The sequence below is a fragment of the Vespa crabro genome, chromosome 2 (genome assembly GCF_910589235.1).
Source record: "Vespa crabro chromosome 2, iyVesCrab1.2, whole genome shotgun sequence".
Classification (NCBI taxonomy): Eukaryota; Metazoa; Arthropoda; class Insecta; order Hymenoptera; family Vespidae; genus Vespa; species Vespa crabro.
In genome coordinates, this window is record NC_060956.1 from 10944557 (window position 1) to 11016645 (window position 72089).

The 72089-nt window shown below is 32.4% G+C and overlaps 1 protein-coding gene and 1 pseudogene across 1 annotated transcript; both read right to left on the reverse strand.

Annotated features, from left to right (window-relative positions):
- Positions 1-15300: 15300 nt before the first annotated feature.
- On the reverse strand, positions 15301-22442 carry LOC124422133 (annotated as a pseudogene).
- A 9326-nt stretch (positions 22443-31768) lies between these two features.
- Positions 31769-33533, reverse strand: LOC124422138. The gene is made up of 5 exons (XM_046958180.1): positions 33411-33533; positions 33041-33304; positions 32665-32997; positions 32104-32578; positions 31769-32016 (listed from the first exon to the last, which is right to left on the reverse strand). The coding sequence occupies exons 1-5, from the start codon at positions 33531-33533 to the stop codon at positions 31769-31771; spliced, it is 1443 nt and encodes a 480-aa protein (XP_046814136.1).
- Between the last annotated feature and the right edge of the window lie 38556 nt (positions 33534-72089).

Genomic DNA, 72089 nt, shown 5'->3' on the forward strand with positions numbered 1-72089 from the left:
TATTTCTTAATAGAAAAAAGGATTGTTATCGAGTGCTGTGATAAAAACTGGTTCATTAAGTTCAACTTGGATCATTCTTAATGGCGACGTTGACCCAGAATGGACGGAAGTATTAAACTTTACTTTGGATGATAATAGTTTGTTAATATTATCTAATGGCGTTGGTATTAAACTCAGAAATGGTATAAGGTAGAATAATCCAAAATATGTATCTTTTATTATTAACACCATCAACGCAATAATTGATTAAAAAATAAAAATATAGATTCATATTCGAGACGCATAAGCTGGTAAGTGCTAGTCCAGCTACATTTTCGCGATTAGGTATCGTCCATCTTAGAACGATTAACTTCTGCTTATGTTAAATATCGAGGATTTGCCTGTTAATGTTCGGGACAATATAAAGACACACTTGTCTACATGCATCGATGAAATTCAAAAAACAAAAAACTCAGTACGATCATCTACTTCTGGTTTGGTCAATTCGATTTTGTATCATTTATATAAGGCACATACACAGACGCTTGATACAGTGGCAAATATCGGAGTTTTCTGCGAACAAATCAAAGATCAAAATGTTAGGGATAATCTGACACGTTTGATTTATTAATCGATGGATTGTTGGTGTTCAGGTCCTGATAAGCTTTTCGATTGTTGTTTATAATGAAATGTCGAATCGATTAGAACCGTTCATTGACATATATCAATCCTTTGAGAGGAAGGACGGACTTGTTCTACTTTCAGGCAATGATCATTTAAATATTATAAGACGCAATGTTTAATTAATTTTTGCCATGTACTTTTAAGACCTATTAAAAAATAATTAGCATCTATTTTACCCTGGATCGAAAATGACTATCCCATTATTTTATAAGGTCAAAAGGATTCCGATAAAAGTACTCTAATAGCTTTGCTGCATTATCATTCATAAAAAATAAGGATAATGCACCGTCGACCTTCATACAAGATTCATCTCTCTGGTGCATAAAATGTACACAAATGGTACACATAACTTTATTACGCGTTTAAAACGAGCTTGCTTTCGTTTGAATTCAACCTCTCATGGGAGAACCTATAAACCTAGAAATGACACGATAAATATATATTTTAATCCTTAAGAATATATATTTATCCAAAGAGATGCAGGGAATTTTATGCATTTTTTTTTTCTTTTTTAAAGTAAATAATTATTATCATCTATATCGATGACAAACAAATATTTTTTTTGTAGGAATTGATGAAAGAATTACTTCAGCACAAAGGATTTCATGAGGATGATTTATAATTCGCTCGAATTCTATTAACGTTAATTTATATTGCGGATTCTATTACTATCCAAGATTAAAATATCTCATGGTTACGTATTATCTACTGTGGTTATTTTGAAGCTTAAAGATCTAAATAAATGATAATTAGATTGTATGTACATGTTTCTGTGTGATATTATTTAAAGTCTCCAAGTTTGGAAGCAACTGTTGCTGTGTTGGAACTTTATCTGAAAAATGCATTAAAGCAAAAGGGCGATTTTTGGACTTAGAAGAAGGCATCGATTATATCAGAAGCTTATCTGTTAACGAACTTCTTCAAAGAATTTTCTTTCTTGTGAACACCAAAGGATCTTATTTTGTGGGCTGATTATCTTAGCTATTATTTATCTCTTGAAAACATGGAAGATGTTACTTGTCATCTGCTAGATGTTGGCCAACGTTTATTCCATCCTAAGTAATTTTCATAAATCTTTTCTTGTTTTTTTAGTTTTGTTTTCTTTTAAGGTAGAACGTCGATTAAAAGGGAGTATCAATTTATTGTATTTTTGTTCAGATTAACAGCTAAAGCATGAGTCAACTGGGACTCAATATTCTCAGCTAAAATAGTAAAAGTAAAAAATACAATGTAATGATACATCGAAAATATGATGTTATGTTTTAGTTTGGAGAGTTATTATATACTGAGTTATTACCTATTGTCGAAGAGGAATGAAAAAGTAATATCATAAATATTTCAGCAGCTAAATGTGCTCGAGAAGGCGAATTAATACAGATAACATCTATCTCCTATCTTCTACGAATGATCGCTGGTAACAAATATTTGTTTAGATTCTAATCTAATTCAATTTATGATTATTATCATAAGATCATTTAACGTATTAATTGTATTGTACGTAACATCTATTTTCCAAAATTATTTATTATAATGAATATTAAATAACTATTACATCTGTTTATATACAACACTTAATACTTCATCGGTAATTGATTATCGACCGAGTGCAAAGGATAGTGTATTAACAGGCGCAAAATATTGAATAATTTTATTTGATTTTAATTTGATCGAAAGCCTATGTCAGATATTTAGGATGCATTTACGTGGTGTGATATTAACTGGTCGACCAAGAGCAGGAAAAAAATCAATTGCCGAATTGGCTGCAACTTTCTCGTCTTTTCGATTCATTGATTGGGGACTTAGGTGAGCTATATTTTCGATGAAAAGTGTTATTCAAACGGCTGGTATTGATGGCGAACTAACATTGCTTTTACTTGAGGAACATCACATGAGAGAAGAAGAAATGTCTATCTTGGTTAGTGCTATTGTCGTGAAAAGTGAACTTCCGGGATTTTGTTTAACCGAGGAATTGGATGGTATGAAAGCACCATTAATAGATTTGTTAAGGAGAGATTTTCCTGGAACTACGGAACAATATTTTTATTATCGTGAGTAGTCTATTAAAATGTTTCGAACTTTTTAGCGGAACATAAAGAAAAAAAACAAGAAAGAAAGGAAGAAAGAAAAAAACAAGATTTTATCATTTTTCAGGTATTCGCAGTTATCTTAGTATAGTTATGATTCTAGACATTGAAGACATTAAATCAACATTATTGGTCTGATTACTGGAAGCGAATGGTGGTTTTACAAAGCACCATTGACTGAGTTAACGATTGAATATAATTTAAATGGATCAGAAACTTTTGGAGTATCATCTACGGGTACACAAGTAAATTAAAGCTCATCTTCAGGTTGCTAAAAAGCAGCACGCTCAGGCACATTTCTTAGTGCTACTTTATACATCCCAACATCTTCGTGAAATTTGGAGTGAGGAATTTGAAAGTAAACTTAATAGTCTTGGCGTTGGTGTAAGTAAATTAAGAGAAGCGTGGCTAAATTAGAGGAACACGTCGCTAAATTAGAGGATGAATTTTCTAAGCAAAGAAAAGAGCTATTCAGGTGTTAATCTCTCTTTCCTTTTAGTCTCTTTTTTTTACTTCATCTTTTTATCTCTTCGAAAACAAATTACATTTTCTTGAAAATTACAAGGATGATAATATAAGGATATACGATTCTAATTCATTAGATTGAAAACGGAAGAGTCAATGCGTCTTTAGAAAAAATTCCTGCAACAATGAGAGGTGCCGCAAAGCAACATGGCGAGATGACTAATTTAAAAGTCGAGACCGTACGAGAAACGCTGAGTTGGCACGATGAAAAGTAACATTATTCGGTTTTCTCGTATATCTTTATAATATAAAGACAATTTGATGATAGAAATTGTATTTTTAAAAAGGCTGATATAGAAGGGGAATTCACGAAAGTTGAGCTAAAACATTACACTAAAGAGTCACATGCTGTTGCTGGTATTAGTTCCGATGTTCTCGTCGAAGTTAAATCATTGAGAGCACCATCGGCACTTGTAAGAAGGTGTGTTGAAAATGTTCTGAGACATATAGGAATCAAAGATACTTTTTGGAACAATATAAAGACTTTCTTGGCAAAACGTGAGATCAAAGATGAAATTATTAATTAAAAAAATTTTCTATATTAAAAAAGAAGTTGTCGGATAAACAAATCTTTTTTTTTTCTTTTTTGTTTTTTTTCTCTTTTTTTCTAATCAAAGAATCTGAAACGCTAGGAAAAGTACTTCGGCAAGTTTAGAAGCAATTGCAAAATTGCTCAAGTAATGTCCCGATAGTTTTTTAAGAGAAAATAGCTATTAATAGCAATATCATTACTATTAGTATATTCGGTATGATAGATTTAAAATAATATAAAAGAAATACGGACATTCACAAAGGAAACAAAATGATGACGTATCTATAAAAAAATTTAAAAACATCAATCTTTCTTTATCGTTTTTATACTTATTTGCTGTGTAATCTGCTTCTGTTTTGATCAGAAATCGCGACAACGTACAATACTTTATTTGTATCATTAAGAGTTTTGTCATCGTCATTACTACCGACATGTTTTCCATTAGGTTTACAATAAAATAACGATTATTTTTAATTTATTTTATCAGATCAAATAGTGTTAATATAATATAGTGTTAATATATTGTAAACACAGCTATAAATTATAAACAGTATGAATAATCTACATCATATAATATAAACAGTATGAATAATTGCGAATTTCCAACAGCCAAATTCCTGACAACTAAGTAATCATTTGGTAATTCTTATCTTTTAATGTATTAGAGAAATCTATCACCGGAAAAAAAGAAAAGATAATAATAAGAAGATTATATGACATTTGATTGAGTATTGTAGTATAAATTAAAAAGAAATATCACAAATAAACTGATTTTACGATTACTCTAAATTGCTTTAAATTAGAGAAATAAAACAAATAATAATCATAAATGACATTCAATTGAATGCTGTAATATTATGTAAAAAAAGAAAGAAAGAACAAATCATGAATAAAATACTTTCACGATTAGTTCAAATTAGAGAAATCTTTTGCTTGAAAAAGGTAATAATAATTCAATATAATAAGAAATAATATTTGATTAAATACTGTGATATAATGCAAAACAAACAAAGTAACAAATAAACTGCTTTTACGGTTCGCCTAAATTAGATTAGATTAAATTATGTATAATCAAGTGATCACAATGTTTAAATAATTGTTCAAGTTCTTTGAAATTTAAAATAAAATATTTTCATAATTTATATGTGTTTGTAAAATTTGATTGGAAACTATTTGGCCAGTTTGTTAATTTTAAAGATTGAAATATTTATGAACATATTGTTGCAATTTTGAAAACATATGATCAATAATCAATTTGAAATTGTCGACAGTAATTTCTGTAATAGTACTCAGAACCAGAAGACTTATGAAAGTGTATATGACAATATCAAATTTTCGATCCAAAAAGTCATGAAGAAATATGTAAGTAACATATATATTATTACCAATTACAAGAACAGTTTTTATATCAATAACCGAAATACTCATATATTATATTTACGAACACAAAATAATATGAAATGCATAACAGTATATAAAACTCATTTTGAAAAAAAAAATATTGGAAAAATTATATCCCTTTTATTTAAATTGGATACTTTTATGTATATTAAACAACGTGGGGCACGATCAATATTTGGATGGGTAAACGCTTGAGAACACCGTTTGTTGTTGACATTTTTTTTTATATTTTTATATAAACAACTGAAGTCACAATGAAATAATGTGCGTCATCGTACGACACTTATTATTCGTCTGCACCAGATCCAAGCTGCCTGTTTCGTTGATTGTAATCTTACTTCCTCAAAAAGTGAAAAAACCAAATTCTGTCCTCTATTCCCATAGTTTCTATTGCGAATTTATCATAATGTAATGCGAAATATAGATCTCATTTTATTGTTTACATTTGCAGTTTCCGTCACTGTATATTTTATTGTTCTCGTAACAATTGCCTTCGGTCGAGACCAATGACTCCGAGACAATTTACAAAAGATTAATCGATCTTAAACAGTGGCGACCGTATAACACCTTCGTTTTGCCGCACAATTTTGTCGTCGTACAACATCCCAGTTAAGACGAGAAATTTTCAGTTTCTTCTAAAGTTTTCGAAGGAAAAAAGACGTGTCCAACTAGTTAAAATAATTCTCTTTAAAAAAAGTACTATTTTCTTTTTTGAAATGGTTCTTTATCATTTATATCGCTTAATTGTTTAAATTCTATTGACACATAATATATATAAACAAATACAGCCAATCGAACAATTTCATTTTACTCAATTTACGAAAAACGATGACTACTAATGAACAGTCTTGGACATTGGTAGCATATTCAACAGCAATGCTGGGCCAGAAATAATTTCAGATTCCGAATCCAACGAAGTCGATATGATATATATATATATTTCGAAATATCGCACAATCAAATATATATATATATTACTATATATATAATTATATATATATATATATATATATATATATATATATATATATATATATACTCTTAATCTTATTCTATACTAATAAATTCTTTAATTTTGTATGGTTATTATTCAACTCTGATTATGGATTCAACTAATTTATCGACTTGGACACATTTAATAGCAACTATCATGTAAGTACTTTCTTCTACTCTTCATATACAAATATGTATATACAAATAAGTTTATCGTTAAGAAATTATAATTGAACGTCGATTGATATTAATTCTAATTAATTGCATATTTAATACGCATGTTACATAACACATTACATCTGTACGCACATTCATATATACATACATTTATATACATGTAAATGTAAATATATATATATGAGCCGTTGATTTTTAAAATGGGATAAATCCATTTTATGTTAATGCTAGATATTTAATGGATTGCATTTGAATATTGGTAAGCAGTAATAGACTTATTTTACATTTTCTGTAGTTTCATTTCATATAAATTTAATATGTAATAAGGGTTATCTGTATGATATGAAAAATTTCATAGTTTTGTTGTGCGCCAATGGACTTACCTCATTTTCAAAATCAACTCGCAATAAATAACGTTGTTAAAATAAAATTCTAGTAACAAATTTATATTAATATTGAAAAAGATATTTATTGTGAATTGATTAAAAACAAATTTTGTTAATTTGTAATAAGAAATAGCTTTAATTATATTTTTAATAAAATGCACTTGTCCCAATCAACGGCTTATATAATACATGTGTATGTACATACATATGTATACAAGTTCGCATGTGTCGTCCAGTTTTTCTTTTTACCGAGCTAAATATCCCTTTCTAATGATTATTTCATGGACGTTTTTGTGTTAAAGACGATACCATTTTAAAGTTCTTTTTTGTTTATTCCCACCCTTCTTTTTTATTTTCGAGTCTCTTCTTTTCCTATACAAAATTTTCTCTGTGTTTTATACTAGGATGTATGTGTGAGATTATTTGTTTTGATAAAAACCTCTCGAAATATTGCACAATCAAAATTCGTAGCGGATCGAGTCCTCTTGAACAACTATAATGAGAAACAAAAGAAAATTCGAAATAATAATATGTTCCGGTGTGCTCGAGAAGTTTCGAGAATGACAATAGGTATAAAAAGGAATCGATTAGTCGGTGAAGCAGACAGTCTATTGTTGCGAGTGATAAATGTTAATGTTGTTCATTATCCCTGATTTTTTAATGGTTTTCGCCATCAATAAGAAAAGACGTACTTCTTGATCAATTTTGATGAACAAAGTCAATTTAAAGATGAATGTTTAATCAACGGTGTATAGATTTCGAATTTTTGAAAAAGTTTTATTTTCTTAAAAAAAAAATCGTATTAAAAATGGTATTTTTCGAAAATAGTTCATTCTTTTTCAAAAATTCGAAAGCAATACGCCGTAGATTAAACTTTTATCTTTAAAATGAGACCTTATTCATTAAAATTGATTAAAAATTACTTCTGTTCTTGTTGATTGCGAAAATGCTGTTTTCTACACTTTTTATGAAGAAAAAATATAGTACTGCAGCGCTCTCGAAATTTGCGGCAAAAGAGATGGAGCTCGTACCCCCACTACTGATTTTTATATCATGTTTGAATTGCGTATGTTTATGCCGTGAAGTAGCAATTGTCTATTTGGTTGTGTGCATAAATACTTTGGCCAGATGATTTTATGGCAAAAATAAGAAAATACATGTCCAATCATTTATATCAGGGTATCTAAATTTCTAAATTATTGTTAAATTTTGGAAAAATTTTTTAAACATTTTCAAACGCAAAGAAATGGGTTTCATTTATATATGCCCCTGTGTTACCTGCTTTGGGATGATGCAAGGATCTGGGTAGCATGTGTGTAGAGTTAGTTGTTGTGATGCTTCATATCGCTTTTATACATGAGTGAGCGTAAGGTTACGTAACATATAAAATTTATAATAAAGAAGACTCCCAGTACGTCGGGCTTGAGTTATGTGCAAAGAATGCTTAATAATAAGTGAATACAATGTCTTCATATGTGTATTTGATAAAGAGAATCTCCAAAAAAGTTTAATAGAATGATTAATTACAATGATTGATTATGATTGATTATAAAATATTAATATAAGCGTTTAATAAAATGATTGGTTATAAATGTTTAATAAAACAATTCTCATGACGAGCACAAGGTTGACAATTATGCTTGTTAATTATCTAAATGTGAGTGGCGCTGGACGTAATACATTTAATTATACCTTGATAAGATATTAATATTAATGATATTACATTAGGCGGTAGAAAAAAGACTTTTAGAAACATTTTTTTCATTTAAGATATCACAGGATGCATGCAGTTGCGTCATCTATCAACAATAAAGTTTTTTCTCGCTTGCCCGTTTTTATCTGTCATTTTTTTACTGCTAGCATAAAAATCGTTGAAAACCATTCAATAAAAATGTTACAGTTCATCCAAACATTTTTCTGGGACATATATGTAATAGAGATAGCACTTAAATTTATATTCTTAAAACATCGAGGTTTATTATTCTTTCCAATTAATAAAATCGAAAGCTTACGATTTCCAGAGGCATTCGCATAGACAAAAGCCATGATTCGATCTTTACTGACTTTATGACCTGGTGCTGAACGTTCATGTTGACATACTAAAGTTCTTTCAAAAGTCTTTCGCGAAAATGATTTCCATAACAAACCAGTTTCATTTGTTACACATTTTCTAATATATAATTTTCTTATCTTATTAATTCTATAAACTCTTTTTTAAAGATTTCAGCTGTAGATTTATCTGATAGTTTTTTGCCTGACATGCACAGTCCACGAATACCATAACGTGATTTGAAATTTGCTAACCAACCCGATAGTGCTTTAAAATTATAATCTCCATTCATTTTCTGATTATACTTTAAAGCTCTTTCACATCTATATATATACGATATAGATTCTCCTTTGACTCTCTTTTGATAAAACCATTCATACATAGCCATGTCAAGAATTTTATTGTTAGCAGACTTCATACTTTTTCGTGTGCACTGCGATGAACCTTTACTGTAATTCAGAATTTCACGCTTTCGTCTTTTAATGTCACAAACTGTTGATTTTTCAATTCCACAAGGTGCTACATTTCAGTTATTATTTCAGCATTATCTAACCGAGTTATTATTTCATGTTTCGTTCGAATTGATAAAACGGTACGTTTACGTTTCGACATAATGGTTTATAAAGTAAAGACCATTTGGTAATGATATGTTAATATTTTAGCTTGTCTCGCTTAGCTTGATCGCCACATATCCTCAATATTTATTCGGGTAACCGATGTTCTACTGTATCATGGTTTGAAAAAAGAATGCATTTTTGTAGAAACATGTAATATTTACCGATTTTCATTTGTAATAATTGACACACAATCTAGATGTTTTCTGTATTATATGAATACTACAAATATGTTTTATACATTTATTACATGTTTCTTATGTTTTCTATTTATTATGTTTACCTATACAAATGTAACATCTAGTTTTCGGAAACTTGTACCATGCTCTCTGTTTCTTTTCATTTTTCTGCTTGTCATTTCAATGATTATTGCTATATTTTTTCCTTATTTTAATCGAGTAGCCACTTTTCTATGTAAGATATTTTTTATCCATATAACACGTATATTATAAATAGTCTATTGGAAAGATCGAAAATGCTCAAAGATGTGAGCAGCAATTGTTTAGAAAACAAATCGAGATTTATATAGTATGATTAGAGGATATATGTAACAAATTCGATTCCAATGATATAATATCAACATATTTCGAGATTTTGGTATCATATTGGTATTTGTTTTAATTTAGAAATTTATTGTAATCGAATAAGATATATTAGAAGATAGAAATAGATCAGAAAGCTATCAATAGATCAAGATGAATGAAAAATAGATATTAAGAAATATTAAACGTTTACGCTAGTTCAGCCTAAGTCGTCCACTCAACGACTTGTTATACTCTGTTTTTTACGTCTCTCGAATATCGATATAGTTAGTCACCATGATCTTTGTTTTGTATCTCTTGACGCTTACTTTGATAGCCAATAAACATAGTAAAGCCACACGCACATACAACCTTAGTAGGTCGCTTAAACATTAAACATTGCTGTTAGGTAAATCTTTGTAATAACGATTTATTATACGGTTATTATACGTATTTAATTTTAATACGTATATAATACGTATATAATACGTATATTATACATATATAAATGTATAATACGTATATAATACGTATTTTAATACGTATATAATACGTATATTATACATATATAATAAATAATTTTAATTATTTTCAACTTTCATAAATGTTTGTTTTGTGGTTAGTAACAATACTTTTATTTTTGGTTTATTCTTGCAAGTAGTGAAAATGTATTGTCTGATTTATAATGTAATGAGGTAAACGTGCTCATTTTATCTTTACGTCATTTTTCTTATTTCGGTAACTCTCTCTTGATCGCCTGGATTGTTTTAATCAAACTTGTTTTTGTGTAAGTGATTTTTTAGCAAATGGTATACTAGTGAAAAAGTTATCTGTAGTTATATTTCTTTCTCGGCGTAAATATAGTTGATTAAATATAGTTATATATATATATATATATATATATATATAAATTATATAATATATATAAATATTATATATTATATATATAAATATTATTATATTATATATATATATATAAATATAGTTATATTATTAATTATAGTTAATTTAAAGACGACGTATTCTCCAAAAAATATCGAAAATTGGGTTTCGTTTACCCAAATATAGAAAAATAAAAAAAATAAATATGTATATTATATAATATTATATAATATGTATATTATATAATTATATTTATAATTAATATTTAAAATTAAGTTTAATATAGACTGTTATCAAAATTTTATATCAAATTTATATAGTTTATTAGGCATATATAGTATGAAACGAAATCGAGCTTTCGTAGGAAACATTGTTTATTAATTGAAATATTTTTATATGGCTTATAACACGCTTGACTATTATTTCTTGACTATTATGTATTCCATTTACTCGGATATTAGGGCAAATTTATCTGTACATAAACGTTCAAATCGTTATGTTTTTTTTTATCAAAACGTATGAATCTAAGAATGTCCATAAATTTATTTCTTTGCATTGTGTTTGCAAAAAAAGTGAACTCCATTCTTGAATTATAAAAACGAAGCTTTCAAAGACTTGTTTATACTCCCCGAATATACAAAATTTACTACAAAAGCATATAATTGAAGGGTTGAAATTGTCTAATCCCTTTTCAAAACTCGACGTGTTTCTTTTTTAGTATAATTTTTTATATGTTTAATTATGTTTCCATTATTTTATCAATCGGAATGCGCTATTTACATAATCTAATATAATATTTTTTTTCGCAGGAGGTTCTGCGACATCACTGAATCTGGTACAGACAAATCGTCTGCCACTAAATCCGCCTATTTGCAATTTTTACGATTAACTATCAAATTAGCCGATTCGTCAATTTGACGGTATCTGGAGAAGTACATGAGTAGATATACACCATACAGAATTTTGAAATTATACAGCTGAGGATGAAGTAGATTTGAGTATATAGGTTAAAAAATTCTGTATCTCAATATTTACATTCAATATTAATGCAGTATGTATAACATATTATACTGAGTAAAAAAGTCTTAGTAAATATAGATTGAAAGGTCAACCGTTTCTGATATATAAAAGTTTTTGTATGTTATTATTATAATTGACTTACTATTGTTTTTTCGATTTACAGGTGTTCTACATGTTCTCTTTCCATTTCTATATACGCTTGGCATCATCTCACAGAGCCGCGAATCCTCTTGAAAATTTCACATCTTTATCGGATGATTTTACAAGTATTGCAGATTCGGTTTCGTAATTTTTCTAAGGTATTTATTAAGTTATTTATTGGTGAATACCTTATATTTCGAATATTTCCGTAAAAAGAAATAAAAGGCTTGAAATCAGGAGATTGAGGAGGCCACGCAACTGGTCCACCATGTCCAATCCACTTTGGATTGAACATCATGTTTAAGTGATTTCTCAAAAATGATTCATGAGGTGAAGCTCCATCATGCATGTAACACATCGAAAATCTATCTGCCAAAGGCATATCATCCAAGTACTGGGCAGTGCCTAAAAACTGACTTGGGAGTATTACAGGACCAATGAAGTGATCTTCTATAATGCCTATTCAAACTTTTAACAAAAAACGATGTTGGTGATTTGTTTGAATAAGTACGTAAGGATTTTTTTCTGTCCATATGTGATTATTATGGAAATGTATAATTCCATTTTTATAATGAAACTTCATCGGTAAATAAAATGGAAGAAAGGAAATTCAAATTCGAAACACTCTTTACGAGTAGCCACTGTGAAAATTCTATTCTTGCTTGATAATTCGGATAGTGCTTACATTCGTTTGATATGGTATGGATAGAGTAACTGACGCATTCTCGAAACAAGAATAGTACCGATTTCTTCGATATCGGATATTCTTCGTTAGTTCCGGAATTTTCTTTTATAATTTTTAAAATGTGATTCTCCATATTGAGCGCCAATACAAATCTGGATCTGCCAAAGTTTCGATTAGCACGACCATACATAAAATGCATATCTATCATTTCTTTATTAGAGTAATAAACTAATATTTTAAGCACGATGTTTGTAATTATGTAATACCGAATTGTAGTGAAATGTGTATATAATGTTATCGCTTGTTACTGATAACTGACTAATAGCCGATGTAATTTTGAACATTGAATAGATACATTTAGAACGCGGTTTACAAATACTAAGGAAAACATCGCACGTTTTGATAGAATCCAGTAGTCAATCATGATATTAACATACAAAATGTTTATATCTCAGAAACGGTTGACTTTTCGATTTATGTTTACTAAGACTTTTACTCAGTATGGTGTGTTCTATGTATTGTATAAATATTGAACGTTTTTTTTTTTAGAATACTATATATTCATATCATTCCATCAGTAAAAGTTGGCAAAAATTGCAAGAAAACAGTAGTAATGATTTCTGTAATTTTGTTCATGAAATCTGAAATTCGTCAAATTGACGGATCCCGTAAACCTATTATTAATATCGGTATATTTTCAAGTATAAATTAACGTTATTTGACGTCCATACCGATATACCTAAATATCGAAATATATACAGATACTATACCGGTTTATAGAGAAGAATATAGATTTATAAATAATATAACATTGACTTATAAATGTGGAAACAGATAAAGAAGAATATTCAAGAACAAAATATTTAGTTTATTCAGTTTTTGTCTGAATTAATAAGATATTTATACATTGTCAGGTAAGTTGTAATAGTGATAAGATATATTTTAATGTTGAAAAAAGACGTTTGACGCTAACTTGAGTACAAGGAACTGTTAAAACTATAGTAACTAACTTGTATAATTGTGGCATAGAATTCTTATTTTTTTTTCAAAAAGAAAAATTATTTTCTTTTGACTTTAAACAAAGAAGTTGGGTAAATGTTTTTAAATTATACTTTAAATTTTCCTAAAATTGAAACGTGAGTAAATAATATTTCACTTCTGCTTTCTTGTTCCTATTCAATCAACATTTTCTCTATTTTATTTGTGTCAACATCTTCATTCTCAATAGACATGCAAATTTCTTTGTCCTTTGAATCACGTGATTCTTTTCTTATCATATGTGTCTACATGTTGGATAAATTTTTTTTCATTTTCTTTGTTTAGTATCTCTTTATTTGATCTAAATGTTATATAGAATTATTTACACCTTTTTTAGTGGTTAAAATAATATCGTGCTGATTTTGATATAATTACCGATAATCATTAAATAACATATAGTATTTTTGCAACTTTTATGGGTATGTTTGGTATATTAGGAGTTGATTATGGGTCATTTGATTGATTACGAAGAAAATGTTGTTTTTTTTTTTTTTCAGAAGGGTTCATCAATTTATTGTAAGAAATAATGCACAACATAACTTTTAAAGAATAATAAAATAATTAATTTCATTTAAATATATTTTCAATCATATATTTTTATATGTATCATAAATATAACAAAACATAACATAAACAGGAGATCATAAGGGAAGCGTTTACTTCATTTAGAAGTAAATAAAGGATGTTTTTGTTTTGTTAATTGCATTTTTTGCAGATGATAAGTTTCTCATACATTTATCGCAAACATATTTTTTACAAATTACACAAGGTTTAGTTGTTTTATTATCTTTGCAAAATCGTATCTAGCATATTTTCCGCGAATACAAAATGTTACATTGACCTTGATGTTTTTATACGTTTTTCTTTTCTTCTTGGAGAATTTCGTGATAGATTTCGGCAAACTCTTTTGCTAATCATAGTAGAAATTATTGTCTTGATGTATTTTATCTATTTTTTCCTTATAATACATTATATACATTGATACTAGTCAAAAGTATGTTGAAAAAGATGCATAGGCCATCTGTAGGATTTGAATTTGACGCTGTATTTTTTTTTCATTTGATCAGTGACATCGACGCTGACTTTGATTTTATTATAATACGTAACTGTCTCAGATATTCACTTTCTATTGTTATTGATTTTTACATATTTATACTTCGAAATTAATATTATAACATTTTTGCTTGATTTAAATTTATCAATAGTTAGAGTACAATTATTTGATTTATAAATTATTATCGAGAAACGTTCCATTTTGTCTTTTGTTAATTTCGACAGTTTGGGCAATTCTCTTCTGTTACTCTGAATAGTTCTAACTAATGTTATTCGTTTTGCCAACAATTTTGTTGTCAGTGATGCACTCGTAAAAAAGTTGTCTTTCGTAACATATCTCCAACATTGAGTAAATGGTTCGACTAGTTTGAGGATGACAAATTCATCGAATGGTATTGGGTAGGATTCTAAAAAATGTTTGTATTCTTCTATTATTATTCGATGCCTTGATCGGCAATATACTACTGAGATAATGATATCATGATTATTTAGAGTGACATTGTAGTCGCTTGTATTTTGTCTGTTTGATAAGAGTTTATTTCTGAGTGTATAGTATTGCTTTTGATAAATATTCCCAAATCACGACATGTCTAGCCGCTCGGATGCGAAGTACTGTAATAGTTGTAGTATAATATCCTACACCTACTATATTTTGCCATAATTCGTAAGAATGATCTCTGAATTTCTTGCTCAATAGATATCGGAAGTATCCACATTATACAAAATATAAAATGCTTCAAGAGAGAATTATAAACTTATATCTGTCCAAAATTTCAGCTCAGCAAGTTAGGTACGTATAGCATATGTATAACAGTAGATATACATATGTATAACATTTATTAAAAAAAAAAAGATAAAAAAAAAAACAAAAAAGTCTGGATGAAAAATTAGATATTAAGGAAATGAATGCTCGGTATTTATTTTCACTGCTATTAAATTTCTGTTTTTTATATCTCAAAGTTCGGAAAAATTTTCCCATTACAAAATTAATCTAAATACTTCTTTCCTTTGTTCAGTACTTTTTCTTCATCATTTTTGACATACAAACTCTCATAAAATATCTCGATTGCTGTTGGAAGTTGAAGATTGCTGTCCCAAAGAAAGAAAATAAGAGTTAACATTATACATTGTTTCACTATGTGAAAGTTGTTACGGAAAATTAGTTTAATTTGCCGGTCATTATTCTAGACATGTTTACACAAACCATGAGAATTACTCCTACAAAAAATATCACAAGCTACTTTGTAACATATCCGCACCTTAACAAATGAACATTTATTATAAAATATATTTATATTGGCACCATTATCTGTAATTAGATAAACAATATCGTTCAGATTGATATTATATTCGTGACAAACATTTGATCCTCCATTTTTTAATGTTACAGTTTTATGGCGATCAAATAATTCTTTTATATTTAATGTTTGCAACACAATATTGAGAACTTTGTCAAGAAATTGTATATTAGTCCTTCAAAATAAAAGATTCATTCATGTTACAAGATCTATATTTAGACATACTTTTCCACTCATCTTACTGCTTAATTTTATTATCCATTAGAAAAAATAATCTATCATGAATTGTACTTAATTTTATACATGCTTCCGTCAATTTTTCTTCGTTAATTTTATTCTATTTTTTTGCTATTACCATCAAGCTCTTCAAGTTTTCTTTTATGATATTCTTTCTCTAATTGTCTTTTTGTAAATTCATTCGAGTAAGTATCACTTAAATTCGTTTTTGAATTTGTTCATATAGTAGAATAAATACTAAAAAATATGATAATTATAATATAGAAGTAATTTCGTAATAAGTAAAGCGGAAATATAATTATAGATAAATTTAATGAAATGAATGAAATTTGTAATTAAACGTTTGCGTACTAGAGGGTTTTGACAAAACATGATCGAAAAACGCTAAGGAGTGCGATTGCGGTTCTTCGATTGTTTCTTCAGTTGTTCTTCAATTGTTTGTTTCGGCCAAATGCCCTGGCTTTTTTCGACACAAATCTGAAGAGCGCGAAAGTGGCTCGTGTTACACAAACGGTTAAACTGGTTTTCTGAGAACACTATTCATCGCGAAATACCATTGAATACTGAATCCTTTAGTAAAATCAATATAATCGTAGTTTATTTATATTTTTCATTTATAGGTCTTCTAGATATAATTTTATAATTTTATTTGTATGATTTTACAAGAACACCACTTCATATAATTTGTGATTTTTTTCTCCAGAATATTTATAGGTATTATACAAATATTATATGAAGATACATTTATTTCGATATATCATCTCCTTGATAACTTCATATCGGTATTTCTTCGGTTTCTTTCGAGGTAATAGAATAATTATCTAAAAATACCGGTATTTCATCGATATTTATAATACCGATTCGCTTTTTGATCAAGAAGGCAAAAAAGATTTGTTATCATTTCTTAGCTGTACTTTAGAAAAATTATAGTTGTCGATATTATCAAATTGTAGCCGTAATTTATTACTGAGATAATTTATCTAAAAGGTGTGCCGATAATTCGTGCTCGAAGTGAAATATTTGGCTAAAGTGAAAGAAAATTATATGACCAATACAGTGGAATTCTTCACCTAAATCGGTGAAGATTTGTTTAAAAATGATGCCACAAAATTTCCCGACCTTGAAATTGAAGATCAAATTTTTTTTACTCGCATCGTATTTTATTTATAGCGAAGATAAAAATTTTCAAATAAACGATGGGTCGGGCCAATTCATTCTCTTGAAGAATGATGATTTGTAGAATTGAAAAATTATATGATATGATATATAATTTCTTTCATCCTGTACGTGGTATTTGAATAATTTGATATATGGAGTAGCAGAGATTTTTTTTTGAAACCTGCCTTTTTAATTCAATGTTACTAGAATCTATATTAAATGAGTCAAGATTTTTAACTTCTGTCTTATCTTTACGGTCTCTTCAAATTTTTTGTACTGGTATAAGCTTAATAAACATATTTAAAGAATCTCTGTTTTCTCCGAAAACCATAAAAACTGCGAAGAGGTTTTGTACATTCAAGTCACCTTCGACATTTATTTTTTGTAAACAGATGGATATATCAAAACTTCAGTTTCGATGTTCTCTATAGAAGTCTTAGAACTTTTCCCCACATTATCGACAAGAATAATTAATTCTTTTTACAACAAGAATATTATCAGACATTGTGCGTACAGAAGAAGTTAAGTCGATAAGAGCAATAGATATTCAAGGTCAATTGTTTACTCTTGAGCAGAAGGAAATTTAGGACACATAACCCCTCTTTCAGTTTCCTAATAAAAGCCATAATTAGTTCATTTACCCTGCTCGATAAAAGTAAAGTAGTCTTGATTTCGGGAATCGGAAAATTTTCGAACATCAGTCTGCCTTTACCTCTTATTTCTCACTAGCAGTTCATCTGAGGTTTTTCCACGAAAACGTTTCGTCGGAACGCAGGGTGCCAGCCGCCCAATCATACAACTTAATCCTTTTAGAGTTGAATTTTTATCTCCTTTTTAGAAAAAGAATTAAAGGGAATCAAAGTGAAAATTGATATTCAACGGTGTATCTTTCAATTATTCGTCTAAACTCATTATGTATATAATCACTGATAGTGTAACAGAGTCAAAACAGAATGTTTCCATTCTCCGAACGCTTAACGATAAAATTAACCGACGTATTGGTACTCAAATACCGTGTCTTCCACTTTCCGAGCGATTCTAAACAACTGAATACCCAGACCCTTAAGTCAACCTTTATACGAATTCTTGTTAGAGGACTAAAAGTGCTCTTATCTCCGCATATATATACAAACAATATATGCTCGCTTTGTCTACAGTCTTCTTTTATTATGAAAATGACACTTAACTGTATGATTTGCGTATCTCTTACCCATGGCCGGTAAAAGGAAAGAGGAAAGGAGGCAGTAGCAAAATTATAACAATTTTTTATTCTCTCACTAATACTATCTTTTCGCTCTTTTGCTTAACGATGTCTTATGATTAATTTGTTTATCTCAACTTTGTTTCTAATATCAAAATGATCTTATGGGTACGAAAAAATTTATTTGTTTTTTATTTGTTTTCCATCAGATGATCAAGACCACGTTAGCAACATAAATTTTTATCGTCAACTCTTATTCCGTTTGGACGAAAATGAAGACCTTATTCACAATCTATTTGTGATTGATGAAGCACATATTCATTTTCTTAATTTAGTGAATGAGTAAAATTATTGTTATTGAATGAACTGCACGACAAATATTTCCACAGTATCAAGATTACAGTATAATGTACAATATTGTTTGTTCGTAATTATTGACATTTACTTCTTGCTTTAGGACGGCAATGAAAATTCATTATATAATTCAGCTATGTCCGCATGATTTTGAATACAAAAATTAATCAGATTTTCTTTTATTTATCAAAATCTGGATTTTATTCTTTAGACATTAAAAATTGCCGATAAAATTGAAAAAAATGGTCATTTTTAGATAGAAAAAAATGAAACAAAAATCTTACGGTTTTCTATTATGAGTGTCATTAAGATGCAATGGATAGTTTTTTTAAGTGGTTACTTCAGGTTGCAAGTAGATGCTACAAATGATATTACATTTGTTTGGTAATTGTAATGTTACGAAAACTAATTATATGGAGAAATTGATACAAATCAATTCAGTCTTCAAATTATGTTCAATATTAAGATGTTAATCTACAAACAATGGAAGTTGTTTCTACTAAAGAGAAATTACAAATATTTACTAATATATAAAGATATAGATTCAAATGTTGATATAAATGATGTGAACAAATATTTTCTCGGTCGATATTATAAGAAATGTATGAATGCTGATATCCCTATGTATGCTGATATGCATCCAACATAGGTTTTAGAATAATAATGTCTTGCGTCCGGGATAGAATATGATTTAATAAATTTTCTAAAGATTTATTCTAAAAGTTGTATATAATCATTTGAATTATTTTTTATTATTTATTTTTAACTGATCATAGAGTCTCTTTAATTTAATTTATATATACCTTTTATAAATATTAAAAATCATATTATTATCGTTACTATATTATTATTAAATTGAATATCTTTTAAAATAAAAGAAGAAGAAGTATAAAGTTAGAAACAAAAAGCAAGATTCTTGTATTAAATAGAAATTATTTAATCACGTATGTAGATCATTGAATAATACAAGTCATTTGACTTAATTCAAATAAATACGTAATCGTATATGTAGTAGGTACAGACAGCGGAAGCACTTTCCTAGTCAAATCGATGTTACATTATTATTCACGATTTTACGGATAACGAGACACTATTTGCTGGAAAATCAATGTTGATGTATTATTTTAGATTGAAATAATCCCTATTAAGGATGTTGCTTTTATCACATTTAAGGAACTAAAAATTAGCTGATTGCTTCAAATAACTAAAAGTTTCATCTAATTATTACTATTTATTATTATTTTATTTTTAATCTAGATATTGAAAAAAATAGAATCATAAAGGTATTACATCACAATTCAGATTATAGATCAAAATCGTTTGGACGATGAGTTAGATTTTTCCCGATTAATTGCAGAGGTTTTTAAATTTCTTTAGAAGTGAAAATTGTAAATTTCATATTAAACACTTTAATTTGAGTTAATATTCAGTTAATGTTCAATTCACATTTATAGTTAGAGTAAGTTTTACATTTTATCATGCAGTTTTCGTCAAACTTTATCGTATCTCAGATCCTTAAATAGATGAACGAGAAAATTAAGCGTAATGTAGATTACGCTCGTGAGTTCAATCGTCACGAACAAATCGTTAGATATCCACTTTATATTCCGTGTTAAAATATTTATGTAATACCTAGATCTCTGATTTAAAATCAAAAACTTATTTTTTATTCAAACTTTATCTTGTATAATATTTGATCCGTTTCTTCTTTAATAAGCCTGACAATATGTTTCTCCTGTGAAAAGAAAGAATACGTATAAATATAGTGATCAATATTCTAAGATTAAGAAGAACATTTTGGACAAGACAAATGTAATTAATATTACAATAATAACACTAATATACATCATTGAATTATGACAAAATACATATTTATAGATTCTTAGATAAGACAAAATATAAAATATATTTATTTATCAGTTAGGAATTTAAATTCATTAATAGAAAGCTATGCAACACATGTTAATAATTAAATAACAGTATATATCATTGAGTTAATTATTTGTAGATTTTAAGATAGAATAAATCAATAAGATTTTTTTATCTACTTAAAAATTAAAATGTATTCATAGACAAAAAAAAATAAAAATGATCGAGTAACCTGTTATAAACTTTTCTCAAAACTTCAGACTTGACACCATAAAAATTCATATGACCCCAATCTATGAAAATTATTTTATAAAATTTGTTATACAAAATAAAAATAAAGATTCGAAATACTAATCTATAGCTGTAACAACAGTATCTGTAAAGTTTTGCCATGTGTAATAAAACGGAAGACAAGCTGGATCAATTTTCATGATATATTCTAACCTCTTCTGCAATTTAATAAATGCTAAATCGTTCAATTTTGACCTATAATTCGGATGTATGATTATATCATCGATAAGGTAAAGTCGAATTGCCTTTATTTCGTTAACTAAGATTACATTAAATCAAATCGACAATAATTTCAATAATTTATTCTTAAAAAAATTTTGTTATTCAAAATTTTTGATTGTTCAGAAGTACTTGCCCATGTATTATGTCTTCCAATAATAACTCCTAGAATATATAAACTATTTTCATACAACGCAACGCAAAGAGCCGCCGTATTCCAGTGTTATCATAGTTGCGCCACAATAGAGAAAACGTGTATCAAGATGTACTATATCAGCCATTATAGTATCTTCTTTTACTCTTGTTTCAACACCGCCTATGATTCTCAACTGTAAACAAACAATGTATGAAATATCATTAATAGATCATTAAATAAATCATCGATGGATTATGTTCTGATTTTACTTACCGGATTCTTCCAACCATATCTACATTTCTCTTTAATTTCTCTGAGAATACATCAAAATTTATTTCTATAAATATCATATCTCGAATGGAATTTTATAGTCATTTCCGATGCTATCGATTATGAAAAATTTAATTTACAGAAAACGTACTCGATGTCATTCTCGATTTTAACTTTCATAAAATCCAATGAACAATTCGAACTTTATCGACGATGGAATTTATTCATTATTTTGTCTAGTCTTCATATTGCAGTAAAGTCCAATAAATCATCGACTTATTTCTGTTCAACTTTTGCATACAATCCGAACTGAATTTTTATTAACAAGATGTTGATCGATTTATCCTAGAAATTACACAAAATAAACCTATTTAATTATAGTAATAATAATATTAATAATAAAGTGAGATCTTACCGGAGGAATATCGAAAACTGCAATTCAATTTAATTCAAGCATTGCTTCTAGCACTTTACCGACAATTATGTTCTCCAATGTAATAGTTAGGATTATACACATCAGAATTATACACATAATAATTAATATTTGTTTTCAATTCATAGGTGTAGTCACAATCGAAATCCATAGTATCTTTGGATTCTATGATGCTTAGTAGCATACAAAGTAATGAAAAAAAATTACCTATAAACAAAATTTTTAATTAAAAATATAAAAAAAAGGAATTAATAGAGGAAAGAAAAGACAAAAATAGTATAAAAATTTAAGTTTCGGAAATACCTAGTTTCATGACGATGATGGTCTTGAAAAAAAAGAAGACTTGGATGCTATCAATGGAGATATAATACTAAAACAATATCTGTAACGTTATTTCCTGTTTCCTTGTTTTCTCTATTCTAACTAGAAAAAAACGTAACACAACAAGTGATAATTTCGCAGGCTATCACGATTACTTTCATTCTCGTACTTATAACTCATTCTTGCAAATAAACGTAAATTTACGACAATAGTGGCAAATATCATTGCAATTGTGTATATTTACTATTTTTTTTAACATTCATACATTTACATATGCGTTTTTATCGTCACGTAAATGTTCGATAATTACTTACGTTGATTTTTTATCTTATTACGCATATTTATTTACATTTGTATAGTCAATGATTCATACCGATTTCGTGCATGTCTTATCTTTTTTACTTTTTTCGTTCTATTTTTGCAAAAATAAATTATTAATCTATTATTATTATTTTTATGTGTTGAAGACATGCTCTTATGGTTAGTGCTTCAGAGACTTTAGTCCGACTGGTGCATAACATGGATGATTTACTGTAGAAATTTTCTGAGTGTGGCAGGTGTCAATAACAACTCCCTTCTACATTTTCGATATTACATTTGGTTTCAGGTGTAGTGAAACCAGGTCCTGTCTTAGGATCATCGATATGATGCCAACATTTGACAATATGACTGGAACTATTCGACTATTTAGACAATGTTTAAATTCCATATTGTTTTTATCTTTACAGCGAGTTCCGAGTATATTGATATTTTTTTATAACGAGTTCTGATCATATTACGGCTGAGGGATATAGCTATATCAATTAGGGTGGTTGATTTTGTTCTTTCATCTACTATTGTCATGTCTGACCTATTGTGTTTTTTAGTATGATTGGTGAGGATTGTTCTATCATAATATATTTTACTGTTTTGTTTTAATTACAGGTTGAGGAGCATATGAATAATAACGCGGTTGTTGATTTTGCTATTGAGTTGAAACTTCAGAAGCTCAAGATGTATAATCTTTGTTACATTATTGTCTTTTCAGGTAGTCGCTCTACGCTAGTATTAGATAAGCAGAGACAATATGATCTATTGTTTCTCCTGGTGAGTCACATCTTCTGCATCGTTTTCAGAAGAATTTGGGTCTTTGATGATGTGTTTTAGATAATTTCTGGTTGTTATGATTTTCTCCTGGATAGTCAATATGAACTTTTTAGTCTTTGCAAAGATATTTTCCTCCATCTGCTTTATTTCTCCTCCTTGCTGGAGCTGGAGATTTCTTCTGACATTAGGTTTAGTGATATAAGTTTGTCATTTACTTATACAATGGATTTATTTAGCTCGGATGTTCTGGCTTTATCTACAAAGTATTTTTTAAGGCTTGTTATTTGTTTGTTATATAGCAGTTTTATGTTTTATGAATGGGCAGTTCTTTGCTGCCCATTCTAGCATCATTCTTTCTGTACACGATGTTGGATAATGTAAGTTGTATTAAGTCATGAGCATTCTAATAGTTCTTTGTAGATTTCTAAGGTCTCTGTGTCGATTTCACAATCCAAAGCTATAGATAATAATAGGTATGACATAGGTATTCACTGTTTTATTAAGATTTTTGCCGTTAAGCTTGGGCTTGAAGAGTTTGTATAGGCGACTTAAATTCTTGCTGGAGTTTTTGCTTCATTTCAGGTTGTGCTATTTTCCTGTTCTGCATCATTCTAAGATATTTATATAGTTCATCCATTTCCATTGTTTATATACACATAGGGCTCGGTTCTTACATGATTGTGATCTTCCCTGCTCGAATATTTACTGTCCTACATTTTTCGATTTCAAATTTCATCTTAATATCGCTACTGAATTTTGATACTAAGAATACAAGTTGATCTATTTGGTTTTTAATAGTAGGATATAATTTCAAATCGTCTATATAAACTAGGTGATTTATTTTGTATATCGGCCTTCTTTCAGATCTTATGTTAAATGTTTCTTGTTTTAAATAGATTGCTAAGAGAGTTGTGTGCCATATAAAACTAGAGTGCATTTAGACAGTCGCTTCGAAATATACCTTTCTTTACGGATATTGGGTTTGTTCGATACATTCGTCCAGTATTTATTTCAGATCTCTGAATGGTGGTTGTTGTTATTGTTGTTCGGGTAAACTTCGATTATGATTCGTTAGATTTTCATTATATCTCAAAGAAAGCTTGTAATAGTCAGACTTATTTTATATATGGGCAGGATTTCTAGAACCTATGAGTGAGGAAGAGAATCAAAACATTTTTTATAATCAATATAGCAAGCATAGAGATTTCTTTGGTTGCCTCCTCTAGTATTATTTCATCAATAGTTAATTATTCTTTACATCCTTTTGTATTTCTGACGCACCTTTTTTACTCTTTTTCCATGATATTATTTGTTGCTAGATGCTTGTAAATGGCTTTGAAGATGCATGCTGTATTTTATAGATTGTATTTAAACAGATTATTGGTCTGCCTTTTGATGAATCACCATGGAGTGTCGTCGATTTCGATAATAAATAAGTAATTTCCTGGATTAGGGAGACTGGAAATAGATTAGGGTATTTGAGGCATTTGAAGAATAGTTCTACCATTTTTCTGTGTACACAGGTAAGTCGTTTGTATCAGAAGTTGTCTGGTTCGGGGGCTTTCCAGTTATGCGCTCGTTGTAGTGTTTCTTTCAGTTGGATGTTGGTAATCTCGTTGAGTCGCATTTCTGGTAGGCTTATATGTCTTTGTTTTTCTTGTTTTATCCATCTTTCGTTGTTATATTTTTCATCAGCAGACCAGAGTGAGGACCAGTATTCCTGAACTCGTTCTATGGGAAGAAGATTATCAGAACTATTATCATTAGGATTTTGTTTAAGATTTCTGTAGAACATTTTCTCGTTATTTCCAAAAGTTCTGTTGCTAACTTTTCTTTGCTCTGATATCAGATATTTCTTTCTCTTCTGAACTTGTATTGCTAGTTTTTGTTGCAGGGTATCTAGTACTCTATTTAGTAGTTCTTCATTTCTTTTATATTGTGAATAGATATTATGCTTCTTACAAATGGATTTAACTTTGTGTTTATGTCTTCTGGTTATGTCTTGTGTTTATGTTCGTTTTTAGATAATCTTTAAGTCTCGATTTATCACTCTTTAAGTCTGCTATTTTCTTCTCAATACACATTAACCAATATGATTCATTGTTAGGTTTGTTGATCCGAGTTCTTCTTTGGCTGTCATCATTCATGTTAATTGTATTCCCTGTCCTGATGGTAACAATAGTAGCAGCACAATATAAAATAGTTTGCAGACTTTCTATGTCCTTCTATAAGAAAAGGCATAATGTTCTCATTCAAGTTTTGTATGATTAAGCTGACCTTTTCTAATGGGTTAATTTTTGGAATAGGTAGTCTTTTTGTCGTATTGTGAGAAAATGTCTAAGAAACTCTCTTTTGTTCTTTTATCAACTCCCTCCATGCTGCGGGTGCTACTTGTTATGTTTTCTTGAACATTGATTTCTTAGGTACTATCCAATTCTATGTCGAATACATCATTGCCTACAAGCGTGTTAGTGACTTCGTGTATTTCTTCTTGTCTTTTCAGTTTCAATTCTATTTCTTCTTTAATAATTTTTCGTCTGATTGCTGGAATAAGGTTATTTCCGTGTATGACTCGTAGTTCACTAATATCATGATTAGTATGTTTTGTAGTAGATGCCAGGTTTATGTCTTTTTTATATCATTGGTCTATTTTTTACGCTGTCTTGGCCGTCCAGTCCTAGTGAGAGCTGCAACAATATGTGTTTGCTGTTCAACATCAGATTGTATTGTGGGGGGTGGGTCGTTGTTGACTCCATTTGATGTAAGATTTAAAGCACCCTTCTCAGTCTGGATTCTAATGGAATAATTGAGAATGATGCTTGGTTAATGTTATGGAAGACACTATAACTTTCATCCAAAGCTCTGTTTCTTCTTCTTGACTTTGAGGGAGAGGGGTTGCATTTTATACCTCTCTGCCAAATAAAGGATTGCAGCTGTCCTTCTAGGGAACAGACACTGATTAGGAAGCCTCATTATGGGTATAGACACTCCTAGGTTTTGGTTTGCTAGTTTTGGTTCGCTCAAAATATTTTATTTCTCTGGTACCCGTTATATTTTGCGAGCTTTCTCTGATCCACTACCTAGGGAGGTGCGAGATAGGAGATTAGCAATTCCCATAAGTTATTTTTTTACTTTTTTTTTAATAATAACAGAGAATCTCGTTAATCATCTATAAGTTACCTGCAGGGAGGAATCAGCAGGATCACGCAGAGGTTGGAGCTTGACTAGGACAGGAAAGGCTAGGAACTTACCCATGGTTTGTATTGTGCATCATTATCCATCAACTAAGAGAGTCATAGTTACTCTTGTCAAAAATCAGACCTACAATTATAGAGAAGTTTTTGTACTGAATATGAAAAATTTTGTTTCGAGAAAAATGCATTTATCACATTAATACGACTGAAATTACGGTGGATAACGATTGATTTCAATAACTTATCTCAGCTATACTCAGCTTTGAAAAAGCCTTGTAAAGTATTTTTCTACTGGCAGACTTGGCCTCTTTAGATACGACAGATGTATATCTCTTAGACTGATGTACACACTCAATGTCTCTATCGTTTACGAAGATTTTACCGTTCTGATCTACTCTTATTTCTAAAACTCTTCAATTTTTAGGGGTATTTTTTTAATTTTTTTTCATTAAACGGCTAAGAAATTTGCTATTTCCATGGTCTGTCTGTCACAAAACACATGTTTCGGAGTAAACATCCATATTAATGAAATTAAACTTTTATTAGTAATTTAGGTAAAAATTTCGAGACATTGCTCTAATAAATTATCTGACAGTAAATCATTATAAATGGATCTAATGACGTTCACACAAAAAAATAATTCTTATGAGCTTATATGACTTTTCGGCAGAACAACGAAACATTTTTCTTACTTTTTTTTCATTTTTTTTTTATTATTTATCTTCTTTATCTTTCTTTAATTTTTTTTCTATTTTTTTTGTCCAGTCTGTAGTATTTATAAAATTAAATTAAAAATCTTTTCAATCAAAAATAATGAAAACTGGTGAAAAAATAGGCATAAACATAGATATATGTAAAAATGCGATAACCACAATAATTCGCACGGTAATCAAATAAAAAAAAAACATTTACATATTTTTAAAATATAAGAATAAAATGAGTCTCCTCCCGAGTTGGTTTTCTGAATTTTTGTTCTTATACAAAATGATAGATTTTTACATTTCTTTTTGTTACTTCCCGATGATCAATCGAAACCAGACAGCACATAAAACCTCTAAAATGGAAGGTAGGGGGAAGAATTGACTTCAATAGTAAAGAAAACATTAAAAATCATTTTTATAAATATGAACTCAATAATCTCGAACGCAAATAGAGCATCTTTCTTATATATCTTACAATGCACAAATCAGATATGTGTTGAGAAACTGTAAACTCAATTTGAACAAAAATAAGTTCTCGCCCCTTTTATAGTCAAGACCAGCTTAGGCCATCTTGATCGATGTATCGATCCAATGTATCGATTCCTGTCGAATTAAATAAAATACTTCTTTTTGTCTTACAGGAGAAAAAACACATAAGGATACAGATTTGTTTAATTAATATCCCATTGGCATAATCCTGTTCCATTAGGTTATGGGCCCAGGTGACGTAAAAATTAAATGAAAAGAACATAAAGAAAAACGTCGCGTGCGAAGATCAGCGCCGATATTTTTTTACTTTTATGGTATCAGTGTGTGTTGAGACTAGAACACAAGGCGTGGGTGATCTAACCTCAAAGGGCGATTTCTTGTTCGTGCCGCGTAACGTGTGAGATACGTGTGAAAAAAAAAGAGAATTTTATTATTCTCATGGAATGATTCATTATTCGCTATGAAAAAGGGAGAACTTCGTTACCGTTAAGGATGTCGAGCTCAAATCAAGTAATGCAAGTTCAAGAAAGTAGTCGAGAAGCTGAAAGGAAGAGAAAATTTTCCAACATGGAAATTTGCGATGCAAGCGTGGTTGAAACACGGCGACCTGTGGGGGTGCGTACTGGGAACTGAAGAGTACGTAGCTGATGAAAAAAGGGCAACAAAGGCTAAGTCAAAGCTCATCTTATCAGTAGATCCTATAAGCTATGCACACATTCAGGAGTGTGCCACCGTAAAAGAGGTATGGGAAAAATTACAAACTACTTTCGAAGACTCGGGATTGACGCGGAAGGTCAGCCTCTTGAGAACCTTAGTAATTATACAACTACAAAAATGCAGAGATGTTGAGGAATATGTAAACATTATAACAACAACTGCTCATAAACTTAATGGCGTAGGGTTCAAGGTATCAGACGAGTGGGTAGGAACGCTGCTCCTGGCAGGACTACCAGAAAACAAAGTCGAAGGCTGTACGGTGCTTTCGGTGCAAACACACAGGACACTTTGCGAGTAAATGTAAAGTAAAGTTAACCGAACAACCAAATACAAGCGAACAAAATGAAAAGAAGACAGTGCCAACACAAAGTAAAACATATTGGGCTTTCCTATCATTAATGGGAACGAACGGTGGAAACTGGTATGTCGACTCGTGTGCGTCAAACCATATTTCGGCGGTGGATGAGGGACTGAGAAACGAGAGGAAATGCTCAGTAGCGAAAGTTACTATGGCGAACAAACAAGGTATGTCAGCAAGGTCGACAGGGGACATGAGCCTGGAGGTTCCAACGAGTAACGGCATACAAGAGATTACAACGTGCAACGTGCTCCATGTACCAGAAAGCTCAGTTAACCTGTTGTCAGTAAATCAAATGGTTAAAAAGGGTTTATTTGTACTTTTTTCTCCAAAAATCAACGAGATTCATGACGAAGGGGGAAACAACCTAAGCACGATGTCGCTAGAAGGTGGAATATACAAGCTCGACATCGTAGCGGACAAGGCCTTCTTTGCGGTAGAGCGACCAATGGCAGAACTCTGAGACAGGAAACTTGCCATCTTCATTATCTAGGCGTATCAAAACTTAGTAATGATACGGCGACAGGAATAAAGCTGAGTAATATTGAGGAAAAGCCTTGCATTCCATGCATCAAGGGTAAGATCGCAAAGAAATCGTTTCCAAAGGAAGGGAAACGTGCGAAAGAAATACTCGAAGTAATACATTCAGATTTATGTGGACCTATGGAGAGTGCATCCATTGGAGGGGCGAGGTATTTTATAACTTTGATCGATGATTTCAGTCGTAAAGTGTTCATCTATTTTTTAACAGAAAAAGGCCAAGCCAGAGACGTTATCGTGAATTTCAGAATGTTTGTGGAAAAACAGACCACAAAAGAGATCAAATCCATTCGAATTGACAACGGAGGTGAGTTCGTGAATCGAGAACTTGAGGATATTCTCCAAAGGAATACTGGAGAGAGGCAGTAGCAACGGTTGTTTACCTAATCAACAGATCTCCGACTAGCGGAATTGGCGGGAAAACTCCAGAAGAAATGTGAATCGGAAAGAGATCGGATTTAAGGAACTTGAAGGTTTTTGGGTGCAAAGCAATGGAGCAGGTACCAAAGGAGCAGCGCCAAAAATAAGATTCGAAGGCAGAAGAACTCGTCTTCGTAGGTTACGATGACACTAAAGGGTGTCGACTAATCGATCCGAACACGCACAAAATCTACAAACGAAAGAACGTGGTGTTCTTAGAAGAAAAGAAAGAATTGGAACCGAAACAAGAAAAGGAATTTGGTTAAACCAGAGAGCTCATCGAGATACCACTCGACGAAGATACTGTTGAAGACGAAGAAGATGAACTCGGAGAGGAACCAGACGACAACGAGTCAGCGCAAAGCTTATCGCAGGACACCGAAGTCACCGTACGGGGAGATTCAGAGTCTGAATATTCTATCGATGAAAGTGAAGACATATCAACAGGTGACGATTCCGCACAGCTTGATGACTTCCTCGATGCTGAACAGAACGAGACAGGTGGAGCACTACCAAGGTGATCAACACGACGTCGCAAATCTATTAACATGGACAATTTTGTGACCTACATAGCAGCGGGGGGGAATACCGAGGATCCACAGACGGTGTAGGAAGCACTGAGCAGTCGAAACAGCAGCCTGTGGAAGAAAGTTATGGAGGATGAAAGAAAATCGCTTCTGAGAAATGAAACGTAGGTGCTAACGGACTTACCTGCAAAGAGAAAAGCTCTTGAGACGAAATGGGTGTTCAAGATCAAACGAGACTCGTCCGGGAAAATTAAAAGACATAAAGCTTAACAAGTCGTGAAAGGTTGTAGCCAAAAGGAAGGAATAGATTTCCAAGAAACCTATTCACCAGTGGTCAGGTATGCTTCTGTGAGATTCCTATGCGCCCTAGCTGTAAAGTACGGGTTGAAGATGGACAAGATGGACGTCACTACTGCTTATTTACATGGAGAATTAGAAGAGGAGATTTACGTAAGACCGCCAAAAGAACTCATCGAAGTGAACGAAGAGAAGAAGGTATGGCGCTTGCGGAAAGCAATGTATGGGCTCAAACAGAGCGGAAGAGCCTGGAACAAGAAACTGAACGGAACATTCAAGGAGATGGGGTTGAGACAATCCAAAGCAGATCCCTGTATTTATTATCGAAAAACCAAGGAGTCGAATTTAATTTTAGGGATATACGTCGATGATATGTTCATCTTGGCAAATAATGATGCAACGATGAAATAACTGAAGCCTGAACTGTTTACAAAATTTCAGATGACTGATCTCGGCGAGGCACGACACCTCTTGGGTATTCGTATGACAAGAAACGAGGAAATGGACGAACTATACATCGAACAGGAGACTTACATTCGAGGGATGTTGGCAAAATTCGGAATGGCAGACTGCAAACCTGTGTCGACGCCATTCGATCCAAACCAAAAATAAACCAAAGAAGACCAGCTAATATCTGATGCAGAGGCGAGTGAGATGAGAAAAATTCCATTTAGAGAAGCTATAGGTAGCTTACTCTATGCCAGCCAAGGAACAAGGCCAGATATCGCATACGCGGTAGGCTTAGCTAGCCGATTCTGTCAAGACCCAAGGAGATTACATTGAACAGCGGTGAAACGAATATTTAGGTACCTGAAGGGAACTCTCTCCACGAAACTAGTCCTCAACATTAAAGCTAATCGAAAAATTGAAGGCTACAGCGAATCTGACTAGGTGAACGACGCCGACAACAGACATTCGATTACTGGAAGCATCTTCCTCTTCCAAGGAGGACCTATATCTTGGCAAAGCAAGAAACAACGCACAGTAGCGTTATCCACAACGGAGGCCGAGTACATGGCGCTATCTTCAACGGCACAAGAAGCGTTATGGTTACAATACGCTTGCAATAGCCAAAGAGCTGGACCGCGACGCTGTTTCTTCTGGAGTTTTCCCGCCAATTCCGCTAGTCGGAGATCTGTTGATTAGGTAAACAACCGTTGCTACTGCCTCTCTCCAGTATTCCTTTGGAGAATATCCTCAAGTTCTCGATTCACGAACTCACCTCCGTTGTCAATTCGAATGGATTTGATCTCTTTTGTGGTCTGTTTTTCCACAAACATTCTGAAATTCACGATAACGTCTCTGGCTTGGCCTTTTTCTGTTAAAAAATAGATGAACACTTTACGACTGAAATCATCGATCAAAGTTATAAAATACCTCGCCCCTCCAATGGATGCACTCTCCATAGGTCCACATAAATCTGAATGTATTACTTCGAGTATTTCTTTCGCACGTTTCCCTTCCTTTGGAAACGATTTCTTTGCGATCTTACCCTTGATGCATGGAATGCAAGGCTTTTCCTCAATATTACTCAGCTTTATTCCTGTCGCCGTATCATTACTAAGTTTTGATACGCCTAGATAATGAAGATGGCAAGTTTCCTGTCTCAGAGTTCTGCCATTGGTCGCTCTACCGCAAAGAAGGCCTTGTCCGCTACGATGTCGAGCTTGTATATTCCACCTTCTAGCGACATCGTGCTTAGGTTGTTTCCCCCTTCGTCATGAATCTCGTTGATTTTTGGAGAAAAAAGTACAAATAAACCCTTTTTAACCATTTGATTTACTGACAACAGGTTAACTGAGCTTTCTGGTACATGGAGCACGTTGCACGTTGTAATCTCTTGTATGCCGTTACTCGTTGGAACCTCCAGGCTCATGTCCCCTGTCGACCTTGCTGACATACCTTGTTTGTTCGCCATAGTAACTTTCGCTACTGAGCATTTCCTCTCGTTTCTCAGTCCCTCATCCACCGCCGAAATATGGTTTGACGCACACGAGTCGACATACCAGTTTCCACCGTTCGTTCCCATTAATGATAGGAAAGCCCAATATGTTTTACTTTGTGTTGGCACTGTCTTCTTTTCATTTTGTTCGCTTGTATTTGGTTGTTCGGTTAACTTTACTTTACATTTACTCGCAAAGTGTCCTGTGTGTTTGCACCGAAAGCACCGTACAGCCTTCGACTTTGTTTTCTGGTAGTCCTGCCAGGAGCAGCGTTCCTACCCACTCGTCTGATACCTTGAACCCTACGCCATTAAGTTTATGAGCAGTTGTTGTTATAATGTTTACATATTCCTCAACATCTCTGCATTTTTGTAGTTGTATAATTACTAAGGTTCTCAAGAGGCTGACCTTCCGCGTCAATCCCGAGTCTTCGAAAGTAGTTTGTAATTTTTCCCATACCTCTTTTACGGTGGCACACTCCTGAATGTGTGCATAGCTTATAGGATCTACTGATAAGATGAGCTTTGACTTAGCCTTTGTTGCCCTTTTTTCATCAGCTACGTACTCTTCAGTTCCCAGTACGCACCCCCACAGGTCGCCGTGTTTCAACCACGCTTGCATCGCAAATTTCCATGTTGGAAAATTTTCTCTTCCTTTCAGCTTCTCGACTACTTTCTTGAACTTGCATTACTTGATTTGAGCTCGACATCCTTAACGGTAACGAAGTTCTCCCTTTTTCATAGCGAATAATGAATCATTCCATGAGAATAATAAAATTCTCTTTTTTTTTCACACGTATCTCACACGTTACGCGGCACGAACAAGAAATCGCCCTTTGAGGTTAGATCACCCACGCCTTGTGTTCTAGTCTCAACACACACTGATACCATAAAAGTAAAAAAATATCGGCGCTGATCTTCGCACGCGACGTTTTTCTTTATGTTCTTTTCATTTAATTTTTACGTCACCTGGGCCCATAACCTAATGGAACAGGATTATGCCAATGGGATATTAATTAAACAAATCTGTATCCTTATGTGTTTTTTCTCCTGTAAGACAAAAAGAAGTATTTTATTTAATTCGACAGGAATCGATACATTGGATCGATACATCGATCAAGATGGCCTAAGCTGGTCTTGACTATAAAAGGGGCGAGAACTTATTTTTGTTCAAATTGAGTTTACAGTTTCTCAACACATATCTGATTTGTGCATTGTAAGATATATAAGAAAGATGCTCTATTTGCGTTCGAGATTATTGAGTTCATATTTATAAAAATGATTTTTAATGTTTTCTTTACTATTGAAGTCAATTCTTCCCCCTACCTTCCATTTTAGAGGTTTTATGTGCTGTCTGGTTTCGATTGATCATCGGGAAGTAACAAAAAGAAATGTAAAAATCTATCATTTTGTATAAGAACAAAAATTCAGAAAACCAACTCGGGAGGAGACTCATTTTATTCTTATATTTTAAAAATATGTAAATGTTTTTTTTTTATTTGATTACCGTGCGAATTATTGTGGTTATCGCATTTTTACATATATCTATGTTTATGCCTATTTTTTCACCAGTTTTAATTATTTTTGATTGAAAAGATTTTTAATTTAATTTTATAAATACTACAGACTGGACAAAAAAAATAGAAAAAAAATTAAAGAAAGATAAAGAAGATAAATAATAAAAAAAAAATGAAAAAAAAGTAAGAAAAATGTTTCGTTGTTCTGCCGAAAAGTCATATAAGCTCATAAGAATTATTTTTTTGTGTGAACGTCATTAGATCCATTTATAATGATTTACTGTCAGATAATTTATTAGAGCAATGTCTCGAAATTTTTACCTAAATTACTAATAAAAGTTTAATTTCATTAATATGGATGTTTACTCCGAAACATGTGTTTTGTGACAGACAGACCATGGAAATAGCAAATTTCTTAGCCGTTTAATGAAAAAAAATTAAAAAAATACCCCTAAAAATTGAAGAGTTTTAGAAATAAGAGTAAGATAAAAAAATTGTTAGAATTGATTCGTCCAGTGGGGCGAGCATGTATGATCGGAAAAGAAATAATTTTCGTGGGAATATCAAAAGCAGTAGTTGAATCAAGAACTAACATTCTATGAACAATGACAGTGCGTTTATCTCGTCGAGGAATTAATGTATAGGTGTGTGTGTAGAATATACATATACAAGGTGTTATTAAAAATATTTCATTTTAATCTAAGTAAATATATATGTAAGATGAAGAGTTCCTACGTTAGCGATTGAGGATGTGTGAGCGCAAAGAGACGAGCCGAGCGACAATCGGATAACAGGATGACAGTCTCTGGCGTATACCCATTTGAGCCGGCAATTAAACAAAAGACGGAAAGTTCTAGAGTTTGTCGTGTATGCGTGAGTGTGTGTTTGTGTGTGAAACAGGCCGTTAACTGCCAATCAAAAGTATGGTCTGTTCTTAGAGAAAAGTGCATTTATTAATTGAGAAGCAGCGTAAGAAAGACAGCCGTTCAAAGTAACGATCTGGACAAAAGGGCGGTAGGAATTTCTAAATGAGTAGCTACAAATAAGAGTGGAGATGAAAAGGCTATGGCGTAAGGAAAAGAAGGACCAGAAGACAAAACAGTCTTGAGTGGACCAATAATGACGGAGTAAAGAGTAAAGAGTTAAGTCTGGAGAAGACAAGAGAAATATTATGGTTTTTAGTAGGCCAGATATAGAGCGAAGATTTACAGTATCTTAGTAATAAAGACTTAATTGTAGTGTTTTTGTCAAAACAACCCTTTGTATTAAGAAATGTTGTTTATAAAGAAAAGGTGTATCGAGTTAGTTAGCCTGTATTTTCCAGGTTATGAAAATATCCTACATGTGTGTGTGTGTGTGGAATATACATATACAGGATGTTGTTTTAAATATTTCATTCCAATGTTGGAATATCAAAACGAAAATATAAAAAAAATATTTTTACTAATGTTGTTTGGTATAAAAGAGAACATATCATGTGTAAATATTATTGAAAGTCGTGGCGAAAATTTTTAAGTCAAATTTATTTTTCTAAATATAATCATATATATTTTTTATCGTTACATTGAAATTTTTTTGGTTCGTACAATTAGTGTCTGTATTTGTGCTACGTTATCATCTTTGTGATTATTTCAAACTACTGTTATCTTTTACTTAATTATGTAAATTTCATTATTCCAGTATAATTGCAGCAAAGCATGTTTATTAAGTACTTGGAAAGTAGACTGGAGTCTGATCAAGATTTCTGTTCTAATCAATATCTTTGCGTGATATTTCTAAAAGAAAATTATGATATGTATGTATTATTATCGTTGTTGTTTCTCTTCGATAAAAACCCGTCGAGGTAATGAATTTTTATTAGATATTTGTACAATGAACTTATTAAATAAAATTTCAAGTGACTGAAAATATTACGAGATTATTTTTATATTAGGAGTACAACAATGAAATAGGTAATCAATAATAGCGAATCTTATAACGTATATATCACAGATTGAAGATTTTTACACTACCCTTATGTATATTAGTCAACATCTAATTGATTATGATGTTTCTAACAAGTGTAAACAAGAAGCTCAATTAAATCATCTGTAAAATGCATTAAAGATTGACAATGAAATTCGTGAGAGAATTTTGGAAGAAACACAAAACATAAAGGTTGATTTTTAAAATCGTTTTACTTATAAATTGAGCCAATCAAAATTCGATGTGGATGAGTATAATTTCTATTTGTTATTAGGCTCCAGAAATCCAGTAAAATCAATGTAGAATTGAAGCCAAGAAATTAATATCCAAAGATGCTAATAAATAGAGCAATCCGTTTTGCGCTCTTTTTCTCGAATCAGCTGCTATCGGAGAATACAATACAGCTGTACAACTAATGCTCATGCTTAGTCCAGTATGGGAAGAACATTTTTAATTGAGAGTTGTTTCTTCGATGATTTATAATTACTTTCCTTTATGCGATTATTATGTGCATGGATATATGTAGCACTTCATACTCTGTTGATAATGTTCCTTTTCGAGCACTATATATATATATATATATATATATATATATATATTATACACTTATATGTTATTTTTTTCCTTTTTTTAATAGGGATTTACATGCATATACTTCTTAGCCTCGTAAGGCGCGCCGTATCTTAGGATTTCTCCTATATCGGCATTTTGACCGCCAAGATCGTGTTAGGCAACTTTTCTAGCGAACCACCGCTTCCGGTGCAGGGCCTGAAAAAATCCCAGGCTCCCGGAGAACGAACCGGGAGGACGATTTTGTCATGCACCTTACGGTACATGCCCACGGGGAACCACGTGGCGGTACGCCTCATTGCTCGGCCTAGTGATGGCCCGACTGTAGCACGTCAACATAATAGAAAAACGTGCGTGGACGTTAATCTAACTCACATGCTGATCACGCTACGAAGACTCCGAATAATCGAGGAGTTCGCATACTCTCCGTCGGTCATGTAGGCCAAAATTCACAGGAATAGTGGCCGTTTGATGCCCGACGGCATGGGATTTACATACAGCTGAAACTGTACCTGAGAAAATAAGTAAAGTTAAAGATATTATAGATATAAGGTATGCTTTCGTGATCTCGTGATACTTGATAAGAAAATCGCCAAACAATTGGTAGTCATGATAATGAATTTATTGGACATTGTCATTATTGGACGTTACCTTTAAAGGTATTATAAATTTCTAATTCAATATTATATCTATTAGCATCATTAATAGCATAAATAATGAAACGTAGCAATAGTAAAGCGAGAACATTTCTGCGCTATACGAAGAAATTAATAAGTAGCCGTGAAAATATTACTGAACGTTGTACAAGAATAGTAGTAATATAAACGATCTCGTCAAACCTCTTATTCGTCTACGTGACTGATCTATGTCAATTTCTTCCTCGATAGATTTACATTGATGTAAACATCTGCTTACATCCTACGCAATACTGTTCTCTTATTGTATATATAATTCTTCAGTTTGTAATAATTCAATTGTGGATATTTATCGAGATAACTATTTTTATGAATACGCGCAATTATACTTGTCATTTAAAGATTTGTTTATTTATGAATCAATTTTATTTAGAATATTCCAACGACTGGACACATGATGTGATATGCTTTGAAGAGAAAAAAAATAAGTTCAAACGACGAAGAGTTGTTAAATTAAAATTGGTCTTATGCACGGAATATAATGTGCAAGTTGCTGCTCAAGAACACAGACATTTCCTCCAAGTTTTGTTGCTATAAGAACTTGATACTAAACACAGACGAAAAATATTGTTGGTCTGGTCAATGCTCAGGTTTTACAGAAGCTTTGATCCTCAACTTACAGCGCAACAGTCGTCTTTTAGCTAGAAACATTGCTCTAGCACAATGGATTGAATATGCTAGGATTCATTCGCTTAATTTTATGCTTTTTAATAAATTGATAATCGGTTTGTTATAACCAATACATAATGGATTATTTTTCACCAAACTAATTTGAGTTGCGACAAGAAAACCATTGTATTTTTGTTTGCATAGTACAGGTAACCCTCCTATAACACGGTATTTAGGTTCCTAGAAAATGCCGTGTTGTGTGAAACCGTGTTGCATGAGACCCAGAGCTAATACAAAAAGGGGGGTTACGTTCCAAAAACTTATTAAAAACAAATATTTTTTTTAATTCGACATAAACAACTTAATTTTTATTAAAAATATAAATGTATGTACAACACAAAGTAAAAAAAAAATATTTGAATCTAACGCAACCATAATTTAATGAATTTATTCGTCGTCCCTGCTCAGTATAATCAACCGAGAACGTTTTTTCGGTGGAACGATATCGCCTTCACTTTCAGAACTTTTTTCTCTATTTAAAGTTTTTGTATGTTTTCCCTTCTTAAAAAAATCTGTAATCGAACTTTGCTTGCTGGTTCTTACTAGGTCATTGTAAATTTCGCGGTATGGAGCTAAACAGTCTTGCAGCTCCCTTTTGAATTTTCGACTTCTTTCCGTGGAAGGGTTTGTATTCAAGAAAAATGACTCGTAATTTTCCGCTAAGCATAGGTCTTCTTGTATTTTTTTTAATGTTAAATTCTTAATTGCATAATCTTCATCAGAGCTAGCGTCCTCAAAATCGATTTAATTTGCAACTAGGGATGCCATTTCTATCAAATCCGCTTCGTCAACTTCTTCTTCCACTAATAAATCTTGAATGTCTTTGGTAGCCATATCCACAAAACCTTCGCCTCCGATTGATTTAACGACTTCTAATATGGCACCAATTTAATTTTCTGATGTTTCACGCATGTTTTCTATTTCAACTGAAGAGGGCCATATCTTCTTCCAATACGCATTTAAGGTTGATGTTTTTATTTCTTTCAGTGACAAAGATATGATTTCGATACAGTACTTGATTGAAAATTTCTTCCAAGCTTAAAAACCGAAACCGTGTTATAGGATATCGTGTTGTAGGAGGGTTCCCGCAATTTACGAATCGTGTTATAGCGAAACTGTGTTATAACATACAGTGTTATAGGAGGGTTACCTGTATAAGGAAATTAGGAGATTATTCCTAGGAGACAAGAAAATCATAACTTAGTTATCAGTTGTTTTAGCGTATATCTTTCTCGATCGCAGTATTGTAACTTTTTTGAAAGTACAATAATTATATTAATTTACTTAATTGTAGGATATTATTAGGTTGGTACGTATGAAATGTCGGATTTTCTTTAAATGTGAACGTTTGTCTCCCTGTTTTTGATATGCTTTTGTTTTTGACATAACTTGGTTTATAGTCGTACTGTCCATTGCCAGAGTCACATTTTAGCAAAGAAGATTTTCTCATAAGTGTTCCCTTTTGTTATTTGCCTTGAATTTTGCACCGATATGAATTCAACTGATATTCGTGTAATTTTCTTATATGAGTATAAACTTGGTAATAATGCTGCAAAAGCTGCACGCAATATAAACCAGGCGTTTGGGGAGAATACTGTGAACGATCGAAAAGTGCAGCGTTGGTTTTAAAAATTTCGGTCTGGTGATTTTTCCCTGCAAAATGAACCGCGTGGAAGACCCGAAACGTCTGTAAAAAATGATGCTCTGAAAGCATTGGTGGAAATGAATCCAACAGTTTCTTCAAGGGAACTTGCTGCCAGAATGGAAGTTAACCATATAACAATATTGCGACATCTTTCTGAAATTGGCAAGGTGAAAAAAATGGATAAGTGGATACCGCACAAACTAACCGAGCGAAATAAGCTGGTACGCTTGAACGTATGCTCATCATTGCTAACCTGATTTAATCGAGATCCATTTTTTGATAGGATCATTACTTGTGATGAAAAATGGGTTCTTTACGACAATAGGGAAAGGTGTGCTCGGTGGCTTGATAGGGATGAGGCTTGTGCTCATACTCTACGCCATCACTTCATCTATGGAAAATTTTAATCACAGTTTGGTGGAATGTGACTGGAGTAATACACTATTCATTCCTTCGAACTGGAATGACAATTACAGCTGAAAAATATTGCCAGTACATTGAAGAAATGCATGAAAAATTGAAAATTATACGCCCATCACTTGCTAATCAGCATGGCCCAATACTTCTCCACGACAACGCTCGGCCGCATATATCGTACAAAACAATTGCGAAATTAAATGAATTAAAATATGAAATTTTGCAGCACCCACCTTATTCACCGGATCTTTCGCTAACCGACTTTCATTTACTTAAACATTTAGAACTGTTTTTACGGGCTAAACAGTACGAAAATGAAGACAGTCTGAAAAATGCCATATCAGAGTTCATTGATTCTAAAGATCAGAATTTCTTCAAGACAGGCATCTATGCATTAAAATCTCGTTGGAAAAAGTGTATTGAAGTAAATGGAGCATATTTTGATTAAATAAACAGCTTTTGGAAAAAGATATGCAGTTTAATATATTCACTTAAGAATCCGACATTTCATTCGCACCAACCTAATATCATCTATTGCCAGTCTGAAAATTCCTGAATATTTTTGGTTTCCAGAACTAGATAGTACGAAATTGGATGTTATTCGAGGTTTAGAGAACACAGTTATATAAGACGGTGTCGAACGATAGATATGTATTTTTTTGTGTGCATATACTTATCTAATACGATTTATATTAAATATAAATGTGATTATTAAAATTATATTAATTTATGTTAATTTCACTTATTAATAAATTTATATTCAAATAAATTTTTATATATTTTAACTATTTTTTCACAGAAAACAATTTTTCATTCTTCTTTAATTTACACTGGATACTTTATACACCCATTAAATTTTACAATCTTGGTGTAAATGAAACATTGAATGTGCAGGTTTTAGAGAAGATTGAACATCGAGATACTTTCCATGTGGATAGCTCCAATAATTTCTAAGTTTGATAATTTTCTAATTATTTAGACGATCTTTAATGTAGACGGAGAACAATAAACAAATATTTAAACAAATATATATTTGCTTAAACTTTTCATAGCTCGGAATACACATTGAGTATAAAATAACTTTTATTTAAAATTTCGATAAGTTAAATTTTTTACATGAAATTGATGCCTTTATTAAGTATAATCTTAATTTATATTGTCTATATTTAACAATTTTAATGTCATAGTCGCTGGCTACTTGTAAACAAAAGCAAACTTTTGATTCACTTTGACACTTCCAAGGTTACTTTCCTTTACAATTTCGGCTAGTAAATATCGGAGCTCTCTCAGGATGCCCTTCGTTACTTCCAAAGTAAAGACAAAGTAAATGTATCTTTATATTAAACATTTGCTAAATAATTTCTACAACTCTTTCTAACAACAATGATACTAATACTTTATTCTTTATTTTTCTGTTCCAGAACATCATTGCTAACGTGAAGCTGATGTAATCGAGCGTTTATAACGCTAAAATATATATATATATATGTGAAGAAAGTATACTTTTTCCAGGTAGATTTGTCACGCGTCTCATGGCCCGCCCTTCCTTTGTTTTTGTTATCTACAAATTCTTTTGTTACCCACAAAGCGAGCCGTTAAGATTTGGGGAGAGAAACTGGCAGTAAGAAATAGAACGTAGACGAGAGAAGTAGTACGAGAGTAAAATATAAAATTTAACAGAGTGAACAATAAACGTAAATTGTCGTTTCTTTGTTCACAGAGAAACATATTTCCGTTTGTCACTTCACACTAATTAAAACGAGTTAAAATAAAAATTAAGATATTATATATATATATATATATATATATATGTCGAAGTAGAAGCAGTGTTTATTCGATCGCGTGTTGCGATTTAACAAGTAAACTTGTATCGATTATGTGCAATACAGTATGTAGTCTCCAGAGACTTATATCCAAGAGAAGCATCGATTATAAATATTGCTCGAAAACAAGTTTGAGAAATTCGGAAAGAGTCTGCAGCTTCTGGTTCCAATGATTTTGAGACACAATTCGGTTTTCTTCGAAATATTTTTCAAACGATCTTGGACAACTTGTTGACATTTTTATATGTGTATATATATCCGTACACCTATGTGTTTAGGACGTATATATTTATCCTGTCTTGTAGTCAAAGAATGAGAGAGAGAGAGAGAGAGAGAGAGAGAGAGATTTTCAGCTAATGAAACGGAAAGCAACAAAATACTGATGTGAGTCCGTGTGTGGCAATGGCATCCTGCCAACTGCACACATGACAAAAACATAGAATCGCGGCTGACTTTTTAAAACCGACGAATGCATCCAGACGAACGATTTTTCCTTCTGCTTTTGCTTCTCTCTCGCTCTCTCTCTCTCTCTCTCTCTCTCTCTCTCTCTCTCTCTCTCTCTGTTACTGTCTCTTTTCTTTATACGAAATGTATTTAAAGTTAAATTTAATATGTATATCTTTAAAAACATACAAAATCATAAAATACTAATTATACTATATGTCTTATTCTCGATGATAATATTGTAGTCATGTTTGTCATACCTACAGTCAACTAATAACGTTTTATGTATATTTTTTAAAAATGACACCTCCACACCATCTCACAATCTCCACTCTCATATGCCCTCTATACTCATTGTTTCGTTAGTCAGACGAAAACAAAGAAAATTCGTAAAACAAAGAAGTATAATAATTAAAATCTATATTATTGTTGATTATTATATATGTAAAATGTCAAATGGAAAAAAGAAAAAGCGATCAATGTCCAGATCACGAGATGATCATCGCTCGAATCGTCGAAAGAAGAAGATGGATTAACTAGATGACCTAATAAAGGTTGTACAGTCTTTAATAAATGTTCAAAAAGAACAAATTACATTAGACTCAGCTAACAATAATGAAAAAACTGGCAAGTACATTATTTTAACCTCATGGTCACTTATTTAAATCTCATCTTTCCTCATCAAAGTTGAGATAGACAAATGCACACGGTTTCGTCTTGACCACACGACAATAAAATAAAACCGTTGTGATCTAGTTCAAAATCACAAATGCACAGTAAATGTTTTAGTTCTTTAATCCTATATATAGTTTCAATCTCTCAGAGGCTGAAAATAAGGAGAATAATCCACCACAAATGATTGTAGAGAATGAGGTTAATACCAGCGTTGTATTTAAAGATATGCCAACCACATGCGACCAAAGCGATGGAAACAGCAATGTTATAATGATACTTTGTGTGGATGCGAATTAATGCAAATTCAAAGAGGTTAAATATCATCCAGAGTTAAACATTCCTGGTTAAAATAGAAAAACATTGGTCTTCCGGAAAAGAACAAAAAAGAAATACTAAACTCGTACAATAGAAAAGGTGAGTTTTATACTGAAGCAACTAAAATAAATCTAATAATAATGTCATTACTCTCAAACATCGCAAAAAAGCAAAATGAGCATTTTCTAGATATACAAAATTGTGTAGGTATTGCCATGGCCGCTTTAAGTGCCGCGGTCTCCTAGTAATTGATCAACCGGAAAGACTGGATAAAGACTTATTTACAAATTATATAAACCATGCGGGCTAAATTCTGGTTGATGTCTATTACCAAACAGTAGCAAGAAAATCCTTTATTACACAACAATTAAATAAAAATATAAAGCCGATATCAAAAAATATGCTTTCGAATGAATGGCTTTATGGTGACAACCTTAAAGATAAGGTTAAGGATATGAATTCAAAATGTATGCGCAGATATAAAAGAAAAGCTTCTACAAAAACCAGTACAAAAAGATTGGAATCAGAGAAACGTCAAGCCCCCACCTGCGAGCTATCATTAGGTAGGTCAATTAAAATTCAGACCGAGAACATCCCAAAGCTCATCTCGGACGTTACGTGGACGAGTCGATCATTATCAAAGAGATAACTAAGGTAAAAATAGCAGATCGTTTAGGTTATTTCAAGGAGAGTAGGAAAAACATAACCATTGATAAGTACATACTAAGTTATATTAGTGGATATAAAATCCCTTTTATAAAATTACTTCAGCAACAAAATCCTCCCAAAGAAAAAAAATTTTTTTAATAAGGATTCGGAAAAAATACAAATAGAAGCTGATAAACTTCTGAGGAAAGGTGCTATTGGGGAATGCGAGGAATACGAATTCATCTTATCATACTTCCTCGTTACAAAACCAGGTTGTTCAAACCGTTTCATTTTTAACTTGAAAGAGTTAAATAAATTCAGTGAGAATAGACACTTTAAGCTATTCGATCCGCTTTAAGCTTACTATCTTGTGGAGATTTTTTAGGTTCATTAGACATAAAGGATGCCTATTTTCTTGTGCCTATTCATAAAAAATATAAGAAGTTTCTCAGATTTATATTTAAGGGAAAAATATATTAATTTACATATCCACCTTTCGGTCTTTGCACTAGTCCATATATTTTCACTAAGATAATGAAGCGTGTAGTTAATGAACTAAAATTACAAGGAATATTATTATATTATACTTATAATATTATATATTATACTTAGACTATTTTCTTTTTATTTATATATCAAAGACCGCCTGTGAACAAAACATGAAAATAGCTGTTGAAAAATTGGAATACTTAGGCTTCATTATAAATTATGGAAAAAGTGCTTTAACTGCGATCAGAAATGTAAATATCCGGGGATTAATTGATTCATATAATTATTCTTTAAATCTAATAGAAAAAAAGTAACAAATTATCAAATTCGCGGACGAGTTTAAGGTCGGAAAATCTTATAAAATTAGGAAATTTGCACAATTCTTAAGAAAATTGACATTAGCTAGCTCAGCAGTACTTTACAGATTTATTCATTGTAAACGGTTAGAACGGCAGAAATTCCTTACGTAAAAGTTAAACGGGAGAAATTACGACGCTAATATCTTAATTACTAAACTTGTACTCGAAGATCTGAGTTGGTGGAAAACAAACGCGAAGATCGTTTCATGTTCTATCAAAATGCAAATATACACTATTAAAATTTTTTCAAACTCGTCTCTATCAGATTGGAATTGTTTTTGTAATAGTAAACGAGCTTTTGGTTTTTGGAATGAACAAGAAAGGAAAAATCATATTAATTACTTGGAATTACTTGCTGCTTTTTTCGCGTTAAAATATTCTGCAGTGAAATTATCGCAATATGAAAATTTTACTTCGACTTGACAATACGACAGCTATTTCCTATGTGAATAAAGCGGGAGGTGTGCAGTTTCATCATCTCAGTAAACTTACGAGAAACATCTGGAAATAGTGTGAAGAAAGGAAAATATGGATAAAAGCATCATATATTCTTTCAATTGAGAATACACAGACAGATAGGGCATCGCTAATCTTAACATTGATTCGGAGTGGGAACTCAACAGATCCACGTTTAACCAAATTGAAGATCAATTATGCCCCTTCTCTGTAGACTTATTCACCTCGCGAATAAATAAAAAGTGTAAAGAGTTTTATTCTAAATATCCAGACTCAAAAGGAAAAGTAATAAATGCCATTATTGTATCATTGGAAAAACAAAAAATTTGTAAGCATTTTCACCATTTGCACTTATATAGTGCACTTTAAGAAAAATTATGAATGAACAAGTTGAAGGTACTGATAGTGCCATTATGACCTAAGCAACTCTGGTGTCTTTTGTTTACATCTTTTCTCGTTAAACCTACAATTATTTTCAAACCTAATATTAATTTGTTATAATCTCCTTGTAACATTATTAGCATTGACAAGTCAGAGGTTATAAACATTGGCACTAATTAATATTGATAACATAGAAAGCTCTAATAAAGAGATAAAAATTAAAATCACGAAGAGAATAAAAACTACAAAACCCGGCTCATCAATCCAGTTTTGATATAACCATTTTTTAAGAAAAAACCAAGCCTTTGTGTAGCCTCTGCCATTTTAAAATATGTTAAGTAGACAAAGAAAATAAGGAAAAAGAGAATAAGAAATTTATTTATCACGATAACGAAGGCTCATGGTCCATCATAAATTATTGGGCACTGGATAAAATCGCTGTTAGGCTAAGCTGACATTTACACCAATCAATTTACTGCGTATAGTACACGGTATGCAGCGGTTTCTACAGCACCCAAAGAATGTTGATATTTCCATTATAAGACGCAATGCTGGATGGATTGATTCTTTTCAAATTTTTTTCAAATTCTATAGTAGACCCATTCAAGCTCATAATAATTGGTTTGTGCAAGCCATTTTAAATAAGTAACCATAATTATATAATATCTTTTTTCTCTTATTTAAGGTATGATATTATTAAAAGAAAAAAAAAAAGAATTATCACTAAAGCTTTAAAAATCTACAATATTATTATCCAGAACTAGACATGTAGTATACTTGTATGATCAAACGAGCCTGCCGAAGATCTTCGATTGTACAATTATTTTCCTTGAATTCTCCCTCTCTCTCCCTCCTTCTCTCTTTCTCTCTCCCTCCCTCTCCTCTCTCTCTCTCTTACTCTCTTATTTTTTATATAAAATATATTCATTATTATAATTAATAGACACATTTTAAAAATATATGAATGATAAAATACAAATTATTTCCAGTTCTCCCTTTCTCTCACTCTCTGTCTTTCTCCTCTTTCTTTCTTTTTTTTTCTCTCTCTCACTCTGTCACTTCTTCATTCGAATTTATACATTTTCAAATTCAAAAAATATATCTCAAAAATATAAGAAATCATAAAATACAAATTATGTCCCCCTTTATCTCCCTATTTCTCTCAATAAATATTCATAAAGTATATTGTAGAAATTATATTATGTACTCTGATTCTGAGAAATAAATAAGTGATGGACAAACGAACTTTGAGTTATACGTGTTGGAATGTTCCCATGACAATATAATTCTTGGGAATAAATACCTTATCTAAAATTCTCGGCAACACTAATAATGCAACTGATTCTTAGAAGTAGGCTTCGCTATACATGTGCAACAATGGCTAGTGACTCATCGCTTCTTTGTTGCGAGACACGTATGCATTGGCACACGTGCAGGAATGCACCGGCGTTGCGACATTTTTTTCTTAAGAGGCAAGCGCAGTGACATACTTCGGACTCCTGCGTGGAAGAATGGAGACGCCCCTTCAGTCTGAATCCGGCGTGAATAGAGGAAAGTCAATTATTTTCGCGATGTAAAAAAGGAAATTGTACGAATCTTTAACAGTAAAGGTCTTAAAAAATTGTTGATGGAAATAATTCTTTACTTACTTGTTCGAAAGTCGATTTAAAAAAGGGCTATAATAATTAAATTCATAAAGTACATAAATGGTTAAATAAATTCTCAACTAAACCGAAAGCGAAATACGTTTTAATAGATTGAACTAAATTGATTGTGAAATTTTATTGTGAAGTGAACATTATGGACTGTGAATCTTTATTTTATTTCCTTAACCTTTTCGTTACGGACAGGTTCTCCACCGCGGTACTTCCGCTGAACGGAGCACTGCGACATCACTGCACGCTATGCGACGCCGTAGATGCCATCAGTAGCATCTTATGGAGGGCCACTATAGTGGCCCGTAGTACCTCAGTGGCATCTTATGGAAGGCCACTATAGTGGCCCGTAGTACCTCAGTGGCATCTTATGGAAGGCCACTATAGTGGCCCGTAGTAGCGAAAGGGTTAAAACTTGTTGCTGTTGAAATTTGGTGCAATTAATCTACCATCATTTTCAATTTCTAATTCTTTCACTTCGGAGCCATTTCACACACTTAATTTCTTTTTAAAATTCTTCTTAATAAATTGAGGACAAATCATTCACTTGGAGGAATAAAATAGAACTAGCCGATCATAATTCAGAACGGACTCACCAGGCGGAACTTGTTGTAAAATTCTCAAATTACAGAGTAAGTATTTATAGTTTCACAATTTTTCTGCAGGAATAAGAGGTAGCTGATTTCTTTTAAAATATCATTGATAGTAAAGAGAAAATAGCATTCAAGTCTCAATCCCGAGTCTTTTGATTAAAAACGAGGCGAGTCGAGAGGTCGGAGCAAAAGGTTTAATCCATGCTCTGACCATAGTAGCGAACTCTCAAAAATTCTATAATTTTTTTTTATTATCATTTGTTGAAGACGTGATAGATTCTAGGTTTTTGTTATCATTACGTAACGTTTTACGACCCTTCATCGTATACGGCGCATACGGCCCATATATGGTCATCGTCGGGACATGAAAACTTGAAATCTGATTCCTCCAAAAATAGATTCTATCGAAGCAAAATAATGAGAGTAACAAAATTATAACGTGCTTTTTAGGATATAAAACGAACAGCAACGGATAATTAGCGTATAATTTCTGAGAAACATGCGATTATCGACACAAATAGGTAAGAATCGAAATAATTACGAAAGAAGTTGTGCCACAGATCAGAATATGTTACATAAGAATAATGTCTCGTTATATTCGACATTTTTTATATCATTTCGTTAAGTTTTCCACCTTTTCGCCCACTTATGATCATGGTCGGAAAATGAAGAGATGAAATCACGTCCGATTCATCTGGAAATGTTTCTATCGACAAAGAATAAAGAGAGTAACAAGAAGTGTGCTAGTGAGAATACAATATGAACTGCAACAGAGAATTAGCATGAAATATCAGAGAATTGTGCGATTCTCGACACAGATATATAGATAAGGTAATAATTCGAAAGGAAGATGTTGCACAATTCAGAAAAGGATACGAACCAATTCATTAGACTGTATTACATACTAATGGTATTGCACCAAATTTGGTATTACACCTTTGGTATTACACCAAACTAAGTCTTGTTTTAAACGAATCGAGGTTTTTGAAATTATTTTATTTCGTTTTATGTCTCTTCACACGGCAATCGTTTATTATGAACGAATATGAAGAATAGAAATTTCATTTGATTCCTTTGAAAATGGATTTTTTATCGCATGATAAACAGACTAACAAGAAAATAAATTGTATGCGTGGATACAGTACGAACAGCGATAGAGAATTAGCATGTAATATCAAAAACACGAGCGATGCTAGATACAAATAGATAAGAAACGAAATAACTCGAAAAGAAGTATTGTCAAAGTTTAGAAAATTATTTTCATACGTCTCAGCAAACTGGGTTACATAAGAATCAAGTCTTGTTTTAACGGATTCGAGGTTTTTGAAATCATTTCGTTAAATTTTTTGTCTCTTTGCCCGTAATCGCCCATCGTTGAAATATGTAAAATTGTAATCACGTCCGATCCATTTAAAACTAATTTCATCGACGCAAAATAAAGGGAGAAATAACGCGCAATATCAGAAAAGCTGTGACCCTTGATACAGATATATAAAAAACGATATAAATGTTATAAAAATTGTGCTACAATATAGAAAATATTACAAAACATTTCAGCAGACTGCGTTACATAAGAATAAATCTTCCTTTTAAACGTAATCGACGTTTTTTAAGCAACTTCGTTTCGTTTTACTTCTCTTCATCCGTATACGGCCATCGTTGGAACGTGAAAATATGTTATCTCGTCCTATTCTCTTGAAAACACATTCTATCAATGCAGAATAGAGAGATTAACAATAAAATAATGTGCATGGGAGTATGCAAAACGAATAGCAACGAAGAAATTGTGTATAATAGCAGAGAAACGTGAGATGCTTGACACTGATAAGTAAGAAAACTAATAACTCGTAAGGAGGATGTGGCAAGTTTCAGAAAATGTGATCAACCGATTCATCAGCGTGGTTTACGTCAGAATCCATTCTCATTTTAAACGAAAACGAAGTTTTTTCAATTATTTCGTTTCTTTTTACTATCGTTCGAACGTATATAGTTTTCATCGGGACGTATGAAGATCTAATCTTGTCTGATTTCTTTGAAAATGAATTCTATCGACGTAGAATAAAAAGAGTAACAGTTAAATAAAATTCATGAGGGGATACGATATTAACTGTATCGGAGAATTACAGCATAATTTCAGATAAATCTGCGATTTTCGACACAGATAGGTAAAAACGATATAAATCCTATAGAAGATGTGCCAGAAAATGTTTCCAAGCGGTTCAACAGATTGATAATCATATTACATAAGAATCAAGTCATGTTTTAAACGGATTCGGATTTTTTGAAAATATTTCGTTTCAAAAACGTTTTAATTCTTCGCCCGTATAAGTCATTCATTGTTACAAGAAAAGTTGATATCACTTTAGATTCTTTTGCAAACAGATTCTATCAACGCAGAATAAACAAAAAAATAAAGTGCATGCAAGGATACATACGAACAGCAACGGAGAATAATTGCGTAATAATAGAAAAATTTGCGATTCTTGACGCAGATAGATAAGAAACCAAATAAATCGAAATGAAGTTATGTCACAGTTAAGAAAAGGTACCAACCGATTTACTAGACTGTATTACATAAGAATCAAGTGAAGTTTTAAACTGATTCGAGGAATTTGAACTTATTTCGTTTTGTTTACTTTCCTTCGTTCGTCTGTCTACTCTCCGACGCTAATGGAATCGTTATGGGAACAATTGACGGAACATGAAAATTTGAAATATCCTCCGATTATTTTGTTAACAGATTCTATCGACGCAGGATAAAGAGAGCTATAAAATGATAATGTGTATATGAGGGTACGATGTGAAGCATCGGAAAAATTGCGTGTCATAATAAAAAAACTTGCAATTTTCGAACTGTATAGGTAAAGAATGATATAAATCCTATAGAAGTAGTGCTCAAAAAATCTTACCAAACTATTTATTAGACTGCGTTACATAAGAAAGAAGTCTTGCTTTAAATAGATTCCAGGATTTTAAATCATTTTTAAACGTTTTATGCCTCTTCGCCCGTATACTCCCATCGTTGAAACATGAAAAGTTGATATCTAGTCTTATTCCTTTGAAAACGGATTTTATCGACGCAGGATAAACAGCGTAACAAAGAATATAAAGTGCTTACGACGATTCAGTGCGAACAGCAACGGTGAATTCGTGTTTATTATCAGATAAACGTTCGATTCTCGACACAGATAGCTTAAAATGATATAAATGTTATACAAGTTATGTCACATTTTAGAAAATGTTGATTCAGCAAACTGCGTTACATAAGAATCAAGTTTTTTCAGACGTATTCGAAATTTTTGAAATTATTTCGTTATGTTTTATGCTTCTTTACATGTATACGGCCATCGTCGGAACATGAAAAGTTGAAATCTCGTCCGATGCGTTTGAGAATAGATTCTGTCAACGCAGAGGTAGAGAGTAACAAGTAGATAAAGTGATCTGATTCCATTGAAAAAGGATTTTATCGTCGTAGAATAAAGAGAGTAATAAGAATAAACCGTGCTAGAGAAAATAGAATACGAACAGCAACGTAGAATTAGCGCCTTATATCTGAGAAACGTGCAATTATCTGCAAGAATAGGTAAAAAACAATATAAATCCTATAGTTATATAGAAGTTATGTCACTGTTTAGAAAATGTTACCAAACGTTACAGCAGACTGCCTTACTTAAGAGTTAAGTCTCGTTTTAAACGGATTCGAGGTTTCTGATATTATATCGTTGTTTTATACTTCTTCACTCAGATATGGCCGTCGTCGGAATATGAACGTTTGAAATATCGTTCGATTCGTTTAAAAAAGGTTTCTATCGACGCAGAATAATAAAAGTAACAAGAAAATAAAGTGCATGCGAGGATACTATACGAACAGCATCGGAGAATAATCGTGTAATATCAGATAAACGTGCGCTTCTCGACACAGATAAGTAAGAAACAAATTACTCGAGAGATAGAAATACCACAATTAAGAAAATGTTTTCAAACGATTCAGCAGACTGCTTTATATAAGAATCAAGCTTCGTTCAAGGGTTCGAGATTTCTGATTACATTTTGTTACGCATCTTCACACGTATACAACTATTGTCGGAATATGAAAAGTTGAAATTACGTCCATTTCCTTTTAAAACGGTTTCTATCGACGCTGAGTAAGGAGAGTAATGTGATTTCGCGTATTGCATCTCGATCAAAAGTAAAATAGATCTCAGTATCTTATATTTTCCCTCGTTTGACGCCGATCTAGTCACCTTGTTTGCCTCGATTTGGTTAGTTTTAGAACTTTACTCGGAAAGAGGCCCTTCTATTTCCTCTCTGACGCACAATTTAGCTCCCTTAAGGAATTTACTCTTTTTAGATTGTTAGAAGCAATACTTGGTATTTCACTGACAGATGTTGACTCTTTAAAACTAATTCCTGTTTGCGTCTGTGATGATCCACGAAGATTCTAGATGATTACTCCCTTTGATATCTCTTGCCTTGAGACTTCTTCCGTTAGCGACGGCTCATAAGTGGGGACGGAAACGGAATGAGAATAATCCGGGAGAAATACTTAAATCTTCATAAAGCACCACACTTAATTAACAAGAACAACAATTTATTTAAACATTAGAATAAAGCTGAAATACACCTTTATTACACTTCGTTAACAATCAGAGAAGCTAGTTGTTTTGGTATTTACATAAAACTATTAGTTAGTGTCGTTTATACGCAACGTTATTAATTAATTGTTTTATGGCCATGAAGATATTTCATTGTTTGTAAAGATTTATAATACGTTAATTATATATTATTTATTAATGCGCGAATTATATGTTTGCCATTAATTATTGCAAAGGAGTATTGGTTAGAACTATCGTTGTTATATAAAAAAAAGTAAAGTTGGTAATTATTGTATTTGTTGTTGGTTACGGAATAATGTTAATATGGTTAGTTGCGAATGTTACTATCGTTATTTACTATTACGTAAATAGACGAAAAATTGTTTGAGAGCCTCTACATACGTCATACATTTGAGAACCCGTACACATTGAATGAAAAGTTGAAATTTCGTCCGATTCGTTTAAAAATGTATTCTATCTATGCAGAATAAGAAGATTAACAATAACATAAAGTGCATGCGTAGATACAATATGAACTGCTTCGGAAAATTAGAGTAATAATAAATAAACGTGTGATACTCGACATAGATACATAAGAAACGAAATAAGTCAAAAAGAAGTTGTGCCATCGTTCAGAAAATATTACCAAACGTTTCAGCAGACTGCATTAAATACGAATAAAGTCTCGTTTTAAATGGATTGATAGTTTCCGATATCATTTATTTACGTTTGATGCTTTTTTGTACGTATTCGGTCATTATTGGATGTTGAAAAGTGAAATTCTTGTCCAATTTCATAGAAAACTGTTACAATCGACGCAGAATAAAGAGAGCAACAAGAAAATAAGCACATGTGGAAAAATAATACGAACAGCATCAGAGAATTATTGCATTAGAGTAATATTAGATAAACATGTGATTCTCGACGGAAATAGATAAAAAAACAACATAATTAAAAAAGAAATTGTGCCACAATTCAGAAAATATTATCAAACATTGCGTTACATAAGAATGTAACCTCGTTTTGAACGGATTCAAGATTTCTGATTTCATTTTGTTATGTTCCACGCTTCTTTTGCACATACGAGGCTATTGTCGGAATTTGAAAAGTTGAAATCTACACCGATTTGTTTGACAATCTGAATTTTATTGACGCAGAATAAAGAAATTAATAATAAAATAAAATTCATGAGAAGTTACAATACGAACAGTATCAAAGAATTAGCGAATAATATCAGAGAAACGTGAGATTTTCGACGCAAATAAGTAATAAACGATATATCTCGAAGAAGTATCACAATTTAGAAAATTTCTTGAAACTTTTCAGTAGACTGGTTACATAAGAATCAACACTCGAGGGTTTTTAAGCTACTTCGTTTGGTTTTACGCCTTTTCGCCTTGGTGTCTTCATTTGTTTTTGTGTTACCTGTTGGTATAGCATCAGTTTCAGAGAGGATATTATATGAGTTGTGTGTAGGTATATCTTGTAGTCACATTTCGGATTAATGGAACGTGCGTGAATTTGTCATATCTGCGTTTGTATAAGATTTCCTCTTATTGCTAGTAGATAGGGACTCAACTCGGTAGATTGAAGTGTTAGTGGACAAGACGATATCCTCTCCTTCGTTATTTAATGTGTTCCGTATTGAGCAGGTGTCTCCCAATTTTGAAATTTATTGCCTTATTGATGGTATATTTGAGCCAGCAGCTATACGATGTACGCTTACTGTCTCACCGCACTGATATAATACAAAAGGTCGGTAATGTACGCTATAAGAACTGTAAACAATTCGCGAGCAATAGGAAATACGTCTATTCCATATCAAGTTAGCGAGAAAACTGATGAGAAAAGTAGAAATCTCTTTCGATTCTTTAGAAATCGGATTTTATCGACACAGAATAAAAGATACAACAAGAATATAATGTGTTTAGTAAGATTAGGTATGAGGATTAACGAAAAATTTTTGTAGAATATCAGTGAAAGAAAAAATTTCGACATCGATAAATAGGAATCTTAATAATTTCAAAGGAACTTGCACTACATTCAAAGAATATTACCGATCTAATCAGAATACTGCATTACATAAGATTAAATTACTGTTTCAAACGGAATCGTAGTTTTTAATATTATTTCGTTACGCTATACGAATTTTCGTGCATATAACGATATCGTTGGATTATGAAAAGCTGAAATCTCTTCCGATTCTTTAAAAATCGGATTCTATCGACACAGAATTGTCATGTCAACGTGTAAATTCAACCAAAACTTTTAAAGACTTACGAACATATATAACTATAGATTAAGTAAAATTTTTAATTTCTAATTTTTATTTATAAGTATAAGACAATAAAATAATATTTTCCACAGTTGCAGTTAATTCATCATTTTTTATTCTGGAGACGGTAACTATTCACCGTCGGTAAAAATTTCAGCTATCGGTAACTTTAGTGTTGGTAATTATTCACTGTTGTTAAATCACAACTGTCAATAACTTTTCCAACTAATGAGTAAGTACTATTTCAATACTCTTTTATCTCCCTAATTAACTCTATTTTTATTTTCTCTTGCAACCCGGACAAAATGCTTTCGCCAAGCGGTTCTCATTGAACCAATCTACATCTTATCGAGAAAGACAGTAGGACATATGAAAGCGAGCTATTACATCGTGAACAATGTATTCAAGGAATCATGAACGAAAAATCTTCGTTCAAAAAACAGCTGGCTAGAATAAATAAAAACTTAGACAATCAAAACGTTGGATTAGAGAGGAAGCGAGTTGATCTAGAAGAACGCGAAATTCAAATAATTGAACGAGAGTAGGCTTTAATCCGTCGCGAACAAGAATTACATATGCGCGAAGGGTGCATAATTTTAGATGAGACCCGCGATGGCAATCATTCATCGAGAAATACTCCGATCCATCGCGTAGAGAGCCGCTGTTCTTCCATAAGCGATTCACAAGTACATTCCGACATCGATAATCTTAAGCATGAAATCGAACAAGTAAAGAAAATGTTGCATAGTGAAACAGAAACAAGGCAGAATAGTCAGCATAAACCAATAGCTGCACCCAGATTGAACGTGCTACAGCTAAAGTTAAGAGATATAGAAAAATTATTCAACGATCGAAAAGGAACGATTAGCGATTGTGTACGCAATATAATATTTCTGTCCATACTTGTGTCACGTCTTTGTGTGTAGGTCAACAACCAGAAACTATGAAAGACACTTTAAAGAAGAGAAAAGCTTTTAGGCACGAATACGTGTGCATTTACTATTATTCATTTGTCCTTCTTCTATCTTTCACATAAGAATAATCATTTGTAGCTTGTAGTTAATAAATAACTTAGAACTATCTATAAGATACGTAGTACTAAATTAATTATATGAGGGTAGCATAAGACATTTGTATAGACATACAGTATAAGCACACATGTATTAACTATGCGAATAACATATAATATCATGAAACTAGCTGTAAGCTCTATCGTCACAATGATCTCCAACGCAAACAAGAGTCAGTCTTAAGTTCTTAAGAGTCTTAAGTTCTCGGAAATAAGACCGATGACCCATATGCTCAGGTATGTAACGGGTATGGTAGTAAAGAAATACGAGAAAAAAGGGGCAAAGAAGTACGAGCCGAGAAACACATACGACATGCCTCTCTTACTCCTAGTAACGAAGCGCGCGCTAAAGCAACACGTGGAGGTACAAAAGAGGACAAAAAGTACGTGCAGGAATGGAGATGCGTCATGCCTCTTCCACCCTCGGCAACGGAGCACGTCCAAGAACCGCACGTTCAGAAACAAAGCCGACTAAGGAAATACATACAGGAATAGTGTGACGCAATGGCTTGTCGCCCTTGACGACAGAATAACACGCGAGAACTACTCGTGTAAGGGGACGCATGCAGACGAGGCGCGTGCATAGTAACGTACCTAGCGTCTAGACGCTGCAGGCAAGCCCGCAACAGAAACCACTTCATAAAAGCACTTTATTGTCAGCACTTCATCGTCAGTACTTCATCATCCGCAATCGTCGGTCAAGTTTATCGTAGTCAGTCGTTAAGAACAGTTCTTTACAATTAGCAGTTACGATTAGAACATCTAAGTTAGGTCGTTTAAATTATTTGCGAACAATTTTTCGTTAAAAAATTCTTAAGAATTATATTCTTGTTATTCATTTCCTTGTAAATTTCCATCACCGATTTTATACTAAATAAATTAAATCGTAAAAGAGAAGAAAAGGGTGTCGAATACCGAGCATCGCTTTGCCTTATTATTCTTCAGCTGTCGTTAACAAGAGGGAACCAATTCAAGGTTCAGTAACAGAGTGTGGATCCCACGAAAGATATATAGAGACGAAGAACGATTTTCGGAATCCCTCTCATCATTTCATCGAATAAGTAAGTTAAAGTAAATCTTTCCTGGCGCAGTTTGACGCGATGAAGGTCCTCGCTCCGCAAATCCTTCATCCAATGACAAAACCTGTCTGGAAATACACGGAAGCACAACATTTAATGACGAGCGGAATCTATTCCCAACAAGATCTGGAGAATCTGAGAAATCACATTATGTTCCTGGCAGAAAGACCAAACCTTCTGAATACGATAGCGAAATGAGCAACCGGACATCATGTTCCAGCAAACACCATCTCGTTATATATTTTATTAGGGGAATCTAATGTCAATAAAATAGCGGAGAACACAATCTCGAAATTGTAACAAGGATTCCTTGTTTTTGACTCAGCAAGTACTGAAGTTATCAGACTTTTTATAGTGATGAAAGTTATTAAACTGTGTGTTGACGCGATAATCCGAGGATACGTGCTCCACACGAAATATGGTTGGACCTATCACCTGCTAAGAGTAATCTGGAGTTCGTTGACGCACCTGTTCTTACACCTGGGACGATAGCTACAACCGAAGAGCAGCAAAGACGGTCATCATCGAAATAAGTGTGTGTGTTGAAAGTGAAAAATCAGTGCTAGTAGAAGGAAGAAACATAAGTCTAACCCCCGCGGCGAAGACTTCGGTAAAGAACCCAATCCTTAAAAAAATAATTTTTGCGCCAGGTACTAAGTCGCCCGAGAACGCAAACTCCGAAGACATACTTAAGGGGGGAGATGTCACGTCGCCGTGTAAATCCAACTAAGACTTTTTAAAGACTTACGAACATAACTAATTATAGATTAATGTAAACCTTTAATGTTTAATTTTTTTTTATAAGTATAACAGTAGGATAACCTTACTGTTGATGTTGAATCATCATTTTTCGTTCTCTTCAACTGTCGGTAACCTTACTGTTGGTAATTATTCACTGTCGGTAAACCACGACTATCGATAACTTTACCGATTAATGAAAAAGTACTACTTCAAAACATAAGATCAAACTACTGTTTTATACAGAATCGTGCTTTATAATAATATTTCATTACGCTATACGCATTTTCGTGCATAAACCGATATCATCGAATTATGAAAAGTTGAAATCTCTTCCAATCTTTATATATCTGATTCTATCGACGCAGAATAAGTAATATACCAAGAATATAAGGTGATTGCAAAGATTAAATACGAGGATTATCAAAAAGTTGTTATATAGTTTTATCAAAACATGAGAATTTCTACAACAATAATTAAAAATCGTAAAATATACGAAGGAACTTCCACCACATTTCGAAGGATGTGACTAAAAATTTTCGCAAATTTCATTATATAAGGTTAAACTACTGTTGTAAACGGAATCATAGTTTTTAATAGTATTTCGTTACGCTATATGAATGTGCGAACGATTATTGAAATCGTTGGAATTTTAAAAGTTGACATCTCTTCCGATTACTCAGATATCATATTTTATCGAAGCAGAATAAAGAATATAACAAGAATATAACATATTTCCCAAGATTAAAATACAAGAATTAAGAAAAAATTGTTTTATAATGTTAGCAAAACAAGCGAATTTCGCAACCAATAAATAAGAATCGTAAAACCTTCGGAAGAAATTGCAGCATACTTCGGAAGATGTTACTGCACAATTCAGCACACAGCAATACATAAAATAAACAACTGTTTTAAAAGGAATTGTGGTTTCTAATAGCTTTTCGTTACTTTATACGAATTTTCGTACGTATTCTGATATCGTCGGATAATGAAATTTCGAAATCACATTCGATTCTTTAGAAAATATGTTATATCGACAAAGAATAAAGAATGCAACAAGAATATAACGTGTTTATAAAGATTAACGGAAGATTGCTGTATAATGTTATTGAAACATGCGAAGTTCGGTACCGATAAATAAGAATAGAAAAAATCTACGAAAGAGCTTGCACCATGAGGAATGTCACCATAATGTTATACATAATGATATCGTCAGAGAACGAAAAGTTGCAATCTTTTCCTAATCATTAGAAATCGGATACTACAGACGCAGGATAAAGAATATAACGTAAATATGGCGTGTTTACTAATATTAAATACGAGGAATAACGAATAATGTACATAAAATAATAGAGAAACAGGTGACTTTCGACAACGATACGGAAGAATCGTAAAATCTTCGAAGGAACTTTCTACTCAGTTCAAAGAATGTTATCAAACAATTAAGAACACAGTATTACATAAAATGAAACTGTCCTTTTAAAAGGAATAGTGATTTTTAATAATATTTCGTTACGTTATACGTATTTATGTGCGTATACCTATATCATCGAATTATGAAATGTTGAATTATCATCTATCGATGCAGAAAATAGCAGCAATATAAAGTGTTTACTTATATTAAATACAAGAAATAACGAAAAATGCACATAAAATATCATAGAATCAAGTGAATTTCGACACCGATACGTATGAATCTTACGTACGAACATGTTTTAGATTACATAGGGGGATTACATAGGGAGAATAAGATCTCAAGTAAGCTACTATAGAAGGAGAAGCGAAATTATTATATAAATTACTAGTAGGCGAAAGACTTTGAGATCGAAGTCTTAGTGTGCTTCATTAACTGGTTACCATTTGAACGGCGGATTCCTTTGAGAATGGATGTATATTACGATAACGCAATATATTAATAATCGCATTCATTCGCATAGATCAGATAATAGCACAAGATTTAGAAAGATCTAAATTAACAATTAGAAATGGCGCATTAGCTGTTCGTACAATTACCACCGAGAACACGAATTGAAATTCATGCGAGAAAGTGGGGCATTTAACCGCGAAATGTTGAAAAGTGCCGCGACCAATCTCGTACGCAAGCGTTACAGTCAGCCTTGCCCAACGAAAAAAGGTATCGCTGCGATTAAATTGCCGAAATAAAGGATCATAGCGATCCAGTAAACGAAATAACGTATCAAGGCGTTCAGACTGGAAACAAAACGTGAATAAGACAAATTCGCGATCCGACAGCCCGAAAGGTGGAATAAAATACAAATATTGTAGCATATCAGGCCATACAATAGATAAATGCTGGAAGCGAGCATATGACGATAATCACCGAAATCCAGGCGTATCTGCTTCGGGAAAAGCAGAGGGCGGTCCGCCCAGCAGCGGTATGGGCGGAATCGTTCCCGGATATATTCGCCTTTAGCATAAATATAAAATTTTGATATAAACGGATTCGGCATGTGTAATAACATTTTTTTAATTTTATCGTCTCTTCGTCTTTACAGGCAAATCATTTTAACAAAAAAAGTTGAAATCTCTTCCTATTATTTTGAAGACGGATGCTATCGACGCAGAATGAAGAGAGCAGCAATGAATAAAGTGGAAGTATGTATACAATACGAACAGCAAGGTATAATAAGAATGAAATAACAAAAAAAGATGCGATTATCGTTACAAATACATATAAATGTTACGTCGAGTATTGGGTCTCGATCAAAAGTGAAATTATCTCGGTAACTAAATTTTCTCTTGACTTACACCAATCTACTCTCGTGTTTAATTTGGGTAAATTCTAGGACTTTATTTGGGATGAGGCACTTCTATTTTAACTATGGATAGACAATTTAACTCCCTCTAAGAGGTTATCTACTGCTGATCTTATCTTATTGAATATGATGATTGATGCCGAATGCTGCCCTTCAGAATCAATTCCTATTGTGTCTATGAAGAGCCAAGGATATCCTATAATTTTGTACCTCAGCTATACCTTGCCTTGTTAAATGTGATTGGAATCGGAATTAATATGATCTGTAGGCTATATTTAATTATTTTAAATACTTCACTTTTTAAAAAAATAACAATTTATTTAAGCAAACACACAAAAGGAAAAAGAAAAACAAAATAAAATTGAAATACATTATTAATACACTTATCAAACAATTAAAGAAATAATGGACTTTATAAAGAATATTAATTTTGCGTAAAACTTCGAATCTATGTGAAAAAATTAAATTTTGTAACTATTGAATAATTTTTTATATTTACGGTTGATAAAAAGAGCGCACTTGTGACTATTGATCGGTTTGTGCTATTGATCGGAGTGTAGACTGAGACTGATTGCCAGTAGCAGCTTTCCTTCGGCGGTAAGAACGGAGATAAGATGGTGCTCTTATCGCTAGATGCAGTCTACGCGTGTATGAGTGATCGGCTCGCTTGTCGAGAGCTCGGTATTGATACGTGCTTATCGCCGAGTGAGGTTTAGACGCTTGCGATAAATATGTCTCGCAATTGTAACATGAATTATTATAATACGATTCAAAATTGATTATTTTATATAGTTAATTAATTATTATATAAGTGAAGTTAATAATCATTTCATTTAGTTAATTGATTATTATATGTAAGCATTGCTGGGAATTTTTATATATATAATTGATTAATTAATATATATATATATATATATATATATATATATATATATAATTATTGTTGGTAAATTTTATACAATTAATTAATTATTAAATATATGTATTGTTGGTAATTATTATATGAAACTGATTAATTATTATATATAATTAATTATTATATATAATAAATTCCATACGACACTGATACTTATGTGTGCGCTCATAATCTGCTAGCTGGAAGAGCTGAATATAGACCTCCGTGGAATTGGGTGTTTCTGTGAAAATGTTGCAAACCCCTGTGTCCAATAATGATAATTTTACGATATTTGTAGTCGAAAAAGTACGAAAAAGCTCTTTTCCAATGTATCCTTGGCTCAATACGGCTTCAATTACATAGCTCCTGACGCATTTATAATCACGTTGAATTATCTCGTGAAGTCGGGATATTATAAAATCTGTTCTTTACCTAGTGCATCCCGGAGAGTTATGTATGCGTCATGCTGTATTTTATTACATACGAAAATTACTTCCTTTTTAAATAAATTGGTGAGCGGTTCTGCAATTTTAGAAAAGGATGAGATGAACCCATGGTAATATCCAGTAAGGCATAGAAATTGTCGAATATTTATAGCATTTTGCGGATGCGGAAATTCTTCGACCGCTTCGAGCTTCTTTGAGTCCGGCTTAACTCCGCATTCCCCAATTATATGGCTGAAATATACAACTTCTCTTTTTAAGAAATGACACTTGTCTGGTTATAATTTTAAGTTGGCTGAGCTCAGCCGCTCTACTAATTTCCTAAATTTTATTTCGTGTTCTCGAATCGATCATGCATACAGAATTACGTCATCCAAATAAATAAACATTTCTTCACCCTGATGACACATTAGAACAACGTCCTTGAAACGTTGAAATGTTGCCGTAGCATTTTTAAGGCCAAATGGCATACGTGCAAATTCGTAGTAGCCATGTGAGAATGCCATCTTTTGCTTGTCCTCCGGATGCATCTCTATCAGATGAAATCCCGACTTCAAATCAAAAAAAGAGAAATTATTTGCAGACCATAACTGGTCCAAAATCTCGGAAATATTGGGCACTGGATATACGTATCCTATCGTTTTCTCATTTAACCTTCTGTAGTCAATGACCATTCGCCATTTTGGATTCACTTCGATTCTGGCTTTTTGTGGATTACACAGATTGGTGAATTATATGGCGAAATTGATGGCTGGATTATTTCATCTGTCAGGAGTTCCCTTGTTTATTTATTAAACTCTTCCTTGTGTATAGGCGGAAACTTATACTGTTTAGTGTTTATAGATATCTCATCAGTCGTAATTATTCTATGTGGAATTAACTTTGTGCTTCCTAGGAATTTCCCTGGCAGGTGAAAGCAATCCATGCTGGCGGCTAGTAGCCTCATTACACTCGCTCTCTCTCTCTCTCTCTCTCTCTCTCTCTCTCTCTCTCTCTTCCTCATTTAAATGATAGAACCGTAATAATGATTTTACTCATTCCGCTCTGTCTTTGACCTTTAAATTACCTAACTGGGGTTTCTCTTGAATAAATACAGCTGTATCGCGGACTACGAAGGCGATAATTACGGCCCTGACTAATACAATTGTACTCCATTCTTTGAAGTTATTACATTCCTGATCTATTGGCTTCCTTTTACCTTGGCCTTGGATTTTGCATTGCTGGAGAATTAATGTAGGAAATATTATGTTGTAATTGTTATCAGTCGTATTAATTAGCTTGAAGCGTGTCTGTCTTTGGTCCTTCTTGACTAAAGCATCGTGGAATAAAGTGTATATATATATATATATATATATATATATATATATATATTCCAGGCACGATATCGAGTCTAGGAATGTATTCATCTTTGGTTTCGCTTTCTCTATTCGGCAACGGAATATCGTACTAGATATAGCGGAAACGTAGTCTATTTCCCGGTTAATAAATGTTATTTCCTGATTTGGAAGTTCTATACCTTCCCTGGAGTAGATTATGTTCACGCCTACTTCTTTGAGAAACTCGCTTCATCTTGATGTATGGGGAAGACAGAATTTACTACATGAAAATTTATTGGCTAACCAAAAAAATTTATAAGAATAGATCCTCACATAAAAATGTAACTGCTTATTATGCCGCTTATTTTAATAATTTCTTCCGTATTTACTGCCATTTCGTTCGTGACAATGTTCGCTTTTACTAAATTTATTTCCGAGTTTGTGTCAATCATGAGGATAACATTTGCATCGAATCCTGCCGAGTCGAGAGCTATGGATGGTCCTTTAGTCGTTGGACAGTAATTAATTACAATCGTGCAATTCGCTTTCGTAGCTAAAGGCGAATATATCCGGGAACGATTCCGCCCATACCGCTGCTGGGCGGACCGCCCTCTGCTTTTCCCGAAGCAGATACGCCTGGATTTCGGTGATTATCGTCATATGCTCGCTTCCAGCATTTATCTATTGTATGGCCTGATATGCTACAATATTTGTATTTTATTCCACCTTTCGGGCTGTCGGATCGCGAATTTGTCTTATTCACGTTTTGTTTCCAGTCTGAACGCCTTGATACGTTATTTCGTTTACTGGATCGCTATGATCCTTTATTTCGGCAATTTAATCGCAGCGATACCTTTTTTCGTTGGGCAAGGCTGACTGTAACGCTTGCGTACGAGATTGGTCGCGGCACTTTTCAACATTTCGCGGTTAAATGCCCCACTTTCTCGCATGAATTTCAATTCGTGTTCTCGGTGGTAATTGTACGAACAGCTAATGCGCCATTTCTAATTGTTAATTTAGATCTTTCTAAATCTTGTGCTATTATCTGATCTATGCGAATGAATGCGATTATTAATATATTGCGTTATCGTAATATACATCCATTCTCAAAGGAATCCGCCGTTCAAATGGTAACCAGTTAATGAAGCACACTAAGACTTCGATCTCAAAGTCTTTCGCCTACTAGTAATTTATATAATAATTTCGCTTCTCCTTCTATAGTAGCTTACTTGAGATCTTATTCTCCCTATGTAATCCCCCTATGTAATCTAAAACATGTTCGTACGTAAGATTCATACGTATCGGTGTCGAAATTCACTTGATTCTATGATATTTTATGTGCATTTTTCGTTATTTCTTGTATTTAATATAAGTAAACACTTTATATTGCTGCTATTTTCTGCATCGATAGATGATAATTCAACATTTCATAATTCGATGATATAGGTATACGCACATAAATACGTATAACGTAACGAAATATTATTAAAAATCACTATTCCTTTTAAAAGGACAGTTTCATTTTATGTAATACTGTGTTCTTAATTGTTTGATAACATTCTTTGAACTGAGTAGAAAGTTCCTTCGAAGATTTTACGATTCTTCCGTATCGTTGTCGAAAGTCACCTGTTTCTCTATTATTTTATGTACATTATTCGTTATTCCTCGTATTTAATATTAGTAAACACGCCATATTTACGTTATATTCTTTATCCTGCGTCTGTAGTATCCGATTTCTAATGATTAGGAAAAGATTGCAACTTTTCGTTCTCTGACGATATCATTATGTATAACATTATGGTGACATTCCTCATGGTGCAAGCTCTTTCGTAGATTTTTTCTATTCTTATTTATCGGTACCGAACTTCGCATGTTTCAATAACATTATACAGCAATCTTCCGTTAATCTTTATAAACACGTTATATTCTTGTTGCATTCTTTATTCTTTGTCGATATAACATATTTTCTAAAGAATCGAATGTGATTTCGAAATTTCATTATCCGACGATATCAGAATACGTACGAAAATTCGTATAAAGTAACGAAAAGCTATTAGAAACCACAATTCCTTTTAAAACAGTTGTTTATTTTATGTATTGCTGTGTGCTGAATTGTGCAGTAACATCTTCCGAAGTATGCTGCAATTTCTTCCGAAGGTTTTACGATTCTTATTTATTGGTTGCGAAATTCGCTTGTTTTGCTAACATTATAAAACAATTTTTTCTTAATTCTTGTATTTTAATCTTGGGAAATATGTTATATTCTTGTTATATTCTTTATTCTGCTTCGATAAAATATGATATCTGAGTAATCGGAAGAGATGTCAACTTTTAAAATTCCAACGATTTCAATAATCGTTCGCACATTCATATAGCGTAACGAAATACTATTAAAAACTATGATTCCGTTTACAACAGTAGTTTAACCTTATATAATGAAATTTGCGAAAATTTTTAGTCACATCCTTCGAAATGTGGTGGAAGTTCCTTCGTATATTTTACGATTTTTAATTATTGTTGTAGAAATTCTCATGTTTTGATAAAACTATATAACAACTTTTTGATAATCCTCGTATTTAATCTTTGCAATCACCTTATATTCTTGGTATATTACTTATTCTGCGTCGATAGAATCAGATATATAAAGATTGGAAGAGATTTCAACTTTTCATAATTCGATGATATCGGTTTATGCACGAAAATGCGTATAGCGTAATGAAATATTATTATAAAGCACGATTCTGTATAAAACAGTAGTTTGATCTTATGTTTTGAAGTAGTACTTTTTCATTAATCGGTAAAGTTATCGATAGTCGTGGTTTACCGACAGTGAATAATTACCAACAGTAAGGTTACCGACAGTTGAAGAGAACGAAAAATGATGATTCAACATCAACAGTAAGGTTATCCTACTGTTATACTTATAAAAAAAAATTAAACATTAAAGGTTTACATTAATCTATAATTAGTTATGTTCGTAAGTCTTTAAAAAGTCTTAGTTGGATTTACACGGCGACGTGACATCTCCCCCCTTAAGTATGTCTTCGGAGTTTGCGTTCTCGGGCGACTTAGTACCTGGCGCAAAAATTATTTTTTTAAGGATTGGGTTCTTTACCGAAGTCTTCGCCGCGGGGGTTAGACTTATGTTTCTTCCTTCTACTAGCACTGATTTTTCACTTTCAACACACACACTTATTTCGATGATGACCGTCTTTGCTGCTCTTCGGTTGTAGCTATCGTCCCAGGTGTAAGAACAGGTGCGTCAACGAACTCCAGATTACTCTTAGCAGGTGATAGGTCCAACCATATTTCGTGTGGAGCACGTATCCTCGGATTATCGCGTCAACACACAGTTTAATAACTTTCATCACTATAAAAAGTCTGATAACTTCAGTACTTGCTGAGTCAAAAACAAGGAATCCTTGTTACAATTTCGAGATTGTGTTCTCCGCTATTTTATTGACATTAGATTCCCCTAATAAAATATATAACGAGATGGTGTTTGCTGGAACATGATGTCCGGTTGCTCATTTCGCTATCGTATTCAGAAGGTTTGGTCTTTCTGCCAGGAACATAATGTGATTTCTCAGATTCTCCAGATCTTGTTGGGAATAGATTCCGCTCGTCATTAAATGTTGTGCTTCCGTGTATTTCCAGACAGGTTTTGTCATTGGATGAAGGATTTGCGGAGCGAGGACCTTCATCGCGTCAAACTGCGCCAGGAAAGATTTACTTTAACTTACTTATTCGATGAAATGATGAGAGGGATTCCGAAAATCGTTCTTCGTCTCTATATATCTTTCGTGGGATCCACACTCTGTTACTGAACCTTGAATTGGTTCCCTCTTGTTAACGACAGCTGAAGAATAATAAGGCAAAGCGATGCTCGGTATTCGACACCCTTTTCTTCTCTTTTACGATTTAATTTATTTAGTATAAAATCGGTGATGGAAATTTACAAGGAAATGAATAACAAGAATATAATTCTTAAGAATTTTTTAACGAAAAATTGTTCGCAAATAATTTAAACGACCTAACTTAGATGTTCTAATCGTAACTGCTAATTGTAAAGAACTGTTCTTAACGACTGACTACGATAAACTTGACCGACGATTGCGGATGATGAAGTACTGACGATGAAGTGCTGACAATAAAGTGCTTTTATGAAGTGGTTTCTGTTGCGGGCTTGCCTGCAGCGTCTAGACGCTAGGTACGTTACTATGCACGCGCCTCGTCTGCATGCGTCCCCTTACACGAGTAGTTCTCGCGTGTTATTCTGTCGTCAAGGGCGACAAGCCATTGCGTCACACTATTCCTGTATGTATTTCCTTAGTCGGCTTTGTTTCTGAACGTGCGGTTCTTGGACGTGCTCCGTTGCCGAGGGTGGAAGAGGCATGACGCATCTCCATTCCTGCACGTACTTTTTGTCCTCTTTTGTACCTCCACGTGTTGCTTTAGCGCGCGCTTCGTTACTAGGAGTAAGAGAGGCATGTCGTATGTGTTTCTCGGCTCGTACTTCTTTGCCCCTTTTTTCTCGTATTTCTTTACTACCATACCCGTTACATACCTGAGCATATGGGTCATCGGTCTTATTTCCGAGAACTTAAGACTCTTAAGAACTTAAGACTGACTCTTGTTTGCGTTGGAGATCATTGTGACGATAGAGCTTACAGCTAGTTTCATGATATTATATGTTATTCGCATAGTTAATACATGTGTGCTTATACTGTATGTCTATACAAATGTCTTATGCTACCCTCATATAATTAATTTAGTACTACGTATCTTATAGATAGTTCTAAGTTATTTATTAACTACAAGCTACAAATGATTATTCTTATGTGAAAGATAGAAGAAGGACAAATGAATAATAGTAAATGCACACGTATTCGTGCCTAAAAGCTTTTCTCTTCTTTAAAGTGTCTTTCATAGTTTCTGGTTGTTGACCTACACACAAAGACGTGACACAAGTATGGACAGAAATATTATATTGCGTACACAATCGCTAATCGTTCCTTTTCGATCGTTGAATAATTTTTCTATATCTCTTAACTTTAGCTGTAGCACGTTCAATCTGGGTGCAGCTATTGGTTTATGCTGACTATTCTGCCTTGTTTCTGTTTCACTATGCAACATTTTCTTTACTTGTTCGATTTCATGCTTAAGATTATCGATGTCGGAATGTACTTGTGAATCGCTTATGGAAGAACAGCGGCTCTCTACGCGATGGATCGGAGTATTTCTCGATGAATGATTGCCATCGCGGGTCTCATCTAAAATTATGCACCCTTCGCGCATATGTAATTCTTGTTCGCGACGGATTAAAGCCTACTCTCGTTCAATTATTTGAATTTCGCGTTCTTCTAGATCAACTCGCTTTCTCTCTAATCCAACGTTTTGATTGTCTAAGTTTTTATTTATTCTAGCCAGCTGTTTTTTGAACGAAGATTTTTCGTTCATGATTCCTTGAATACATTGTTCACGATGTAATAGCTCGCTTTCATATGTCCTACTGTCTTTCTCGATAAGATGTAGATTGGTTCAATGAGAACCGCTTGGCGAAAGCATTTTGTCCGGGTTGCAAGAGAAAATAAAAATAGAGTTAATTAGGGAGATAAAAGAGTATTGAAATAGTACTTACTCATTAGTTGGAAAAGTTATTGACAGTTGTGATTTAACAACAGTGAATAATTACCAACACTAAAGTTACCGATAGCTGAAATTTTTACCGACGGTGAATAGTTACCGTCTCCAGAATAAAAAATGATGAATTAACTGCAACTGTGGAAAATATTATTTTATTGTCTTATACTTATAAATAAAAATTAGAAATTAAAAATTTTACTTAATCTATAGTTATATATGTTCGTAAGTCTTTAAAAGTTTTGGTTGAATTTACACGTTGACATGACAATTCTGTGTCGATAGAATCCGATTTTTAAAGAATCGGAAGAGATTTCAGCTTTTCATAATCCAACGATATCGTTATATGCACGAAAATTCGTATAGCGTAACGAAATAATATTAAAAACTACGATTCCGTTTGAAACAGTAATTTAATCTTATGTAATGCAGTATTCTGATTAGATCGGTAATATTCTTTGAATGTAGTGCAAGTTCCTTTGAAATTATTAAGATTCCTATTTATCGATGTCGAAATTTTTTCTTTCACTGATATTCTACAAAAATTTTTCGTTAATCCTCATACCTAATCTTACTAAACACATTATATTCTTGTTGTATCTTTTATTCTGTGTCGATAAAATCCGATTTCTAAAGAATCGAAAGAGATTTCTACTTTTCTCATCAGTTTTCTCGCTAACTTGATATGGAATAGACGTATTTCCTATTGCTCGCGAATTGTTTACAGTTCTTATAGCGTACATTACCGACCTTTTGTATTATATCAGTGCGGTGAGACAGTAAGCGTACATCGTATAGCTGCTGGCTCAAATATACCATCAATAAGGCAATAAATTTCAAAATTGGGAGACACCTGCTCAATACGGAACACATTAAATAACGAAGGAGAGGATATCGTCTTGTCCACTAACACTTCAATCTACCGAGTTGAGTCCCTATCTACTAGCAATAAGAGGAAATCTTATACAAACGCAGATATGACAAATTCACGCACGTTCCATTAATCCGAAATGTGACTACAAGATATACCTACACACAACTCATATAATATCCTCTCTGAAACTGATGCTATACCAACAGGTAACACAAAAACAAATGAAGACACCAAAAGAAATGAGGAAAATAGATCTCTTCCTATTTACATTCAGGCTCAAGTCATTGAACCGCTCATAGTTTTTTTACTGAGCAACAAGCAGGTAACAACAATTTTACTTTAAAGCAACTCAAATATAATTACTTTGGCAATTAAAGCGCAACTCAGACAAAAATCCAGTTATCATTCTCGGATCACTATAGGAGAGTAATGAACGCGTTAAAAAGAAAAAATGCGAATTTTCATACCTATCAACTTAAGGCTGAAAGAAGTTACAAAGTAATTCTACACGGAATTCATCCGAAAATAAATTTACAGAAAATCATTGACGATCTAAAACAACAGAAACACATTGTTAAGTCGATTAATAGTATAAAATATGATACTAAACTCCCACTACCTCTATTTTCTATGGAATTTGAACCAAATAATAATAACAAGGACATATACAGCATAGATAAGCTACTCAACACATTAATTAAATTCGAACCAACAAGACCGAAACGTGACATACCACAATGCCATCGCTGCCAAACCTACGGTCATACGAAGAATTACTGCAATAGGTTACCTGCTTGTGTTAAATGTGCGGGCAACCACTTAACTACATTTTGCCCACAACGGAATAAACTAATAAACGTAAAGTGCTTTAATTGCCAAAGTAATCATCCAGCAAGTTATAAAGGCTGTTTGGTACGTAAACAACTACAACACAAAATATTTCCTTCACTAAGGCAAAGAACACTATCTTAAACTAACAATAACCATATTCCTTATACCGTAGAATATAATCCAAAAATAAATACTTCGCAGAACTATACTAAACACTTTTACAAGAATAACAGAACCTATGCACAAGTAACAGCCAAACAGACCTCGCAACAACAAAACCTAGCACTTCCTACATGCTTAAAAAATTCTCCTGGATGCGAATATATAGAACTTAAACATCTTTGAATCCAATCTGTTAAAAATATAAAACTCATAACAGATACGCTCTCAACACAAACATTACTGTTACAGCAACAAACACATCAAATAACCATCATGTTAGACTTTTTAACAAAATTCTTGAATATCTACAAATAATGGATGGATCAATCAGAATTTTTACAAAAACCAATCCACATAGAAACTACACCCAAATTATACGATAAATATACAGACTAAGATAAATTTAGATACACTATTGATGAAAAACTAAATTGAAAAATCCTTCTAAAAACACAAGAACACATCGAGAATGCCGTGGACTATAAAACAAGAATAATTGAAGAGTCAGCATGGTTATCGACTCCTAATATACAAGAAAATAAAAGGAGCTATTCATACCCATCCTATGATTTCCAGAAAATTAAACAAAAAAGAAGAGCTAAATTCAAGTGGCAAAGGCATCAAACAGAAGAAAATAAAAGGCAGTTAAATGCACTCACAAGGGAGGTTAAAATAATGATAAAAGAATACTGTAATTCCGGGTTTAGCAAATATCTCTTAAACCTTACGTCAAATGAGGACACAAACTATCCTTTCTGAAAGGCATCGAAAGAATTAAAAAGACCAATAATGCTGACTCTAGCATTGCGAAAACCAAACAGATCTTGGGCAAGGACGTCCATGGAACAAGCCAAGACATTTGTTTACCACTTATATCAAATTTTTCAACCAAATGGTATGGCAACGACAATAAATGCTACAACCGTATGCGATAGTACTGAAAGCGAAGATCAAAACAACTTAGTATACAAGACTACAAAAAAGAAATAAAGCAATAGATAAATACAATAAAAACTAAAAAATCTTCAGGCTTTGATCTCATTAGTGGGAAAGTAATTAAAGAACTCCCAGAAAAAGCCATCAGAAGGATTACCATAATATTTAACACCGTACTTATACTCCACTACTTCTCTGACTCATGGAAACTGCCAGAAATAATAATGCTGCCTAAACCGAATAAAGATATTCATGAACTCTTATATTTCCTTATTACTGATTATATACAAACTTTTAGAAGAAGTAATATTAATTAG

Coding starts and splice junctions, on each gene's coding strand:
- LOC124422138 (XM_046958180.1), bottom strand. CDS start 33,533: ATGTCGAGCTCAAATCAAGTAATGCAAGTTCAAGAAAGTAGTCGAGAA. Junction 32,998..33,040: donor AAGGCTGTACGGTGCTTTCG/GTGCAAACACAC, acceptor TGTAAAGTAAAG/TTAACCGAACAACCAAATAC. Junction 32,017..32,103: donor CATTCGAATTGACAACGGAG/GTGAGTTCGTGA, acceptor CCTAATCAACAG/ATCTCCGACTAGCGGAATTG.